Source organism: Cupressus sempervirens, chromosome 5 (genome assembly GCF_028749045.1).
Source record: "Cupressus sempervirens isolate cs-2001-9-10 chromosome 5, ASM2874904v1, whole genome shotgun sequence".
NCBI classification, from domain to species: domain Eukaryota; kingdom Viridiplantae; phylum Streptophyta; class Pinopsida; order Cupressales; family Cupressaceae; genus Cupressus; species Cupressus sempervirens.
The window spans coordinates 768,113,605-768,185,693 of NC_143122.1; the positions used below are offsets into that span (position 1 = coordinate 768,113,605).

General features: G+C 33.3%; 1 non-coding gene and 1 pseudogene across 1 annotated transcript; both read right to left on the reverse strand.

The window, feature by feature from the left end:
- Nucleotides 1–17,064: 17,064 nt before the first annotated feature.
- On the reverse strand, nt 17,065–35,305 carry LOC149558163 (DEAD-box ATP-dependent RNA helicase 15-like; annotated as a pseudogene).
- A 15,778-nt stretch (nt 35,306–51,083) lies between these two features.
- On the reverse strand, nt 51,084–51,157 carry TRNAT-AGU (transfer RNA threonine (anticodon AGU)). Its single transcript has one exon. It is a non-coding gene; the product is annotated as a tRNA-Thr (tRNA).
- Between the last annotated feature and the right edge of the window lie 20,932 nt (nt 51,158–72,089).

A 72,089-nucleotide genomic window follows, 5' to 3' on the forward strand; every position in this document is an offset into this window, starting at 1 on the left:
TCTCTCCCCTAACCAAAACTTTTTGGAAAAGTTAAGGTTAGAGAGTTGGAGTTGGAAAGTACGAGTTAATGATCAGTGTTTTCACTCTCTCCCCAAATCTATATTCACTCTCTCTCCTCAAACCTTAACTTTCCAACAAATTAAACTTGAGATTTGAATTTTAGCCTTAATATTTTGCCCTAATATTAACCTTAAGATTTCAAGAACTTTTAATTCAAAATAACTACCATATATGAAATGATAGTCACTCATAACTAAAAGAAGGATACATAGTGAATGGGCAGATGAAGAGGATATACAGACTGCAATTGGATATCTTTAAACGATTCATTAAAACATATGATGCAGTGACTGACACAGGCTCAAATTTATCTCAAGTGTCACTTTGGAAAGATCTTCCATACGAAGGTTCAATAAGGATTTCATCAGAATCATTGAGCGAAGCAAAAAGGATATCAACCAAGGATATACCGACTGCAATTGGATATATGTCTAAGAAATTGGAACCGTGCACGAGAGAAACTGCACGAAAATGTGGAATGTTAAATCGTACCAATCAATTGTTTGACCAAATGACTGAGAAACTTTAGTCATTCCAATACAGGAAGCATGGGATTTGTCTAACACAATGCTACCGCATGGGATATAATAATTGTGGATATATGCATAACATGTTTTGTGAAGAGACTTTAAACTTTCCAAGTTCCAATACGCTTGCCTCAAATGTGTTGTGAGCACGACGTGAGTGTGGATGAATGAAAAGGCTTTTCTTCCAATTGCTTGCTATGAAAATGTGCTAAAGGCTTTCAAGCGAAGGCAAAATTACCCAAATTGCTTCACATTGTTTAACAAGGGACAAGTTGCATCTACAAAAGAATTATTTGTTTCTTGTTTAAGGTGTAATATAAAAATTGATAGTTCAAGTCACGAGTGCTTACAAACTACGTCAATGGTTGGGCAAAACTATAAGAAGATATGATCTAAAGAGAAAGTTGTCATCAATGAGAAGACTATGGAGAGCTCCATTGCCTCATATTTATACAGATGACATGGAGATATATTTCCATTAGCATCTATGTTCCTTGTGGGAGCGCTGCTTATGAACATTTCATCTTAAAAAGAAAGAGGCTTGTTAACAATCAATTTTAGTTTGAAAAAGTTTGAAGATGGTGAGCTCAATCTATTTGGGATATGGGCGCATATTGGTACACATATCTTTCTCGATATGTCTTTTGAATTCTTGAATTCTAACTTTTTGGTGGTTACAAATCTGAAAGAGGTAGTTTCTAAGTAGTTATTTTCTAGGGTGTTGGCTAATCTCCAGATAAAATGCACCAAAGACAAAACAAAAAAGTCAAATACGGTTCGTTTTCAGATTCACAAAAACACAACGAAATTTTCTCAAAAAATTTGTTGTTTTCGATCACAAAATATGCATATCATGAAAATCAAATGCTAAAAAATTCAAAAAAAATCATTGTGTTTTCATTTTTTTTGAAATTGAGCGAATGGTGCAATTTGTAGGGAGGATAGTCTCGTCCATTTTCTAGAGCCTATAAAAAGAGGACTTTGTCAATGTAATAGGGCACTTTTTAGATTTGGAAATAGGGGACACTTATGTTTTGATAACAATGCAATTTTTGAAAAGTGCATATGATTCTTGTTCTTGTAATCAACAAATTTTCTTATGTTCTTGGTGCTAAGAAATAAAGGGAAGTACATTTTGCTTTCTTTTTTCTACAAAATCTGAATTGTTTGGGCCTTGACTTTTGCTATAATTCATGTTTTCACGATATTGTGCAAATGTTAGTGAACCATCAAATCACTACTAAGCTAATGCTAGCCTTCAAGCGTAGTTCTTGATCATTCTTGTTAGCAATTGAAGTTGATTTCAAGAGGCTTGAAAGTCGTTTGGTGCATTCATTTTCATATCTTTCAAAATTTGAATACATCTTTATTTTAAAATCCAAATTATATCTTATGATGGAGCTATCCCTCAAAACGCAGAGGAAGGTCATATATCAAAAGCCTATCCAATTGTTGTAGAAGCTAATTTTCCGCACACATTTCCATTGGGTGAAATCATATTTTTCAAGTGACAAATCTATTTACCAACAAGACCAAATCTATCACAATAATGCAATAAAAAAAATTCAAAAAAGTTGATCAGCAATTAAGACTATTTCACATTAATTTTTTCATTTCATGAACAAGATAATCACAATATGTTGACCAAATTGTTGAAGTGCATGGGAATCCATACATTACAAGTGAAATAATACTTCAAAGATGTCCAACAAAATGTTGTGAATCATACATCATTCATATACAAAATACATTAACTACATGACACATGGGTCAAAATGGAACAAGATATCATAATATGTCATTAAATTGTCCATTTATCCATCTACAAATATTTTTTTTAGAAAAATCAAAAGGATAGTATTCCAAAATGATCTGACCTAAACCTCAATCAATGATTTGATTTTTGGATTCTACAACAATGACATTTCCATGAGATTTTTTTTATAAGAATTGGGTTAAAACAATAACAAAGTTGTTGGAAATGATTGAAAAGATCATGAATGAAGAATAATGGAACTAGTAAAGAATGTTTTCAATCATTGTTTTGTCATTGATGTCAAACTTGCTACTTGCAAGAATGACAATTGCTTAAGTGATCCAAATACTATCAATTGGTTGAGTGACAAGGAGGAGGCAATCAATAAGATGTAACTAGTGCACCTAGAGAAAGGTTGAAGTTATTATGTTGTAATGAAGTATAAGGATCAGGTAAGCCATTGATGAAATAGTGTATTGATGACATACTCTAAAAGGATGGACACACTGAGATACATTAAAGATGTAAGGTTTAACTAAGTCATTTGTAAAGCCTAACTAAGTTCATTAGAGAGAGCCGAGAAAGCTAGTTAGAGCCAAGCAAATTCTTAATTGAAGCCGAGCAAGTTCAACTTCAGTGTATGCTGACCAATCCTTTAGGGGCCGAGTAATTGTTCAAGTGCCAAGTAACTCAGGAAAAGACTTCAGGTACCGAGCATCAATAAACCAATGGTGTCGAGTTCTTGCATTATTTTTTAAGAAAAAAGATTCACCAGATCAGTAACAATAAGTTTGTTACATTGAACTTTATGAATTATTTGGATGATAAGGATGATGGATAGATGTCACAGAATTTTATGTAAACCATGCAAACCAATTCAAGGTGAATGTTGATGGATTTATCATGAAATTTTTGGAAGAAACAATTTCGAGGGAAAACAATATTGTTTTCTCAAGATTAAATCAAATTGATGAGCGAGAAGTTTTGAGTGGGAAATGAAGAACATAATTTCTTTATAAGGAGTTACAGGTCAGAGATCAAGTCCGTGTGTGAGAGGGAGTTGGTCACAAGAGTGGTCGTGTGAAGAAGCCAAGAGAAGGCTAGTGTGAAGTGTCAAAAGGAGGACACAGTGCGGAGTAAGCACAGAGCATCAAGACTTTGAGTTGATCAAGTGACCATAGAGTGCATTGGCATAATGAGTGGAAAAACTCAAGGAGGTAGATCTTGAAGGGTGGACAAGCTGTCAGCACTATAAGGAAGAAAAGCCAAGCAAAGAAAAGAATTGAAAAGTGATCTAAAATTTGCAAGGTTAGAGTTGCAATCTTTATTAGGTCAAAACCTTTCTAATACTTTCTTACCATTGCATTAAACATTGAAATCCTACATTGCTAGGTTAGCTTAATAGCTAAGTGGATAAGCCTCAGGAAAAGGATAGAAGATCCCCAGGGGAAAGATAAGAGATCCTCAGGAGAAGGATAAGAGATCCTTAGGAGAAGGATAGGAGATCCTTAGAGAGGGATAAAAGATTCTTTTGAGAAGGTGACTATAAATCCCATGGACTTGGGTGGGCCTAACAGCTCTATGTAAATCCTTTAACAGGGTGATATTCTAAGTTGAATCTTCTTAAGTCCTCTAATAGGGCACACTCCTAACAGGGTGTAGAAATCCTTTAACAGGGTCACATTTTACAATGTGTAAAGCCTTTAACAGGGTAGGCCTTTAATAGGGCAAACCATCAGAAGTGGTTGAAATCAATTGCACAATTATTTTGTGGGTGTCATCCCCACCCCATTTTTACCTTCTTATTCCTAGAGGGTTTCTGGGTCATCAAAATCCTGTGTGTTATGTGGTGATGCATGTTTACTTTTCATGATTGTTTAATGGCATGCATGATAAGAAAGTAAAAAGGATAGTACTTCGGATTCACCCCTATTTTATTAGAAAATTTGGATTGGACATTATTGGACCTTGAATAACTGATTCACCCCCCCTCTTAGTTATTCTAAAAAATTCTAACAATTGGTATCAGAGCCCACTGCTGAATTATTTCAAGATACTAGCAGCAGGAAGATTAAGATGTCCAAGAGAGAAGTTCCCAAGCTAAACAAAGACAACTTTGTTGCATGGCAAAGTCTGATGAAGCTGCACCTTGGATCAATAGGTGACTATGCACAGACCTCAATCACAGTTGATCATGTAGACCCTACAGGACCCCTCACAATAGAAGACATGAGCAAGAATAAGGAGCACAATCAAGCAATGTTAGATATTGCTTCAGCAGTAAGCTATGTCGAGTATGATGACATCAAAGAATGTGGTACTGCACATCAGATGTGGGAAACATTATCAAGAATCTATGGAGGAGATGATAATGTCAAGGGAGCCAAAAGAGAAAGCCTAAGAGGAAAGTTTGATGACATGAAAATGGAAGAAGGAGAGAATGTTGCTCAATATGGTGCAAGGATGAAAGAAGTGGTAAGTGCCATAAGAAGCCTAGGAGGACAGTTATCAGAAGAAATAGTATGTAGCAAATACTTGAGAACTTTGCTTCCTATCTATGCTATAAGAGTATCAGCCATCCAAGGGCTAAGATGTGTACCAAGCAACGCATTTTCATTTGAAGGAATAATTGGAAGACTCACTACCTTTGAGCTATCCAATTTTGACAACTACAAGCCAGAAAACTTTGAATCCACATTCAAAGCCAAGACAACAATAAAAGACAACAAGGAGATGCAAACAAAGAAAAAGAGTGGAAAAGGAAAGTATGTATCCAGTGACAGTAGCACTGATGAAGATGATGTAGACCAATTGGAGGCATTACTAGCAAGAAGGTTTCATAGAGGAAGAGGCAAATTCAAAGGTAAGTTGCCAATCATTTGTTTCAATTGTAATGAAGTTGGTCACATTGCAGCCAGATGCACACAAAAGAAAAATTACAAGGATGGAGGCAACTTCAAGAACAAGAAAGAGGACAACAAGGACTATAGAGGTAAAGGCAAAAGATGCTACATTGTTGAAGAAGACTCTGACGAGAATGATGATGAAGTAGTCTATGTGGCTATTAAAGATGAATCAGATGAAGATGAAGCAACTACCCTGGTAACCTACATGAACAAGAATAACAAATGGATCATAGATAGTGGATGCTCTCATCACATGACTGGAGATAAAATTAAGTTCATTTCCTTTACTCAATATGAAGGAAATAGTGTTAGATTTGGTAACAATGCACCATGTCAGATCAAAGGGAAAGGTAGTATCAAGCTTATTGAAAAGATATCATGTGATAATGCATATTATTTTAAAAGCCTGAATTATAACTTGTTAAGTGTCTCACAGTTAGGCAACACAAGTTGTAAGGTTGAATTTGAAAATAGAGTTGCCAAGATCTATGATTCTCAAGGAATTCTAATAGGAAAAGGTGATCAGACTAGGAGTAATTTGTTCTACCTAGATATGGAATATGCTTCTTGTCTCATTGTTCAAACTGATGATGTATGATTATGGCACAAGAGGCTATGTCATGTAAATTTTGACAATCTGATAAGCATCAACAAAATGAAGAAAGTCAAAGGTCTACCAAAGTTGAAGAAGCCTGATAACACCATGTGTAAACAATGCCACTAGGGAAGATGACCAAGTCAACTTTCAAAAGCAAGGCTTCTACTTCTAATGAAGTATTAGAGCTAGTTCATACTGACTTGTGTGGCCCTATTGAAATGCAAAGCTACAAAGGGGACAAATACATAATGCTATTTGTAGATGACTATACAAGGATGATGACAGTCATGTTCCTGAAACAAAAATCAGATGCGTTCCAAATGTTTAAATGGTACTTGGCCAGAGTTGAGAAAGAGACTGGAAAGAGCCTAAAATTTCTCAGATCTGATAGAGGAGGTGAATTCACATCAAGAGAATTTGAAGAATTATGTAATGAAAGAGGAATCAAAAGGCAGACATCAGCACCCAGGACTCCACCTTAGAATGGTATAGCAGAAAGAAGGAATAGATCAATTATTGATTGCGCCAGGACCTTAATGATGGAGAAAAATGTTGCATTCAAGTACTGGAGAGAAGCTATAAGTAATGCAGTCTACACACTCAACAGAGTTCAAGTCAAGAAAGGTACAAATGCAACACCTTTTGAATTATGGTATGGGCATTCTCTTAATGTAAAACATTTCAAAATATTTGGATGAAAATGTTATATACATAAAGAGTCTAGAAATGGAAAGTTTGATGCAAACAGTGAGGAAGGCACATTTCTTGGTTATTCTACTAGAAGCAAAGCTTATAAGTGCTTGAATATTAACACTAACAAAGTAGTAGAAAGCACAAATGTGAAATTTGATGAGTTTGCAGAAGATCAAAGTGTTGAGAACACCAAGAAAGAAGAAGAATACAAGACCTTTGTATACTTCTATGAAGGTATACCTAATAATGGTGAAGTTGCAATTCAAAATGATAATCAGCAACAAAATTCAGTATCTGCCAAGTCACAGAGAGTAAATGCTGAGCAGCAGACACATTCAGAAGTCAAGCTGCAGAGTACAGAGAATGTTCATTCAGATTCTGAGAACTATCAACATGAAGGAAATGAAGAAATATCTGATGAAAAAACCCATGAAGATTTAGAAAGAGACAACATGCAAACAAGGAGAGAACCAGTATTGGTAAAGTATGTAAGAAGACATCATCCTACAGATCAAATTATTGGAAACAAAGAGGCGAGACCAATGACAAGGAATAGACTGAGAAGTGAGACATGTCTGCTCAGCAAAATGGAACCAAAAATAGTAAGTGAAGCCATAAAAGATGATGACTGGTACAATGCTATGAAAGAAGAAATAGAACAAATTGAAAAGAACAAGACATGGACTTTAGTCTCAAGACCAACTGACAAGAATGTAATTGGAACCAAGTGGGTGTTTAGAAGCAAGTTAGATGAGAATGGTGAAATCACAAGGAACAAGGCAAGACTAGTTGTAAAGGGTATGCACAAGAAGAAGGACTAAACTATGGAGAAACGTTTTCTCTAGTTGCCAAAATGGAAGGAGCAAGGACCTTACTAGCATATGCAGCCTTCAAAGGATTTAAAGTCTATCAAATGAATGTTAAGTCCACATTTATGAATGGTATACTTGAAGAGGAAGTCTACATAGAGAAACCAGAAGGATTTGTTGATGACAATAACAAAAACAAGGTATGTAAATTGCATAAGGCTCTATATGGATTAAAGAAAGCCCTTAGAGCTTGGTATGAGAGACTTCACAAGTATCTAGTGCAAATAGGATTTGAAAGAATTGATGATAACAACAAGAAGTACATCAAATCAGAAGAAGGTAAGGACATCCTTGTATCTGAAATCTTTGTGGATGACATAGTTTTTGGAGGAAAGGAAGCACTTTGGAAAAGTTTTGCTGACAAAATGAAACATGATTTTGAGATGTCTATGTTTGGAGAAATCAATTTCTTTGTTGGATTGCAAGTACATCAACTAAAACATGGTATATTCGTGACACAATCAAAATACATCAAAGAGATACTCAAAACGTTTGGATTGGAAGACTCCAAACCTATCAACACACCAATAGCAATAGGACTTAAGCTTTCCAAAAATGATGAATTACCTAAAGTCAATCAAACAATGTACAGATCCATGATTGGACAACTATAATATGTTGTACATAGCAGACTAGACATAGCATTAGCAGTTGGAAAAATGGCTAGATTCTTTGCTAATCCTAGAGAAAATTATCTCATGGCAATAAAAAGGATGATGAGGTATCTCAAAGGAATTGATGATTTTGGCCTATACTAAAAAAAGAATGAGAAGTTTGAGCTCAATGCATACACAAATGCAGATTGGGGAGGCAACATTGATGACAGGAAAAGCACAAGTGGAGGAGCATTATTCTTAGGTAAAAGGCTAGTTACTCGGACTAGCAAGAAACAAACATGCACATCTCAGTCCATTACAGAAGCAGAATATGTGGCAACAGCAGTAAATTGCACAAACATTGTGTGGCTCAAACATCCATTGAAAGGAATGAAAGAAGAGGTAACCAAACCTTTGATACTATATTGTGATAATACAAGTGCTATAAACATATCCAAGAATTTAGTATTGCATGTGAAAACCAAACATATTGCAATCAAGTATCACTATGTCAAAGAATTGGTGGAAGACAAACAAGTGAAGATGGAGTACATTCACACAAAGGAAAAAATTGTAGATATCTTCACCAAACCATTGCCCAAGGATACTTATGAATATCTTAGAGGCAAGTTGGGGGTAATGCCCCTAACTCAAGCATTCTAAAGAAACAAAGAAGTTGTCTTGCATCAACAGGAGTAGATCCTTGCAATATCAGAAGAATGATGCAGAGGATGACAATAGGAACAGAAATTCTAGATCAATCACAAGCATGGTGACAGAGGGAGAAAACATGAGATGCAAAGCTTATATTTAGCATGTTGAAGATGCTACATCTTTGGCATTTATGTCAAAGAGGGAGATTTATGAGAAACTTATCAATGAAAGGTAAAGATATGGAGATGTATGAGAATGTATGGAAGGAGAGATGAGGGAGATCCAGAAGAGATAAGGAACTGATCAGCAAGCAACTATGAAGGAAGGATTAGGAATATAGAGTAAATGACACAACAGTCAAGAGGGAGAAGCAAAACAAAGGATTTAGTTTGTATCAGCAAAAGAGGGAGACATGATACAAAGAGGAAGATATGTAATGACAACAATTTTTTTTGTTTGGTATATAATTTTGGTGGTAACTAAGTTGATCAGCTCAATCAATTGATCAGTTTGGTTTGACATCAATGCCAAAGAGGGAGATTGTTGGAAATGATTGAAAAGATCATGAATGAAGAATAATGGAACTGGTAAAGAATGTTTTCAATCATTTTTTTGTCATTGATGTCAAACTTGCTACTTGTATGAATGATAATTGCTTAAGTGATCCAAATACTACCAATTGGTTGATTGACAAGGAGGAGGCAATCAATAAGATGTAACTAGTGCACCTAGAGAAAGGTTGAAGTTATGAAATTGTGATGAAGTATAAGGATCAGCTAAGCCGTTGATGAAATAGTGTATTGATGACATACTCTAAAAGGATGGACACACTGAGACACATTAAAGATGTAAGGTTTAACTAAGTCATTTGTAAAGCCTAACTAAGTTTATTAGAGAGAGTCGAGCAAGCTAGTTAGAGCCAAGAAAATTCTTAATTGAAACCAAGAAAGTTCAACTTCAGTGTGTGCTAACCAATCCTTCAGGTGCCGAGTAATTTTTCAAGTGTCGAATAACTCAGGAAAAGACTTTAGGTGTCGAGCATCAGTAAACCAGTGATGTCGAGCTATTGCATTATTTGTTAAGACAAAAGATTCACCAGATCAATAACGATAAGTTTGTTACATTGAATTTTGTGAATTAGTTGGATGATAAGGATGATGAATAGATGTCACAGAATTTTATGTAAACCATGCAAACCAATTCAAGGCGAATGCTGATGGATTTATCATGAAGTTTCTAGAAGAAACAATTTCGAGGGAAAACAATATCATTTTCTCAAGATTAAATCAAATTGATGAGTGAGAATTTTTGAGCGGGAAATGAAGAACATAACTTCTTTATAAGGAGTTATAGGTCAAAGATCAAGTGTGCATGTGAGAGGGAGTTGGTCACAAGAGTGGTCATGTGAAGAAGCCAAGAGAAGGCTAGTGTGAAGTGTCAAAAGGAGGACACAGTGAGGAGTAAGTACAGAGCATCAAGACTTTGAGTTGATCAAGTGACCATAGAGTGTATTGGCATAACGAGTGGAAAAACTCAAGGAGGAAGATCTTGAAGGGTGGACAAGTTGTCAGCACTGTAAGGAAGAAAAACCAAGCAAAGAAAAGAACTGAAAAGTGATCTGAAATTTGCAAGGTTAGAGTTGAAATCTTTATCAGGTCAAAACCTTTCTAATAATTTCTTACCATTGTATTAGACATTGAAATCCTACATTGCTAGGTTAGCTTAACAGCTAGGTGGATAAGCCTTAGGAAAAGGATAGAAGATCCTTAGGAGAAGGATAAGAGATCCTCGGGAGAAGGATAAGAGATCCTTAGGAGAAGGATAGGAGATCCTTAGAGAGGGATTAAAGATTCTTTTGAGAAGGTGACTATAAATCCCATGGACTTGGTGGGCCTAATAGCTCTATGTAAATCCTTTAATAGGGTGACATTCTAAGTTGAATTTTCTTAAGTCCTCTAATAGGGCACACTCCTAACAAGGTGTAGAAATCCTTTAACAGGGTCACATTTTACAGTGTGTAAAGCCTTTAATAGGGCAAGCCTTTAACAGGGCAAACCATCAGAAGTGGTTGAAATCAATTGCAATTTTATTATGTGGGTGTCATCCCCAACCCAGTTTTACTTTCTTATTCCTAGAGGGTTTTTGGGTCATCAAAATCCTATGTGTTATGTGGTGATGCATGTTTACTTTTCATGATTGTTTAATGGCATGCATGATAAGAAATTAAAAAGGATAGTACTTCTAATTCACGTCTATTTTATCAAAAAATTTGGATTGGACATTATTGGACCTTGAATAACTGATTCACCCCCCCTCTTAGTTATTCTAAAGAATTCTAACAAAAGGAACTCGTAAACTAGTATTTGTATGGATACAACTAATTCATATACAAAATACATTAACTACATGACACACAGGTCAAAATTGAAGAAGATACCATAATATGTCATCAAATTGTCATTATCCATCTACAACTATTAAACCATGGATAGTATTCCAAAATGATTTCACCTAAAGATCAATCAATGATTTGATTCAAGAAAGAATCAATTGGATTCTACAACAATGACATTTTGATGATTTTTTAATAAGAATTTTGTTTAAAATATATCAGAGTAAATCGTAAACTAGTATTTATATGGATACAACTAATTTAAATGTTTGAATCCAGAAAAAATATGAATTCCAAAACATTTTTTTTAATTCTATCTAGATTGCTTACATAAATGAGGAGGAACTTAACACTATACATTTCACAAATCACATTCACAAGTAGTGGCGAACCAAAAGAATAGATAGCTCAAAGTCGATAAGTGTTGTGAATAAAACAAAAATCCCATATATTTGTACTTCCCAAGCATGATGAAGATGTCTAGTTCCTTCACATTATCTATCCTTTTAACTAATTTTTTCAGTTTGCTTATTTTATGCTCCCATGTAGTTGCTTAACTCCAATTTCTACTTAATTTTAAGTAGCTATAGTGTTCCCATGTATTTATATATTTTTTGATTGGTAATGTTCTATATATATATATATATATATATATATATATATATATATATATATATATATATATATCAAAAAAATAGAAAAGTTACATATAAATTACATATAATCTCTCCAAGAGCAATGAGCCATAGCTATCAAACACATGAACAAACAAAATTACCCCACCTATAGCTACCTACCACATTTGCATAACATTCTAGCAACAATGAATAAAATCCACTAACCATCATACCCTTAGCTCGAGACTACTATAGGCTACTAAATCAACATATTACATAAAATACTATTACTATAGACAAAAACCATATTCCATCGACCACCTAGCAGCACTCGTTGCACACTAATCCTCCACCAGTGTTTTCCCCTAACCTTCGGAGGTAGTTCTCCCACCTTGTGGATTGCGTCGTCAACAAGGGAAGTTAATCCATTCGCTCTCTGGCTCCTCTCCACCTTCCACTCGATTTAGCTCCACCTATAGCTTCTCCCAAGCTTGCTTTGCAGCATTGTATAGAGTCAGCTTATCTGCCTTTGCTTTCCACCTTAGGAAAGGGATATAGCCATATCACCTCCCCTCGTCCTCATCTTCAAAACATTCTATGAAATTTGAGCCAATGCCCAAGACAAACCATTCTAGGATGGAATTAAGGCCACCCAACATATCTTCTTCAAACAAAGAGTTTGCAACATAGCCCACCTGTTCCGTTGTGTTATTCAACTCCAACCCTCACACCACTACCATGGAAATAATATCTAAATTGGAGTGATGTTTCACTACTCACTCCTACAACTGGGCTCCAATCACACATAAAATTGCCTCAATCATGCCATCCATTTTGATCTTCAATAGGCCCTTGAAACTCTCCTTGGTTACTGGTCCCTTAAATACCTTCAGCTGCTTGTTGGAATCCATGGCAAAGAAGGCCTCCATTGCTATCATCTTCCCACACTTGCTAAACTAACTGCAAATAAGCATCGTCTTCCTCTCTTTTATAATTAAATCACATCTATCATTTCTATACATTAAACTCACATGCTTAAATCGTCATATCCAAACTAGCCTCCTTATATCGATGAATTCTATCCCAAACCATCTCCATACTTTCCAATCTATTTTGAAAAATCTGCCTATTGAGGTCCTTCCAAACTTCTCAAATCACTAAGGTAGGGCTAACAATCCAAATATTTGAAAAGATGGATTTTTTAAAGTCTAACAGTCAACTTTGAAACACACCCAAGAGAGATTCTAGTAGGGGATTTGACTAGCATAACTGTCTCATCAAACACATCCAATATTGTTGGGAAAAATCACAATGAACCAAAAGGTGATTTGCAGTTTCCATTGCATTATGACATAGAACACAATGGGATGGGCCTACAAACCCAAACCTGTACCTCCTATCATCCGTAAGAATCCTACCTTTCAAAGTTAACCAAGTAAAGGCACCAGCTTTGGGCAAGCATAGTTTATTCCAACACAACTTATGAGGTCAATCCTTTGACAAAGGAGCCTTTCTACTGAGCTGATATCCCAATTTAGCCAAGTAACCTCCACTATTAGAGGCGCACCAGATAATTATGTCCTCTTTATTATTTAGACTCACCTGCCTGTCCTAAAAAATAACTTTCAACTTCAATTTAAGATCCTCTAACAGCTAGATGTGGGAGAAGTCCTTCCACCCCCAATATAAACCAACCTCTGAATGCCTCTCTTCCACATAACAATCCATTGTTTCCCTCATTCTACCTCCATAATAGGAATAAGATCTTCCACTCCCTCAAGATCAGCCAACCTATTCAATCCATTCCAAGAGTCATACCAAAAGGAAGTTGTTTCACCATTTCCTAAATGCCAAGATATGTGGTTCATAATGATAGGCCTACACTGTAGCATAAAATTCCACACTGTTGATCCCTTTGGTGGATTTCTAATAGTAAGGATCCTTAGAAAATCTCTAAAATCTAAATATTTAGCCTCTAATATTTTCACCCATAGTTGATCTAGATTCTCATACATTTCCCAAATTAACTTAGCACCCAATGCCTTCTTAACTTCATGCCATCTACTTAAACCCACACCTCCTTGTTTCTTTGACTTACATAGAGCTTCCCATACTACCAAAGGAATTTTTTCTTCCTCAAGTGTTCCATTGCAAAGGAATTTCCTCATCCTTTGTTCAATATACCTTACCACTTCCACCAAAATTTTCAAACAGCTCATTGAAAAAGTAGGAATTGTTGAGATAATAGTCTGTAGCAATAAGATTCTTCCTAGAATGGATAGCCACCTCACTTTCCAACCATCCATACACTTGATATAGCTATCAATAAAATCCTTCCAAAGATTATAATTATTTCTTCCCTAAAACAATAGGATACCTAAGTACATATTAGGTAACATCCCATACTTTACCCCAGAAATACTGCAAATCCTTGCCTAAATCTTGCTTGCAATATTAAAGAAAAAGATCTCAGATTTTCACCAATTAATGAACTGCCCTAACACTTCACCATAAACCTCCAAAAAAAATTTAATACAACAAGCCTCCCTTATACTCACCTCCCCCATTAAAAAATTATCATCCACGAACTGTAAATGCTTGATTGGATCCACACCTCTTGTAACCTACAACCCATTCCACTTTTTCTCCTTTCTAGCTTTTAAAAATGATCTCCCCAGAACTTCTGCCAAAATAATAAAAAGAAAGGGAGATAGTGGATCCCCTCGGTAGATACCTCTCTTCATTTCAAAGAAACCTTGAGGGCTTCCATTGACTAACACAAAGATAGGAGGGGAATTTGTACAAGAGAGGATCCACTTACACCAACCACTACTGAAGCAAAAATTATCAAGAACTTTTAGTAGAAAAGGCCTATTCACATTGTCACAAGCTTTATGAATATCTAATTTAATCATCATCCTAACTTCCTTGTTCAATTTCAATGAATGAATTGCTTGATGGACTATGATAATACCTTCATAGATAGACTTCCCAGGGGCAAACCCACTTTGTTCAGATGAGATGATTGTAGGCAATACCAACTTAAGTCTATTCGCCATTATCTTAGAAATCACATTATAAATTGTGTTACAAAGAAAAATAGGCCTGGAGTCATTGAAAGTCGCCCTCTCCCCCTTTTTGGGTATGAGGGATAGAAAAGTATTATTCAGATCTTTGAACACAAAAGTCTTTCTCCTCGACTCCTTAACAACTTCCCAAAGTTCCTATCCCAAAAAGTCCCAAGCTTCCTAAAAGAAAAGAGTAGGAAACCCATCCAGACCAGGCACTTTTTCCTTCCCCATGCTAAAAAGGGCAGTCCTAACTTCCTCCCTTGACACCGGGCAAGTCAACATTTTGTTCTGGGCATCTGAAATCAACTTAGGGATTCCATCTAGCAAGCCAAGACAAACCTCCTCAGAAGCTTCCTTATGGTGAACACCTACTAGATCATTAAAGAACCTTACAGCCTCCCCATTGATCTGTGATTGATCTGAAATGGTATCACCATTTGATTTTTTGATGGAGAAGATCTTGTTAATTGACCTCCTTTCCTTCACAGAGTTATGGAAATACTTAGTATTGCGGTCACCTTCTTTAAGCCACAATTCATGAGACTTTTGCCTCCAAAATATTTCTTCCTTCTACAACACCACAGTATATTCTATTTTCATATTCAACTCTTATTAGTAAAGAGCATCATCCATTCCCCCAGCCATAACCTTCTTGTTGAGTTCCTCCAGCTTTTTCTCTAGCTTGAACTTTTCATCAAAGATATTTTTAAACACCTCCCTATTCCATACCTTTAGTTGCTTCTTTAAGAATTGTAATTTCTTAAAAAACTTGAAAGTGCAGGTGTCTTTTCATTTAGGAGCTAAACTCCACCAACTTTTAATCATATCAAAGAAGTCATTTTCTTGCAACCACATCTTTTTAAAACAAAAAGGAGCACGCTCTAGTGTTGAATCATCCCAAATATTTAAATAGATAGGAAAATGATCAGAACCTATAAGAGGTATGGCTACTTGGCATAACGACTCCATGCTCATCCAATCACCACCCAAGAGAAAACAATCAATCTTTTTAGCAATATTAGTGAAACCTTTCCTACTATTAGTCCAAGCAAAATCTCCATTAGAGAAGGGTAAATTTTGCAGATTATTCATAAGAACAAAATTAGCAAACTTTAGATGACTTCTATTTAAACTGGCTACCCCTCCTAATTTCTCACTCGATGATATTATAGCATTAAAATCACCACCCAACAACACCAACTTGCCCTCCCCCAAACTCAAATTGTCTATCAAGGTTGCCCATAGTTGAGACTTATGGATCTGCTAACACGGCCCATATATAATAAAGGCCAAAAAACTCATCTGCAGCTAAAAAGAAGAAATATTTACTAGTTGCCAGTGAGGACCAGAATCCACCAAGGAGATACAAATAGAATTCTCTTTCCAAAGGATCCCTAAGCCCCTAGATGCACCATCAGCATCTACCAACAAACACTTTCAAGCCAACAATTTCTTAGCGAAGACCCCTATACCATCACCACTAAGCTTCATTTCTTATATTAAAAAAATCTAAATTAGCATGATCAAGCACATGTTTGACCAAGCGCAATTTGTTAGAGGCATTGCAGCCCCTGACATTCCACAAAAGTAGCCTCATGGCTTCCGAGAAGAGGTATATCTTCTTCCCAATCTCAACAGTTTAGCCTAGTCCGCTGCACAACTAGCCAAGGCAAGTTTAACACTCACCAGTTTTGGGCCCCTCTTTTTTTTTTATGTAACCTTGGGTTTTTTAATACCTGAAGGTGTCATTTGAATGGAATGCTCTTGCTCCAACACCAGGGTATCCAAGACCCCATACTCATCTACTCCAAGATCCTCATCATATGAGAACTCTGATTTCGAAGCCAATGCATCCCTCCTACATTCCTTCTCACTATCTAAAAGGACTCTAACGTTCTAATAGGAGAAATCTATATATCTTTGTATATTTCTTCTTCCACCCAATCCTTGCCCTCTAGTAAAGGAGAATCCCCCATCTTGTTCTCCCCATTCTCCTCCCTCTTAATCAATAGCTCTCTCTCCACTAGAATGTGTTTACCATCCACACCATCAATCCTATCTAAGGTATTCAAAACAATAGAACTAAGACCCTGATGGAGAGGAGCCTTCCTAATGGCTCCCTAGATAATTTTCTAGGAGTAAGTGGTCTCTATAACCACCTATGTAGACTAGGTAGTAGTTTCACCATTCCCACCAACACCTTTCCTGCTGCCATTTTCACTAGGATTTATCTCCCAATCCTCATAGCAGACCACATATATGTTAGGTCTAGATATCATTTCATCCTCAAAGGAAATTGACCATAGGGGAATGATTTCTCGTTGCTACTCAATTTTCTTCAAATAGTCCAAGTAGGAATTCTCCATTTTCCCCTTCCCTTTCCCCAGCTGCCCCAAAGGATTGGCATGATCAGCATAATCCACATCAATAACCACCACAAATTCCCCTTCCGATGTGCAGATAACAAATTGGTTAGGCACAAAGTAACAATTTTGCATCTTAATCAAAATCCTAGAAAATTGAAACAAGCGATTCTTTTCCAGCACCTCTTCAGATTGAAGAAAAATCCCTAAACTATTCCCAATCATCCTCAGGGTTTCCTCATCCTTATACTCCCATGGAAAATTTTGAGGTTTACCCAAATCAGAACTTCCTTCACTTTTTCAATCTCGAGGTTAAAATTTGGCCACTAATTACAAACATAAAAGGCTATTCCATCCATCATGTATGGGCCTCCACTCAATATAGCTTTCTTATCATCAAGAGTTAGACAAATAACCATATAAAATTCATTTGACAAAGGCTTGAGCACCATATTTTTCCCCCTGTTAAAGTTCAACCAGTCTTGGATTTTCCTTAAAGATGGCCAAGACCCTAACCATTTCAAGAACAAAGCCCTACACTAGAGGTGTTTAACTGACTCACTCCAAGAAGGATTTTGAACTGGAAGAGTTGACACCCTAAAAATATTCTTATTTAGGGTTTTAGAAGACATACCCATGAGTGTCGTTTGCCCCTGTTGGACTTGTTTCGATTTCCAAAACTTCCTTTCAATCTTCTTAAAATCAAATCGATGGGTTAAAGCTAGCTTACCATTAAAATGCTGGGGAGCTCCATTTCCTTTCTACCCAGGCCTTTGATCATACTACAAATCCCTGCACCAACCATTGCTATTCCTTTGTTGAGATTCCCTGACATTGACCTGCTTATCCCAATAGAAGTTTTAAAATGGCCATGATCTGCCAAAGGTGCCACTCTCTAAACCAGTTTTCCCATGTGCTCTCTGCATGAAATGCCTATTACCTCTATTACTGCTATCCCACCCATCTTTTCGCAACCAAGGTGTCATTACAGCCTCACCTTTGAACCCTGGTTTTCATCGAGGAGGTCGCCAAGCTTGTCTAGTCGCCATTTTCCCACTCCAATGTATATTTTTAATTACAAGAATAAGATTATTTTTTAAAATTGTATTTTAGTGGAGTAATGTGCTTAAAAAATAAAAATAAGCACTAATGGGAGGGGTAGAAAATAAGCAACCACTACTAATTAGAAAAAATAACACATGGTTTCACAATTTGTTTTCCCTCCTTTTAAAATATTTTATAAGATAATTGTTCAAAAAATAAGTAGCCAAAATTCATAAGCACAGGGCCACCAACTCTTCAAATAGATGCTAAAAAAATTGAGCAAGAGTTGCTAACCAAAATAAGCTTAGCAACTTCATAGAGGCCTACTCTTAGCTCCCAAAAACTTTTGTCCTCTTATGATTGTGTTTTCTCTTCCTCTACCATTGGCATTCATACAATTAATAGAAAATGCAACTCATGTTTTCTTTGATTTACATTGTCTCCTATACCAAGTTAACTTCTCTGAAATAATTATCCACTTACATCATACTATTAATGTTGCCTCAATTTAATTTCTAAATTGATTGATTATTTTGCTTAAGTGATGTTTGAAAAATATCTTGTAAATGTATAACTATTGTTTGCACTAAAAATTATATTTGAGATAACATTTAATCTAAAAGTTTCATTATTAAGAGAAATTAATTTAATATATATCAATTTTATATCAAAAATCTAATTAATTTTATCTAACACATTCTTACTCATATACGAATTTTAATTTAATTCATGTTCATATTTGCTTGGAGAATAAAATAGTTAAAATAAAAATTATTTTGATATATGCATAATTTTACTATAATATCATTTTATACTTCAAAACTTTTAAAGAAGAAACCAAAATTAGTTTAGTCGTTTGAGGTTTATTCACTTTTGTGCATCCATTTAGGTAATGTAAGATATTAAATGTGTGTGCTTGTAACCAAACTATTATGGCCAACTCTTATCAAGGAGCTATTAGAAATGCTTTAGAATAACTGGGGGGGTAGTGAATCAGTTATTCAACATCCAACATGTCCAATTCAAACTTTTTACTAAGTGTAGTGTGCTCATCAAACTATTCATTCATCCAAGCCTTAAACTATCCTATTTAGCAAGTTACTATAAATCAACATGCAAGCATAACACATAACATAGTGATTTACGTGGAAACCCAATTTGGGAAAAACTACCAATAAAATGCTACTCAATTCTCACTCTTTTGAAGTGATGCCCTATTAAAGGCTTACAACACACTATTAAATGTGACCTGGTTAAAGAATTTAACCACCCTGTTAGAAGTGGGCCTAGTTAGAGGACTTTAGAACATTCACTTGGAATGCCACCCTGTTAAAGGATTTACAAATGGATATTAAACCAACCTAAGTCCATAGGATTTTCCTTCTATCCTAACTGATACAATTGCTAGAGAGTAACAATTAGGGGTTTTAACCTAATTATAGGATACAACTCAACTTGCAAATTTCAGATCACTTCTCAACTCATATCATTGCCTAGCCTTCAGTCTCTGCAACCCTAACAGCTTGCCCTCCTTTCAAGCTTTGTCTCCTTGAGTCTTCATGCTCACTATACCAATGCAATTATCTCTCTCTGACCACTTATCAAAGTAGAGTCTATATACTTTGTTCCTCCTTCTCTTAGATTTCTTCTCCTTGACACCCTTCTAACCACTTCGCAATTTGGCACTCCAACAACTCTTGCTTCTTGGTTTGTGACTCCTTAAATAGAGTCTTGGAGTTCTTTTACCACTTGATTCTTCCATCCTTTAATTTCAATTCATATGGATTAGGTAGGATTCATTGAATCTAACCCATATTTTGTTTCTTCTAGAAACATCATGAAGAATCCACTTGAATTCACTCAAAAATGGTTCACATAGAATTCTGTACCACTAGCTCATTATCTTTATGCTCCAACTGGTTCACAAAATTCAAGATAACAACTTTTTCGGCTCAAATTTGATGAATCTTCATCATTTAAAATAATGTAGCATCTCGGCACTATTGAAATTTTGGTGCTCGACACATATTGTGTTACTCGACACCAACTACATTTTTACTAATGCTCAACACCTGAAGTTCACTCAGCACCAACTAGGATTTTCTAATGCTTGACACTTGTTACTTTTCTTAGCACTTGAACTTCACTCGGCACCTGAACTTCACTTAGCACACACTAAATTTTCCATTTTCTCGGCTTCAACTAGCTTGCTCGGCACCCACTAATGAACTTAGTTTAAGCTTTGCAGTCAACCTTATTACAACTTATTCCTCCAATGTTTCTAAGTGTGGCCAACCTTTATATCTTGAGGTATGTTATCAATACATCATTTAACCATTATCTTAACTGATCCTTGCACTTCATTCCAACATCATAACTCAACCTTTCCATTAGGTGCTCTTGTTGCATCTTGTTGATCAAATCCTCTTCATCAATCAACTAAGTGATAGTACTTGGATCTTATAAGCAATTGTCATTCCTACAAATAGAAGGTTTGACATCAATGACAAAACAATGATTGAAAATATTCTTTTAACAACAATCTCCCTCTTTGATCTTCAACAATGATCTTTTCAATCAGATTTCCAATAGGAGCTAGCCTCCTCTACCTCAACCACACCCCCACCTTCAAATTTTCTTTGCATTTATGAACCAACCTTATATTGTTAGATGAATTTATGAATATTTGCTCTCATCTATGGTTAGTTTTAGTTAATGCAGGATTTTATTAATGTAATGGGACATTTAGTGTTTCTTAGCCATTAGTTTTTCCTACATGTTTATTAAGATTGATTAAGTTGATAAAGTTAGATTAGTCAATTGATAAACATGATAAGTGTTGAGGTGTCCATATCCTTAGAACTTTACTATATTTAGACTACTTGATGGACACCTTATTCATTGGATTTTTCTCCTTTGTCCTCTCCCTATTTATATATAAAGTCACAACCTATATTTTATATACCATTAGATAGATTCTCATTTTATACATTAACATTCATGTTTTATAACCCATAGAAAGATATTGGTTATTCAGACAATTCTAATTTTTAATATAATATCATATATTTATTTTTGATGGTTTTGAGTACTTGGATTCTTGATAAAGAGATTGGAATTTCTATAAGATATTATCAATTATTGTATTTTCTTTTCTTATGTTTCAATCAATTTCAAAAATAAAAAAATATAAAGATTTATTGATCCTATATTTTAATATGTTTGTTTTGATGAGATCTAGTGATCACTGCTATTCTTACTACAATGATAACACTTTTTATCACCCATTTGCATACGTAAGAGGTTTGAGAAAGTCATATTCTCTTTTGTTTCTCTCAATTTCAATTTGGCTACCATATGCCATAACAACAAACAAATGTTTCTAAACCAAAATTTCCAAATTAATATTTACTATAGCATTTTTGGCATAGGGGCTTCACTTAGTGAACCTTAATCATAGCATGTGTGCTCATGATATACTAAATAATTCCCTTATTTTCAAAAGCTATTATCTTAAACTCCTTTTTTGTCACCCCCTCCAATATCGACCCAGTACCCCTGACACATATTTTCCTATAAAAACCCCCATCCTCCACCCCATAAAAACCCTTCTCGCCTGTTTAGGCAATACATTGTTTGTATCTTTGTAAATTTTAAACCACCAATATGAAGTCACATTGTATTGTATTGCATCTTCATATAATTTGTTTCCTAAATAAACCATATTATTGCACTTAAAAGGATGACTAACAGTTTGATTGTCAAAGAACTCATAAACAAAAATAACTAGCACTTGCACCTTTTAAAGTGCAAGGGTTAAGCTGGTAGTCTTATACAATTCTAATGATGTGGTTGTACTAAATATCATAACAAAAAAAAACATAAATCATTACAATGATATTCCACACACTAGTAAATTTGAACTCAAATTTTGTCAAAATTTTGACCCAGGTTGGTCAAAATTTCAACCAACCTGCACGTTGGTTGAAATTTCAACCAACCTGCACGTTGGTTGAAATTTCAACTAATACATTCATTGAAAAATTTTAATTTTTGCTAGCTCTAATTTGTCATTGTTGGTCAAAATTTTCACCAATCTTTGGTCAAATTTTTTTAGAATTGGTGGAAATTTTGACCAATTCTTGGTAGAAAACTATCAAGAATTTGCCGAAATTGCCACCAATGTTTGGTTGAATTTTTTTTTATAATTGGTGGGAATTTCAACCAAGTCTTGGTAGAAAACTATCAAGAATTGGTCAAAATTTCCACCAATGTTTGGTCGAAAATGTTTTATAATTGGTGGAAATTTTGACCAATTCTTGGTAGAAAGCTATCAAGAATTGGTCAAAATTTCCACCAATGTTTGGTCAATTTTTTTTATATGCTATATCAAGCAATTTGGTCTTATCCAAGCCATTTAATTTGTAACCTTTTAAATCTCTGCAAAGATAAAGTTGGAGTAGGAAAAATTTTCTTCTCAAAGGTGTCCTCTAATTGTAATGTGTCCATTCCATTATCTGTTCAACAAACAAGACATATCTAGTTCAACAGATAATGGAATGGACTCTTTACAATCAGAGAACACCTTTGAGAAGAAAAATTCTCCTGCTCCAACTTTATCTTTGTAGAGATTTAAAAGGTTGCAAATTAAATGGCTTGGATAAGAAACAATTGCTTGATACATGGAACAAATGGACATTTATGCATAGGGCACCATCAATTATGTGAGTGATATAGATGCGGCTGAATTTTTTGGGGTTAAAGCTACCAATTAATATAAGGTTCCTAATCTCCTCAAGGTGGACATTGTGGTTGTAAGGGTTGTGGAGAGGACACTTCTTCATTGTTCACTTCATCACTAATTAACTTGCACCACAGATTGATTCACAAACATATCCAAATATATGTCTTACAAAATCAAATATTGCATTTGCAACTCATTCAATCTATAAAGAGACAAATCAAAAACATATCAAACTTCTTTCTATCCTAAATTTGATTTTTTTATTCTAAGAGCATTATTGATATTACTGAAATTGACATAATAGATATAATTGTTTATATAAATTTATCTCTATTTTTAGAAGTAGTCCAGATATAAGGTTTATATAGTTGATATTTGTTTGATCTAGATAACATCCACCAATGGTAAATAGTTAGCCTCTTATATGGGAGTCTTAGGTTCAAGTCTCCTTGAACTTAACACATAATAATAATTAATTTTAACAAATAATAAAATAATGAATAAACTAGACTTCAACCCATTACCTATTAAAAAAATTGGTCATATTATGACAAGTGAGGATATAGGACAAGTGCTAAACTTCTTCAATTGTTTTACCTACCTGCCTATTCGCCTAAAGTATAAAATAATTACAAGGATGCATAGTTATGGCTACAGCAAGTTAGAAAGAAAGAAAGTGTATTAAGATTTGATGATGTTGAAATTCTTCTTACTAAGGACATGAAGAGGAAGAATCATGAAACTTCATTGGGAGACACTTTCATAAACAACAAAGGGGGTGAATCACAAGGAGGTAATCATTACTAGGGAGGAATGTTCAGATGACTGTTGGACTTCACATTCAACAATAACCACATTATCTATCATCCCAAATCCATTTATAGAGTGTCACAATGTCTATATAGAGTGTCACAATGTCTATGATCTTACTTGTATATATAGAGTGTCATAATGTCTATGACTTTACTTGTTTCCAAGAGTTTCTTTTTAGCACTATAGACTGTGGAAGCTTCCCATGCTATTCACACTATAAAACTTAAAAAATATAATGTTCAATCATAACTAAAAGTATTAAGTACTCACTTTTTCAATTCAAAGGCCTTAGCCACTGGAAAGATCTGGTCAGGTTCTCCCCACACAATCAAAATGTCCTACAAAACACCCAATCTTCAGTCCTTGAATACAACTTTGGATAAAAGGCATTCAGGTAGGAGAAAAAAAAAGTCCATGAAAATTAAAATATCATGCATAAGAAACAAGCAAGTAAGCAATGCCTTCTCAAGAATAGGAAGAGGTGGGGAAAGTTCAGTGCCAATAACAAGGCCTTTCAGCAACTCTTCTTTCTCTGCTCTATTTTTCACATACAAATTTTGTAGCATAGTCCAAAACATGGAAAGTTTAGTTTTATGGCTCTAAATTGATAATTTTTAGTCTTTTTTAATATAAAATAGTAGTATACTAAGAATACAAGCTTGCTTGAATTTGTATAGAATTCTGAAGTTATGTTTCTTCTAACACTTTTTTCCCACCAAAGGTGTTGAATGAGTTATATTAGATAAGTTAGAAGACTTTAAGGGCTTTGTTGAATTAATAGGTGGCTTGGGAAGCTCATATAGTGTGATTTTGTGGGGTGGAGATAGATTAGGAGGTGAGACATTGGGAGAGAATTTTAATGGACCGCCACGATGAGATATTGAGGAACAAAGGATAGGGCCAGATTTGAATGAAGACTATATACACTTAGATGTTAATGGGCCACTGTGAGGTATACTTGACCGATTAGACCACAACTTGGCTATCAATGGACCTAAAATAATGTGTCATTTGATTCTTTTAAAATCAAAAGCATCTAGAATGTAAAACCTTACCATAGGTATCCTTTCAACTGAAGCTAGCACATGTAATGTGTTTTCTCGAATGCCTATATTTGGTTCTTCCTTGTATTTCAATTGTTAATAGCATAGGACACACACACACAAATAGATCATGCAAACAATAGTCCACAAAAGAACCACCCAAAATAAACAATCATGAAAGGGAGGATAAAAATTTTCAGTTTTAAAAAAAATTAAACTTGTTTTTTTAATTCATATAAACCAGTCACCACCATATCATACAACATTTAAATTTTGCTACACAATCAAATCTGACAATTGTTGTCTCTACCCTTGCTCATTATATTCATTGATAAGAAGATAACAGAAACTTGATATAAGCACTAAATTCAAATTAGGTACTACTCCAATATATATATATATATATACATATATATATACATATATATATATACATATATATATACATATATATATACATATATATATACATATATATATACATATATATATACATATATATATACATATATATATACATATATATATACATATATATATATATATACATATATATATACATATATATATACATATATATATACATATATATATATACATATATATATACATATATATATATATACATATATATATACATATATATATATACATATATATACATATATATATACAGATGTATATATATGTATATATACATATATATATACATATGTATATATACATATATATATGTATATATACATATATATATATATGTATATATATATATACATATATATATATATGTATATATATATGTATATATACATATGTATATATATATGTATATATATATATATATGTATATGTATATATGTATATATATATACATATATATTATATATATATATATACATATATATATATAATATATATGTATATATATATATAGCTGCCAACTCCTTAACAAGAGCAGGAAAAAGAAAGCTTCAAATAGGCAACAACATTTGTAATTCAGAGCTTAAGAGTACATCTTATATTTTGAATAAAATAAGCAATCTCAACAAGTTAACATTGCTACTCAAGGGCCAAAAAATAAAGAAAAATAGCATGAACTTATCACAAGTACATTTGGAATTAGTGATTTAAGTGGGCCTACTAGGCTTAGAATTTGATGGACACAAAAGCAATGTTGATATAAGGATCCATTGAGATAAGACACATATTCTTCCAGGTCATCCTGGCTTGAACAGCAACATAAAGCTCCCATACTCCTTTGATATTTTATGAGCTTCAAATTGAAAAGCTACAAAATACTAGTTCATCATGTCCTCTTCACACCATACAAATTCTTTACACTAAAACTTTATTATTTTTTCCTACACACGATGCAAAATTTGAACAAAATTGAAACTCCAAAAGATTATATATAAGCATTCAGTTCAGGCAATTCTTTTTCAAAGTAATGGGCTTATCAATTTTCACATAGTTCCAATACTATCCATAGCCTAAGTGAAGGTAAAATGTTAACTAACACAACTATTAAATACCCAATAAGTTATACCACCAAATGATAGTAACCCTTCCAAGTTCTAATGACAATCAAAACCAAACACTCCTAGCTATTTTGTTCACAATACCTCAAAAAATGCTAAGCCACCAACACAAGAAGTTAAAGTTTTAGGAAAGAAAATTCTGAATGTAACAACAACAAACAAACTTTAATCCAAAGCATTATCATTGCATGTTTTTCAAGAGAAAACATGTATAGCTTAATCTCTCACAAATTCTTCTAGCTCGATTCAAGTTATACCATCAAATTCCACTTGATTAGGTTAAAATTACTCTAAATAAATATCAGGTGTACAAGTAGAGTTGCAAGTCTAATGTAGTGAATCAAAAGGCAAATAATATATGCTTCCATTATGTTACGCACAAGATGGTCTAGATCATTAAAACCTTAGACAAAATCTTTTACTTCCTTGGCTTGAAAGTTTTGGTTCTTCAATATGCATCTAATGGAAGCTTAGAAAAGCATTTGTACCCTGAAACAGATCATCAAAATGCTTGTCAATTGGGATTGAGTGAATGTTTGAGCATTCCACAGATGTAGCACATGACATGGAATGTCTTCATTATGATTATCTTTTGCAGCTTGTTCATTGTGATTTGAAATTGAGTAATGTGCTCCTAGATGTCAACATGATAGCCCTTGTGAATGATTTTGGTATATCTCATTTAATTGCTACAAACACCATAGATTCACTAAGTATAGCAACATTTGCACTCAGAGGATCTATAGGCTATATTGCTTGAGGTAAATTTTTTTTTGAGTATCTTTTATATTGGCATTGTCATTTTCCTTAATAGATTCTCATGAATAAATTTGTTTGTAGAGTATGGGCTGGGCAGGAATGCTTCTGCGAACAGAGATGTGTATAGTTTTGGAATCCTGAATTCTGAGATGGTTGCAAACTAATATAAAGGATTAATCGATGCAACATTCTACAAAGTTCATAAAACAGAGTCAAATACTCTTAGAAAATCTAAAGAAAGACTTAAAACAATGGCACTGATTAACTTGCAACAAAAATAGATCTTCATTCATCAAATGGAACCTATTGGAGGACTGCATCACAACAAAACAAATGTAGTAGTCAGATTTTCAATATAATTCTTACTTTGAAAACATAAAAAGATTGCATGAAAATTTAAGAATAAAAGTCATACTCTAGGCAAATGAATTTCAAAATGTATCGTTGTATATTCAGAAACCAATATAGCAAATGATGTGGAACCTTTAAAATACCAAATTGTCTTTCCATTCTAAATAAACATGTTGATATTTAGTTGAAAATTAAAAACGTTGATATTTAGTTGAAAATTTAAAATGCTAATATTTGATGTGCATTACAACCTATGTTTTTTTTTTAGAGCAGGCAAATACTTATAGTGCATAGAAAAGAAACAAAGAAACAACTTTACCAATAGGGATACTGGTTCAAGGCCAATTTTTAGGGGACAACTATTAAAAAGATAGGAGAGTTTAGAGATGGTTACAAAGAATGCTGATTTTATTTTTAGCAATGAATCACCAAGAGAACGAGCTTCAATGAGAGATGTGGCCAAGACATTGGAGAATCTCAAGGAATCATTGATAGGAGGTGCAGCTGCTTCTAATTTAACACCAACTATACCAGAGCTCCTATGCAATACCAATGTCACAGAACCATTCGCCTCTAGCAATAAAAGTTCTTCATTTTACCTTATGACCTTCCTTGAAATCTTTGTACCGAGTTAATCTGCATGAAAAATCACATATTAAAACTTTATTTCTAAAGCTATCACAAGGAACACATTAGTATTTGTTAAACATAATTAAATCAAATGCTTAAGAGAAATTTTCATGAACCATTGGGAATTTAAAAAAGCACAATTCTTTTTATCCCAAATATTGCCATAAATAAAGCGTATACAACAACTACAAAAATCTTTATTTATGAATGAAGTAGCTAGCAATGTGAGACGACAAAATTATACAAATTAAATTCAATTGCATATCCTAGATTAAAGAGCAAAGGGAATTGTTACATTATGTAGCATAGTAGATTAAAAAAAAAACAACATCAAACATACCTTTCTTCTTGTGGCATTCCAGAATGAATGCAGATTGATGGAAAGTTGCACTCCATAAGAAGCTTGTTCAACTCTGCAATGTTGTTAACACTCTTGACAAATATCACAACTTGATTGAAGTCTAGTGCATCAAGTAGGTCATTCAGCTTCTGGTTCTTCTCAAGCTCACTCAGTTTGATGTAGTGCTGGAAGAATCTCAAGACATAAATACTAGACACAACAAAAGAGAGAATGATTTAGTATTTTATCAAACCTTATTAAACTCAAATAATCTCAATACCTAAACTAAACCATGAAGTGTCAATTTTTAATCATTGTCAACATATATCTCCATAGGCTATAAATGGAAACAAATGTGTGTAACATTAGGTGATGTGATTGCCATCAGGAGCCAACAGTGCCACAACAATCCCCTCATTGATCCAAGGAGCACATGTTGAATGAAAAGTACTAAAAAGGTTGAACTAGAAACTTCATGGTCCAATATACCATCCCTAAATTTTGAATTGAATACTTTGCTATATCATTGAATTAATTATTTTTATTGTTATTACAAAACTAGTGATAGAGGCCACATGTAACCCATTTCTCTAGGTCATGTACAATGAACAAAAGTTGGCCACCATAGAAAGTGCAGCTCTACACTACCTCTAAGGCAGCTCCATTATTATGAATGCAAAGAAAAGGATTTAGGTAACATCCAATCCCAACTTTGGAATTACAATAAAGCTATGGTAGTCTAGTATTGATGACTAGTGATGAGAAAGAAGAGGAAAACAAGGGCTTAGCTAAGAAATACAAAACTTCAAGGAAACATGAATCACCTTTGAAAATGTGTGCTAACAACTTATTGCCAAAACATAAACCATCTTTGCAAGGGTTAACTAAACATCTTAAGATCAATACTACAAAAATAAGCATAACTAGTATTCCACTTGAATAAAGCCTATTTAAACCAACTAACTAGTTTTCCCAATCATTAAAGTAATATTTAATGTAGGATTAAATAGGTCAACTTATACAAAAGATATTACATCTTGCGTGAATCTCTTGCAGATGGGCCAAATCTCCTTGCTCAAAGTGGCAGAGAACATCATAACTTGCTTGTCATGAGGGATCATCTTTAAAATCTCCTGGACATCTCTTCACATGTCTACAACATTAAAAAAAATCAAAAAAATACTAAACAAACTATGTAATCAGAATCTATTTAAAAAGATATCTACTGACATACCAAGTGATTCTAGCATTCTATCACACTCGTCAAGGATAAAATGTTTAACATTTTTTAGACTCAAATCTTTTTCCCTTGTTAGAGCAAGTATCCTTCTAGGAGTACCCACCACTATGTGTGGACACTCATTTTTTAGCAATGCTTTATGGACTTTAATGTTTACCCCTCCATAGAATACAACAACCTTCAAATCTATTAAATAAGTGATAAATCTCTCAAATTCATGGCATATCTGCAATATAAAATAGAACTGGTAAGAAACCATTATTAATGGCAATAACTAAGTAACCAAAAAAGCCTAGTTATCAAAAAAAAAATTCTACTATATCAATACATAAATTAAAATACCTGATATACCAATTCTTGAGTATGACACAAGACAAGAGCTACAACTTGCCCGTGAACATGTTCAATCTATTATAGTGTGGAAAGAACAAAAATTGCAGTCTTTCCCATTCCAGACTTGGCTTGGCAATCACATCGATCCCTAGGATGGCCTAGGGAATGCATTCATGTTGTACTGATAGAATCAAACAAAATAAAGTGATATCTTAGTTAGGACATTCACAATTATGTTGATTTTGGAATAGTTTAAGATAACCATGATTATGCTCCAACTTTAGAGGTATAGTGTAAGCAAATTACTTGTTGAACATTTACATGAAGTTATTAAAAAGACTATTTCAACAAAAATTATAAGTACTCAGTAATCATCAATGAGCAGCATGATAATTACATCATCTTCAGTCAAACAAATAGTATTTTGATATATCTGACTGTCATTTTTGTCATTTTGGGATTGAATTCTGTAAGAATTTGCCTAAGCGCAAAATTCACCCAAGAACTAAGAACTCAAACACAAACACAAATAAAGACCAAAAATGGAGAGAGTATGATCAGAATAACAATGTATTCAATAACTTAATGCTAAGAGTACACTAGGAGTGCCTGAATATAAAGGCCTCAGTAGAGCTTCTAGAAAGCATAGAAGTTAGCACTATGAAGTGTCATACAACCAAGCACATGTCCACTAGATATGGATTATCCTCCATTAAGCACGGAATTAGGTGCAGTGATGAGAGGATAAGTCTACAAGGGTGGGACATGCAAAACCATGTTGTAGACACCATGTGCTCAAATAGAGTTGCGTACTACTGTGTTGTCAACATGACAACTCATAAGGTGTGCAAACTCCTGAGTGTCTCACAAATAAAAATAATAAAATAATGCAAAATAATTAAATAATGCATTAACCTAAGTAAACTTAAGTAGGTGTAAATAGTAAAGTACGTATTTACACCAACACCCCCCTTTAAGTGCAACTTAGGGGAATGCGCTTAAGCTTACGAACTAGGATGAAGATGCAGAATGGATCCTGGCTACTAGGCCATGTAAGGTACCCATGTACATAATGAAATGTAAATATCCCATAAAGCGGAGAAAGAGGGAAAACCTCATGGGAAAAACCCTCCCCCAAAAAGAGAGATAAAAGAGGATGCATTGATGGATGGAGTAATCAAGACCCCCCCATTACGACATACATCCAGTATATACATAAGAGAATGAAAGAAGGAAGAGAGACAGAATAGGCTCCCCCCCAAAAAGAAGAATGCTAGCAATTGAAAGCCGCTCCAATGAAGAAGCTGGTCCAAGAATGTTGAATGGTGTTCCTCTCCTTAGGAAGAAACAATGGAAAAGGTACACTCCTGAAGATGTATGGTGGCCCTGAAACCTGCTCAAGTATCCTTGTACGGATGCTGAAGTTCACCCCTTCCAACTGTGTTGAAAAGAATGAATGCAGATCTGTCAAAGATGTCTGTTGAACCTGTTCCACTGAACCATCTGTCTCCTCAACTGACAAAGAGACCTTCACTAATTTTTGTTCATAAGGATCCACAATCACACCAACCTTGAAAGATTGATCATGTAGAGAATGGACATGAGGGTCAGAGTGAGCCCTCGCAACAATTGTAGAAGAATCATCATCAATGAGAAGATGCATGTCCTCAAGTCTGTCTCCCAAGTCAAATGAAGCTAGAGCTGGAAGACGAGATGTACCAAGATGTGATGGACCTTTCACTATGGCAATATAAGCATGTGGACTAGACTGATGTGACCTCTCACTACAACTATCGATAGTACCCCACGTTTCTGAAGCTATTGAAGCACTATCACTGGTGTCACTATTAGTTTCCATTGTGTATGAAGTGTGGAGAGGTGTAGAGGACAAGCTGGGAGAACTTTCCTCAAAGTGAACATCCTTCTCCACAAAAATTGCATGAGTCTTTGGATCTAGAAGTCTATATTCCTTCACACTGTCTTCATAACCAATGAAGGTGCAAGGTCGAGATGTCTGTGCCTTGCATCCCCTGGAAGATCTGTTTGCCCATGTGGGACAACCAAAGACTCTAAAGTGTGTCACAATAGGTTTTCTGCCGTACCATGCCTCAAAAGGAGTTTTTCCATCTAAGGCTGGATGAGGAGAATGATTAAGAATGTGAGTGGCACTAGAGATTGCTTCAACTTCTAATGATGGATCTAGAGACTTGGCATGAATCATGCAACTTGCCATGGACTTAAGAGTTCTAATCCTCAATGCTGCAACATCTGTCTTATGTGGACTGAATGTTGAAGGAGTTTGAAGATCAATTCCCTCATGTCTACAAATGTCCTTAAGTCTTCTATTCACATCCATGTTTCCATTGTCCATTCGGAGTACTTTGATGGCCTTTCTAGATTTTCGTTCTACATGAGCCTTGAAGTCTAGAAATGCATCCAAAACTTCATTCTTACTATGTAGAAAATAGACCCAAGTGAACTTTGAAAAGTCATCAACAAAACTATGTAGCGACCCTGGCTGAATGCAAAAGGACCTGCTAATACCATGTGAACCATTTGAAGAACACTTGTTGCTCTAGAAGACTTCCCTCTTTGTAACTTCCCCTCTAGATGCATATCCGTTGAATCTGATGAACATTTACCTTTAGAAAAGTTGATTTGAGGTAGACCTTTGACCATTTGGTATGTGCAAAGTTGTTGAAGATAGGGGTAGTCAAGGTGACCAAACCGCTCATGCCATAAGTTGATGTTTGAATCAGAGTGAGTTAACAAGGCTTGAGAAGAACTCTTAGGAACAAAATGGGAGAAGGAATAAAGCCTCCTGTCATCATTGACTTTCTCAACTTCTACCAATGAATCATCTTTAAGACTACGCACCATCACTAAATCGGGAAGGAACTCAACTTTATGACCATCTCCAAGGTGAGTGATTTGGTAAACCGATAGGAGATTGGAACTCAGATTTGGAACATAGAGAACATCTTTGAATTCCCCATCTTCCATTTCTACATGTCCTTTCCCTTCAACTTCATCTTAGCATCATCTCCCACGAAGATGTGTGGTACCTGTGATTGCTTCAATGAAGAAAATTCTTGTTTTGAAGAACCCATGTGGTAAGAGGCACCTGAGTCAAGTATCCATTCCAAAGAAGAACTTGTGTTGGCCATAAGTGCTTGATCTTTACCCTTTGAAGAGTTAGGCATAGAATCCTTGGAAGTACTTGGCACTTGAATCTTATTCTTCTTGAGTAGATTTTCTAACTCATCAATTCTTTTTGTTTTGCAATGATGCTCATCATGATTTGGCTTTTTATAGTATGCACAAAAGAGTTTGTCCTTCTTTTCGTTACTTCCTTTCTTGTTTGAAGAAGAACCGCCTTGTTGAGAGGAGTCATGTTATGTCTCAGATTGTGTTTTTTGCTTCCACTGCTTTTTCTTGTTGTTGCTTTTTCCCCCTTGACTAGATTTTTGATCATCACGAGCTACTAAGGCTTTGGTCTTAGATGACTTGAGAAGGCCAAAATCCACCAAGTGAGATTGTTCAACAATCAACATATCTGCAAATCCATCAAAGGAAGGTTTCTAGTAAGCAGATCCCATGGTCAAATTGTGAGTATTAAAACTCAAAACAAAGTTAGCATACTCAGAAGGTAGCTTCTTCAGGATGTGATGTATCAACCTATCATCCTTTATGGGATTTCCACAATCTTTTAGAAGTGCCCTATACTCATTGACTTTAATGATGTAATCTTGAATTGTGTCATAATTCTTAGGATCTAGGAGAAGTAGATCATCTTCAATCTAAAATCCCTTTTCTTCATCCACTTTACCATACAACTGTTCAAGTTTATCCCAAGCTTCCTTAGATTTTGAACAATTTTTAATGTGAAAGAGAAGATCCCCATGTACACAACTCCTAATTACACCTAAAGCCTGTCGGTCTAGATTTGTCCAATCAATGAGTTCTTTAGCATCAGTAGGTTTGGTAATTGTACCATCAACATAAAGACTATATCCTTTTTCCATTAATCTACTCCATGCAATATCTTTCCATGTAAAATAGTTGCGTGAAGTTAGAGGAGGACATTTAAAACCCATGATGCAGAAATGAAAGAGCACAAAATAGAGACACAAAAACATTGTACACACCCCCCCCCCCCTTTTCACTCAATCAAAAGACCCCCCCAAAAGAGATGTTGTTGGCACTTTATAAGTAGTGCATTTACAATGGGCCACTTGTCAAAATAAACAAAGTGGACTTTCTGATTTTGCTTTTACAACTACCTTATGAGGCTGAAATCTGTCACTTAAGCACTATAGCTTAGTTTTACAACAATTCTGAAAATAATCAAAGCATTACAATGCCAAAGAAGGCCTAATTCTGAAAGTGAGAAATTTGTCCACACAACCCTAGAATCTGACTTCAAATTTGGAAAGTAGACCAAAAATAATGCACTTTCAAAAAAAAAGAACCTGAAAAAGTGACCAGATGTGCTCCTACGGAGCTTTTGAAGTTGCAAAATGTGGGATTATGCAGTACAATATCCAAAAAATGCAAATTCTGCAAAATCTATGCCCAAAACTAGAAAACAACACCACCACTGGAAAATTCAAGAAATTTTACCTAATTTCAAAAAAAATTGCACCTAAATCGAAGTCCGGATGTCCAAGTTACGAGCTCGCAAAGTCAGGCTGCCAAATTGAAAAGCAATCTGGAGAGGGGTCTGGAGGAGAAACTAAGAGTCTAAATTTTATGGTCAAACGACCGTCAAAGCAGTTCTAAAACACCTTGGATTGACGTTTAGACGGACGTCAAATTTAACACTTTGAAAAGATGACGTCAGCAAAAAAATTTGCTTTGGGCTGACGTGGCAAATGAGTCATCAGTCTGTATTGTACGGACATGACACATGGAAAATCTATACCAATGACGTGTCACTATTGTAGAGGACTGGTTTCCATGTGGAAATGTGGTAGTACCAGCAAGGTCAGGGTCGTGTGGCAGTCTATGACTGGTCCATGTGAGAGTCAGTGAGCTGACTATTCCTCGCTGAAAGTGCAGAGGGATGTCGCAGTGTTTGAAGAGTGTCTGTAGGGTGGGAAAGAAAAGACGTGAAATATCCTGCACTTCGCCGAAAATTTGCGAACGTCGAGATCCATGCTACTGTCATCACCGGAAGGGCTTTGAACGTGCGTCGAAAACTTTCCAACTGTGGGCGGATAACGTTACTGCAGAAAAACCTTAGCAGCGGGCTGGAGTTGTTGATGCTAACGTCAATTTCTTGTTCTCTAATTCTGGAGTTTCATATGTTAGTCCCACATGCAACAGGGTTCAGCAAAGTCTGATGTTTAAAAAGAGAACCGCCATAGAGTATGAAACGAGTATGGAAGGCCGCTCGAGGTTGTCGTCGATTGGAAGACTATGCCACTAATGGATGATGGCACTATTGGATAGTTCTAACGCCAATGAAATAATATGGGCTGCTAGAATGTGTATTATGGCCTCAAAAAAAATATTCCCTGTGACAAATTAAAAATCCTTCCACAAATAGCAGATTGGGGTGTCACTGCCCGGGTCTACTAAAAAAAATTTTGCAACAGAAAATAAAATAGTAGAGGAAAATAAAATAGCAAAGAAAAATAATGTGCAGATCTAAATTAAATCAAATGAATCTGTGAAAAATGATCATTACCCATTCCACAAATTGGGGCCTGCAGGTTTCGATTTGCAAAAAAAAATTGCCTCACGATCGACTTTGAGCCAAGGTAGGCGTGCTTATAGTCAATTTTCACTGGTTCAACATTTCGAATGCAATGGCAAGGTTAGATCTAGTGCTAGACGCTCCCAATTTTTGTAGCACTCTGGATTCAGGCTGAGGTGATGAAGCAAACAAGAGGTCTCGAACAACTTGTGATGAGAAAGTCTCCAAGCTCTAATACCATGTAAGAATTTGCCTAAGGGAAAAATTCACCCAAGAACTAAGAACTCAAACACAAGCACAAATGAAGACCAAAAATGGAGAGAGTATGATCAGAATAACAATGTATTCAATAACTTAATGCTAAGAGTACACTAGGAGTGCCTGAATATAAAGGCCTCAGTAGAGCTTCTAGAAAGCATAGAAGTTAGCACCATGAAGTGTCATACAACCAAGCACATGTCCACCAGATATGGATTATCCTCCATTAAGCACGGCCGTAAGTGCGGTGATGAGAGGATAAGTCTACAAGGGTGGGACACACAAAATAGTGTTGTAGACACCATGTGCTCAAATAGAGTTGTGTACTATTGTGTTGTCAACATGACAACTCACAAGGTGTGCAAGCTCCTAAGTGTCTCACAAATAAAAATAATAAAATAATGCAAAATAATTAAATAATGCATTAACCTAAGTAAACTTAAGTAAGTGTAAATAGTAAAGTATGTATTTACACCAACAAATTCAGATATCAATTCCTTCCATGGGCAAGATATGAATTTGCACATAACTTACACGAAACACAAATTTCAAGTATTGAAGAAAATTGGTTCATATGTTACCATTAATTAGCATATATAGTAAAACATGTATGAAGCAATTTAAGAGTCTCTATAATCAAGTTTACAAATCTATGATCACATCACAAATATATGATTGAGACTTCTTTAGAGTTATATTTATATTCTATAATAGACTTTAGTAGTTTGAAATTGTAAGCTGATCAAACTCAAAGCCATGTATATTCATTGTGTTAGCTTGACAAAGTACATTGTAATGTATATATACTTAATGAAATGCTATAGAATGTGTAACAGTAGGAACACCTCTCATGTTGTGCGGCTAAAAATGAACTATTTTCCTTGCTTTCCTTGATAATAATTCTTTTTTGAGCTTACAAACATGAGAGAAAGGGAAAAGCATGAATAAGAATTTAAAGGTCATACTTTTATAAATGAAACATTATGGTTTTCATTCTCCGTCTCCTTCCTTTAGTCATAGTGAAGGTATACGACAACTTATTCAGCCATCTTCTACACAATGATGTGCCTTAGCTAAACTGTGTATCCTAAAGGTGGCTTGCAATTCCACTCATCACAAAACAAGGTCAAGTTGTCATTAACAATATTTGAAGAGAGTAAATAGCCAAAACAAAACTACATAGAGGAAACAATATTCCAAATAGTTATGCTTCTTAGAAGAAGAGTTTGAGATAGAGAAATAACATTTCTAGAAGCAATATACCTTTTGTATACTATATCTTATTCAACCATATTTTACACAATGATGTGCCTCAGCTAAACTAGTTGTATATCCTAAAGATGGCTTGCAATTGTACTCATCCTAAAACAAAGTCAAGTTGTCATTAAGGATATTTGAAGAGAGTGAATATCCAAAACAAGGCTATATAGAGGCAATGATACTCCAAATAGGTTTACTTCTATGAAGAAGAGTTGGAGATAGAGAAATAGAATCTCTAGAAGCAATGTACCTCTTGTGATGAAAGCCAACCAAAGTTGGTTTTGATCCAAAAGCATCCTCCAACCTAGTTGAGTACCCAAAGCCCTATTGTGCAATGATAGATTCTTTAAACCAATGCCACCTTAGTGAAACAAGTTGCAAATTCTATCTCACTTGATAAGAAGTAATGCTCTTTCCTCCAAATGTCATTGCCATAGAAAATATCAACAAAGTACATCTATTTAACCAAGAATAGATATTGGGATCCACAAGACAAAAAAAAAACCATAATTGCTTGAATGATTAACTTCATCAAGGTGATACCTTTGCCTAATACCTTGCAGAATGGCAAGATAGTGCTTTGATGTCATTGTAAGATCCCTTACTAAGACCTCCACTAATTTACACTACTATTCCCAACTAGGGTTTAGATCCCACACAAAAATGGCAATATAAAACATTCCTTACTAGGAGAATTCCAATTCCTAATGATCAACGTTCATCATTATGCATTTCAATTGCATTAACAAATAATTGTTGATTCATAGTACATATTAAAGCATTCAATTCCCCATTGCACTCTTCATCACTAACCTTAAAAAAGATGGGAAATTACTTTTCAGAGGGCCTTGGAAACCCTCTACAAGTAGGCTCCCTCAAAGATTTTTGGTACATATAAGCATTACCTATTTTAGGGCTATGTCCTAAAAGATTCGTGATTTACATCCATACCACTAGCTTAAAAGCTTCCTCCAACATGGTATTACTCCAACCCTAACAAGCCAACCTATCCTCTTAACTATATTAGTGAGTGAACAAGGATTATACTAAGTATAAATTAAAAACTCATAAAATAAATGCACTTGGGGATAGAAACTTGTAATGTTCCTTATTAGGAGAATGCCAATTAAAAATGATTAATTATGCAACACTATGTCTTACACTAGATTAAGAAACAATCACTTATTTATAATACGTACCTATGCCTTTAATCCCATACGACCCTTCATAATCCTTAATTTAATCTTGTATGACCCTTCGTAATCCCCAATCTTATGAAATCTGGAACATTACTTGTTCATGAGAATATTGGAACCATTTGTGAGTAGGAGTGATTTAAATTTTAAATAAATGTTGATGAGCTGTGATTCTATTCTATTAAATGTTGAGGATCAATTTAAATAAATAATGAAGAAGCACGATCTAAATTTAAGGAATCGGTTTTGATTTGGTGAATGAAGTGAGATGATTTAATTAATATGAATTATTTCAATTTATCTATTTTCTGAGTCATACACTTTGGACTCTATAGCCATATAAAAAGGAACCTACTGACTTCATTTCAAATCATAAACTCAATCAGCTCAAGAAAATCAAATAAGGAGCAAAGTAAATCTATTTACTTCAGCAAACTAACCATTTTTAACAAGAAAAATTTGTGCACAATGTTGATCAATGTTCATGATCAAGTCTATAAATATTGAAACTAAGACTGCTCAATTATACAAGTCCAAATTTTGGTGTGGAGAAATCAGCTCTAGAGGTTGCAAGCTACAAGTGTGTGTTGAATTTGTAAAATTTGAAAGTAATCATGCCTTGTGAAATCTCAAAACATCTCCAAACTTGAATTTCAAGATAAGAGATCTCATTGAAATTAGGCAATGTATCAGATTTGTAAATTAGTCACAAAGTATGTGTGGTTGGATTGCTTAAAGAGTCATTAAGCAGAGAAGCAAATGGACAAATCAAAATTGTTTGTGATCTTGAATTTTGATTTCTTAACTAATAACTCCTATCGATTTAAAGAAATATAAAAAGAAAAAACCTAATGCAAGGTTTTGTAAGGTAGGTTAAAGAATGGCAGGAGCTAATTGAGGAGAAGACTCAAAGAAAAAGGAAAAGGCACCTAAAGATGGGATAAACTCAAGACAATGAAGTACTATGCAGCTCAAACATGATTTATGAGACATGCTCCCCAAGACAAACTTTACATCCAAATGGAAGAAAGTAAATGACACCAAACTTGCTCCCTATAACATGAATTTGATAAGAGATAGAACATTTCAATACAATCCATCACCAAGGGCAAAGAAAATCTTGAAGAGTGGTATAGTTCAGGCAGTTGCATTTCCACCAGCTAGACAATGGCCCAAGCTAATGGCTCAATGTACTTGAAGATATGATATTGAAACAAGTACTTACCCCTAAAGGAATTATTTTGGTTGCAATCATACTTGATAACATAAGGGATCCATTCAATATCTCATAGCACAAAGATGGCTTAATCAGAACATGAGAGTTTGTCATGAAAGAGTTTGCAAAAAAAAAAAAAATGACTACATCACTCTTGTCAACAATGAATGGTTATAATCTAGGAAGCACAATACCAAGTTGTTGAAGTTGACCAAGGTAGATTTTAAAGAAGATATCAGGACCTCATAATCAAATTGAATAAAGAAATTGGAAGCTCACAAGGGGCACTATTTAGACCATGAATGTGCTATTTAATCAAGAGTATCATTAATGCAAGTGAAAGATTTGATTGGGCAACAATGATCAATGACAACTTAAATATAAAATTAATAACTATGATGAAATCAATGACATTTTAGATGAGCTCCTGTATAATCTACATGATTGTGTAAGTGCACAAGTACAAAGGATTGGAATGTTTGAGTGTAACTAGAATTGGACCAAGACAATACATGATATATGATTATTATCCACAAATGTAACCTCAAGACAGGGATGGGTTTAAGATTGCAAAAAAAGCCTTTGCTATGCACACAAGGCACTCCTGACAAGACTATCAAGTTGAGTGGAGAAATTTGTGAAGTGTATGCTAAGTTTCCAAAATTCACCTACATCTATGTATTAAAAAGTATGGTATGCCCAATCAAAATCCCAAGGTTCCTACCAAATAGTTGTTGCTCAAGGAAGTTGCAAGGTAGTTAGTTATAAATGATAGGAGTTAGAAGCATACAAACAAGCTAGGAATTGCATTTCCACATAGTTTTGACACCAAAGCTTGTCCATTGCTTCTAGTAGTAAGTAACAAACAGAAAATTCAGGAATTGTTCTTTGGGATTATAGGAAAGAAGATCTCATTTCAATCAAATTGAAAGAGCCTATGGAGTAAGATACAAGAACTTGGCGCATATTGAGGATCACTAATTGAATGCATCTTATGATCATGAAATTAAGAGATCATTTTCCAAAATGTCAATATAATTGATTTGCACAACATCATATACTCTTCATTGTTGAAAGGAGAACATATTGCACAAATCTAGAAGGACATATAAATGATATATTTAGATTCTTTCTACATTGATTATGACACATGGAATTAAAATCTCACCAGGGCATTCTAACCTTCAAATGGAAAATCGTGTGTCGATTCAGCTTGTCTGAGTATCAAATTCAGCTTCCTCTGATGACTTCTTTGCAAGAACTATGTTTTTGTCAACATGATGATTTGTGCCTATAAAGAGATGGATCTTACCAAACAAGGAAGACAAATTAAACATAATCAAATGCTACATGTCCATGCAATATTTCCATAGAAGTGAAAGAAAAGGAAACATCTTTTGCTAATGAATTCTATTCAAGAAATATTCTCTAATTGTTTACATAGTTTTCCTCTCCTAATTGATTCATGGTATTCGAAAAGGCATCAATCACTTTATGTTATACTCCAAATTCTAAAATTGTGATCAGCAATACTTTTCATGCTTTTCATGGAATGGCATATATTTTTAATGTTTGTAAATGCAATGTTCATGTTAACATAGGCATTTTTTATTCAATAATTTACTCACATATGTAATCAAGGAACTAACATAGTATATATACACGTCTTAAAATAATGATTTACAATGTAAATTTTCCATTAAGGATAAAAAGTTAGAACATCATTTCTCTTATTGAATGAAAAGGTGTAACTTTCAAACAGATTTTGGATAAATATGTCCTTAGTTATTTACAATGTAAAGTTTCCATTTAGAAGACTAGAAAGTCAGAACATCATTCCACTTAGTTGAATGCACATCGTTACAACAATTTTAACTTTGGAGGATGAACAACTCCTTGAAGATATAGTTATTATTTGATGTAAAAAATTCATTGCACTTTCATATAAGATAATTCTTTTAGTTTCAAGATCTCTTAGTTGAATGAATAAGTATAAGAAATTTTAAAAATCCTAAGGATATATTTATGCACCCTAATTTCTGAAATATTTAGGTATGTTTAATTATTTTTCTTTAGAGTTACAATATTCTTTTCTTTTCTTAAACTTTTATAACATGCTTATAAAGGGCTTTGATATTAGTAGATGTTTGTGACTTACTCCAATGAAAAACCAATGTGCATGAAGTTTGAAAATTTGTATGGATTTAGTAGATTTTTTCACCTTGATTTTTTCTCATGTGGGATTTCTAAGTTGGCAGATTGCATTTATTGAGTTATTCATCTCAAGTGGAATAATATCTTATCTCCACCACCAATTATAAAATTTATTCCTGTTAGCAACACAAAGATAATTTTATCCTCACCACATTTCAAGAAACTATGAATGGACTGAAGTAATTATTGTGTTGTAGGTTTTGTCTTGTATTTTAAAAGACTTTCGGTAAACCTTCCTATTAGTGTATCCATTGCACCTTGTTGAGGTGCAGCTACTAGTTATTATTGTCCTCAATAATTTATCGAAAGGAGAATTCTTCAAGAGTGAATTGATTCCATTAATGGTTCATCTACTAGTTATGTCCATATAAGGATTTTTACATATATAAGGAATATAAATGTATGACAATTAGAGTAGATGATTTTAAAGGATAACAAGTCGATGTCTTGTGTCTCACACATAATATTTGAGAAGAAGATCTATGAGACCCCACACATTCCATGAGAGAAAATTCATTACAAAAACTCTTGCATGTCATCCTCATTCCCAAGAGAGGAGAAAATCTTATGCAAGATAGAATTGGTGGTGAAGGTGGGAGAAGTATCTCCACCACAGATGATTCTTTGCTTCTCAAAACTACCATTTGGGTCCTCTATGACCATCTGAGCTATGAGACCTTCATAAAGGTTGATAAACTGTCATGGAGGCCATCTTTGGAGTGTAGTCTTAAGTAGGTTGAGAGAGACCCATAGATGCCTTGAATCCTTGAGAAGAAAGGTTTGAAATGGGTAGTGACACCACCGACGTAATTGGCATAGTAGCAATAGTGATTGGAACAATCTCTAGTAAAGGTTGAGTAGAGGAAGACACTTGTTGTTTTAGTGGCAAGGAATTTTTACCCTTGTAGAAAATAGTTGTCCACTCATCTTTCTTTCCATTCTTGGTAGGTTTGTCTTGTGAATCCTTGCTAGGAGTCGACTTGTGAGGTACAACTATTATGCAATATTTGATCTTATGGTCAGTTGATTAACACTGGAAAAGTGCTCGACGGGTTCAAAAGAGAACCTTTTGGGTCAAGGTGTGAGCCCCAACCTAGATATCACCAATTTATTTAAGGTCATCGTAAAGGTTGACTTCAACAAAAACCCTTCTTTGGGGATGAGTGTTGAAAAAAAAAAGTTCTATGCAAACAACCTTACCTAGGGTTTGAGCAATGGCTTGGATAAAAGACCAACAAGGCATAGGGAGACCTAGAAACTTGACCATGACATGAGGACCTTCAAGTTCTTGTCATCTAAGACAAATAAGTCACAAGACCATCACTAGAAAACTAGCAACAAGGACCTAACCATCCAAGGCCCATGGTTAAAAACATGTCGATCTTAGAAGGGTTAGAAAATCGAAACAAGAAAAATCCCTTGGTGAGGCTTTGAACACCCTCAAGTTGGACCCCATGGAGAGTCCACGACTTGGCAACCCATTCTTTACGCATGCTTTCATGAGGAGTTCTACCCACAAAATATACAATCAAAGTAGGCTTCTCTAACCAATTATGAGCATTATAAAAATTTCAAATGTTGAGAACAATATTAGGGGAGGCCTTGCCTTGTGAACTACTTTCAAAACAAACTTGCAAAGGGGTTTGTTCTGTGGAGGCGCCATGAGCGTCTGTCACAACAAGTTCATCACCAATGCTAGCTACTAGGCTAAAGTTGGCCAAAGCCATAATAAAAACCCCTAATGCTCCCACAATAAATCCAATATGATAGGCTCAAAACCATAGATGAATTCAGAGAAAAAGTTGTAATGCATGAGAAACCCTAGCAAAGTACATTCTTCATTTCCCAAACTAAACACGAAGATAAAAAATAATAAATGCAATTTTTTTATTTTTTTTCCAAAATTTTACAATTTAGTACATTAGAGAAAATGATAATTATATCAAATTTTTAATGACATGGACTTGACATATGTAATAATAGAATTGTAATAAGTAAACTTTGTATATATTTTACTATTATAAATTTTTATATCTTTTTTTATTTAAATTTGAACATAAATTTATTTTTTATTAGTGAGAGGCTAAAGCCAAGATTAATTATTATGTATTTTGATTAATTAATATTATTTATTTAACTCGAGTAGATTCAAACCCAAGACCTCCTAGATAAGAGGCTCGCAATTTAGCATTGTGTTGTATGTATGTATGTGTACATACATACATGCATAAGACATACACACACACACACACACACACACACACACACACACACACATGTATTCATACATATGTATGTGTTAGAGTAATTAGATATTTTCTAATTAACTATATACTACTTAAGCTAAACTTTAGACATAATAATTAATTCTTTTATTAATTATTATCATGCAACAAAGGAGAAGAGAAGGCATAAGGAGATAGAAAATACCAAGGAGGGGGAGGAGAAAGATGCTCACAAACTTATTTAAAAAAAAAATTCTTACATTATGTAACTTTGTATAACTTGTTTTTTTCTCATTAAGAACATGTATTCGTGTCTCATGAATACTTTATTACCATAAGATTTGAGTACGTTGCCATGCTTATTACTTAGTTATTTTTAATATTATTTGATTTTCTTTATATATTTTTAAGACTATTTCATGCTTACTTGTGTAATAAATGTATAATTTTTAAACTTGTGGTATTGTTATTAGAATTTAATTTATACTTTCTAAATTAAATTCATTGTCCAACTTTTCATGAGCAAAAATAAATATAAAATTATTCAATTTTATATATTATGTTAAGTCTCCAAATTCACATTTAAGAAAAAATTGTTAATGTTTGAAACTATTCTAAAATCTATAATTTTTAATATTGTTCATTTAAAAACAATTATAAATGATATTTCTTAGTTATGGATATTTAATTAAAGTGGTCACAATTTATTAAAAAGTTAAGATTATCAATAAGATAATTGATACTAAAAATTTAGAGGTCATAGATCATCATGTTTGTAGATCTTATTAGTACTTGCGGTGGGCTATTAATACTCATCGGTAGGCTAAGTACTATTGTGATACTTTTTGGATTTTATGCTTTAATTGCATATTATAGATGCAAGATTTTTTACTTTACAATTTTTAAAAAATATTTTACTACAATTTGATTGGGTGAACTCATTTACCGCTTATATCGGCCTGATGTATTTTAAAACTAGTACTTTTTAAGACTAGTTTTTTATCAAGCTAATGTGATTCATATTTGTTTAATATTTTTTTGAATTTAAGTATGTTGATTTAGATTTTTATATTTTAATATTGTATGTTCTTATAATATAATTTTTGTGGTTCAAAAATACTAAAAAAATATTATTATTATTTATAATTGTTTAAGAAATATCATTTTATATTATTATTATGAAAATAGTAATATTTTCATTTTATAATTTATTATAATATATCAATCATTATATTTATTAATAATTTTTTAACATATTATAATAAAATTATTAAATTAAAATTAGATTTATATAAAAACTAAAGACAAGAAATAAGCCACTATGTAGCACTTGTTATGATTGTAAGCTCAATTTGAATTTTTTTAATTACTACTCCCATTTGTACCTCCTATATATTATAGTAAATAACTTGAAGAAAAATGAAAACATAGATTTCCTTGATTTTCACATAAGAAACACATATGAAATTGGTGTTGCTAACTACAAGTATATACTTCACTAATTTTTGCTTGATTAATGGAAGTTGACAATGATTGTGTCCAAGTTATTATTCATTAAATCAAATCAAATTGTTGATTTACTAATATTTATTCTATTGGTTGTAAATTATGCAAACTTTTTTTTTGTTGTAGGAGGATGGGGATGTATTGAACAATAAGGGTTCATTTGGTTCGTGGAATTAAGAAAGTCAGGATTTCTACAAACCTTGGTTTTGCCAAATCAAGGTTTTGCAAATCTTCATTCCATTATTTGGGATTTTACTTGAACCATTTGTTTCACTCAGAAGATGCATGTAAAGGCACTTTTTATGCATAAGCTTGGAGTTGAATGTAAATTTCAAAAAGTAGTCCAATCTATTGTTTTTACACTCCTTAAAAAACATAAGCATGTTTTGATTTTCAATTCCTACTTGCTAGTAGGAAGTTGGAAAACCTAGTTTTGAAGCAAAATTGGAAGTCTGCTATGTTAATTCAATTTTGCCAATTTTGAAACAAATGCAAAAAAATTCAAATTCAAATTTTGAAAATGCCAATTCCTGTCATCTTCCAGGAACCAAATGGACCCTAAAGGAATTGCCAAGAAACATTGTCACATTTTTATGAAAATATATGAAAATATTTAAAAATTCCAATTAGCCAATAGGCTAAGAAATTTTAATGGGAACTATAATGTCTTATATGAAAGAGTAACCCAAAAAGGTACAAAATTAAATTCTTTATATCATCTCCTTTTTTATATTAACATAATTACTTTTCTTTAAAATAAAAGATAACAAAAAAAATTAAATAAAAATAGCTACAATTAATTACACTTTTTTTTATTTTAGACCATTTATATTTCAAAACCTAAATATCTAATTATGTTATATATATTATTAAAAAAAAAATAGTAAACCTTCCAAATTTGAAAATCTAAATTCTTGTCATTAATTAGGAAATACATAAAAAGATTTTACTACTTGTTATAGTTAGGACAGTTGTTGGTTATGGTAATATTAATTTTAGAAATTGTTTTAAAAAGGGCTTCCATTCTAAGAAAGTTAAGATTAGACTAACCACAATTAGTTATCCACACACACATGTATTGAAAATTCAATAAAAATAAATAAATTATGGTTTTCATCATTTTTGGACAAATATCATTTACAACTTTGTCAAACACTAAGAATATTTAAACTTTAAAATATTTGATAATAAATAATGTTAAAGAGGATGGGGCAAGAAGAAAAGAAGAAGAAGAAGAAGAAGAAGAAGGGAAAGGTGAAGGAGGAGGTGAAACAAAGAAGAAAGAGAAAAAAAGCAAGGTGAAGACATCGAAGGAGGAGGTGGAAACAAATGAGAAGAACAAAAATAAGGAGAAGGGGAAAGATGAAGTGGAAGAAGAACAAGAAGAAAAGTCAAAAGGAGAAGAAAAAAGAGGAGGAGGGGTTGGGGGAGGAGACACAAAACAAGAAGAAAAAGAAGGAGTAAGGAAAAGGAGGAAAAGGAGAAAAACAAAAAGAATAAGAAGAAAGATAAGAAGGAGAAGTAGAAGAAGAAAAGCGAAGGAGAAGGTGAAACAAAGAAGAAAGAGAAAAAAAAGTAAGGTGAAGACATCGAAGGAGGAGGTGGAAACAAATGAGAAGAACAAAAATAAGGAGGAGAAGGGGAAAGATGAAGTGGAAGAAGAACAAGAACAAAAGTCAAAAGGAGAAGAAAAAAGGGGAGGAGAGGTTGGGGGAGGAGACACAAAACAAGAAGGAAAAGGAGCAAGGAAAAGGAGGAAAAGAAAAAGAAGAAGAAGAAAGATAAGTAGGAGAAGTAGAAGAAGAATGAAAAGAATTACAAAGGAGGAGGAGGAGGAGTGAGGGGGAAGGGGTGGACAAGGGGGGAAGACAAATGTGAGTTAATATTTGTTTTGGTTAAGAGTGTTATTTGTTGAGAATCTATGTTTCTTAGAGCTTGATGATTTATCGATTACGTCTGCAGAAAATTAGGCTTAGCTCCTAATTTTTATGTCTTCTACCATAACTATTTGAGCATATACTCATTCAAATAGGTAGAATTGGTAAATCACCCTTTTGTTAAAATTGACATGATATTTCCAAATTTTAAAATAGTACTTGAAATTGATCCTAGATGTAATTGTGTAGAGGTTTTTCACATCAAAAGTCATCTTCTTTGAAATGATAGATTGTGGAGCGTGATCCAAAATATAGATGCAACAAAACTCTACACAATACACCTATAAGAAATTTTAAACATCCTAAGGTATATTTATGCACCCTAATGTCTGAAATATTTAGGTATGTTTAATTGTTTTTCTTTAGAGTTACAATATTTTTATCTTTTCTTAAACTTTTATAGCATGCTTATAAAGGGCTTTGATATTAGTAGATGTTTGTGACTTACTCCAAGGAAAAACCAATGCACAAAGTTTGAAAACTTGTATGGATTTAGTAGATTTTTTCACCTTGATTTTTTATCATGTGGGATTTCTAAGTTGTCAGACTATTTATTGAGTTATTCATCTTGAGTAGAATAACATCTTATCTCCACCACCAATTATAAAATATATTCCCGTAATATTCTTTTCTTTTCTTAAACTTTTATAGCATGCTTATAAAGGGCTTTGATATTAGTAGATGTTTGTGACTTACTCCAAGGAAAAACCAATGCACGGAGTTTGAAAACTTGTATGGATTTAGTAGATTTTTTCACCTTGATTTTTTATCATGTGGGATTTCTAAGTTGTCAGACTATTTATTGAGTTATTCGTCTCGAGTAGAATAACATCTTATCTCCACCACCAATTATAAAACATATTCCCGTAATATTTTTTTCTTTTCTTAAACTTTTATAGCATGCTTATAAATGGCTTTGATATTAGTAGATGTTTGTGACTTACTCCAAGGAAAAACCAATGCACAAAGTTTGAAAACTTGTATCAATTTAGTAGATTTTTTCACCTTGATTTTTTATCATGTGAGATTTCTAAGTTGTCAGATTATTTATTGAGTTATTCATCTCGAGTAGAATAACATCTTATCTCCACCACCAATTATAAAATATATTCCCGTTAGCAACACAAAGATAATTTTATCCTCACCACCTTTCAAGAAACTATGAATGGACTGAAGTAATTATTGTGTCGTAGGTTTTGTGCTGTATTTTAAAAGACTTCCAGTAAACCTTCCTATGTGTATACATTGCACCTTGTTGAGGTGCAGTTGCTAGTTATTATTGTCCTTGATACTTTATCAAAAGGAGAATTCTTCAAGAGTGAACTAGTTCCATTAATGGTTCATCTACTAGTTATGTCCATATAAGGATTCTTGCATATACAAGGAATATAAATGCATGACAGTTAGAATAGATGATTTTAAAGGAATTGGTAATGTGTAGGGTTGTGTGAGATAAGAGTGTAGACATTTTTTTTGTTTCCTGAACTTGTTGGGGTTTTCCAAATTGGAAGATAATATTCTCTAGATTTGAAATATCCATAGCATGAAGCACAACCATGTTTCTTATATTGGCATTTTAGTCCCCTTTTAATTTCAGGACCTTAATTCTTGTTTTAATCAGCAATGGAAGTTTAATTGGACAATGGTTTGTATGTGCATATGTAGCTATTATTTTTATTCAAGTGTTGTATCAATGAATTTACATTTTATGTGATCAAACAAAAATACTTTTACATTTTATGTATTCAAACAAAAATACTTTAAAACATATTAGGAAAGAATTATTGTATACCTTACAATGGTTTTACGTCTTATATGCAAATTATTGTATTATTTAGATATTTTATTTAAATATTCACACACCTTTCTTATGAATCTAGATAATGTGTAGCTCTATGAAATCATTCATGGGCTATTTATATGTTTTTTTTTTTTTTTTGTTTTTTCCTATCTATTAGATTTTAAAATATTAACTTTTTAATATGTTAACAACATATTAAAGCCACCCAACATGTCAAAAACTCGCCTTCCTCCATCACCCCTAGCAGAAAAAGTCCTAGGGATCATGGGCAGAAGCATCCTGTGAAGGATGTGAAGGACGACAGTGATGAGGAGGAGGATGTGGAGACAAAAGAGGAGGAAATGGAGATGCAGGAGGAAAATAAGGATGATCGTGGAGAGAAGAAACGCAAGAGGGAGGGTCTGGAGGATGAGATAAAGTAGCAAGAATGGAATATGTCTTCGCTGCCTCTTTCACCTATCCATATTCATGCACAACCTGAGGAACAAAATTTGGATTCTGAGATAGAGAGTGGGGAGGTGCAGGTAAATAACAGGAGGAAAGCTTGGAAAAACTTCAGAGTCGAGACCTCAAAAATGGGCATTTTTAAAGAGGCCATGATCCCGCAGGTCCTCATGGATAACCAAGAAGAGACGAAGCTTGAAGAACTCATAGACCCGACATTTGTGGCAATTTCGGACAAAGCAAGGGAAACTGGGTTGAATCTCCTGAATAATGCCCGCAATAGCATGATTAATAACTTCAGATCAATCAAGTGGCTTTTCCATGAGTTGGAGGAGGTCAAAGAGCAGGTGGGTCATATGGAGTATAACAGGAATGGAGCGGACTATGATAAAAAAGAAGGCAATGGCAAGAGGCTTAGTCTGGCGGAGAGAAGGATTAACAACCTCAAAATCTACAATTATAAGCTCTTGAATCAGATGATTTCAATGCTTACCTCCATTAACAGCAACATCATATCCTTAATGGACTGGATCAAAGACAATGCTATGAAGGATGATAAGGATGGAAAAGACAGAGATGAAGCTAGAATGGGGGTCGACACTGCTATGGACAACATCAACAATGATCAGGACCATGAGGATCAAAGGGACCACCTGCATGAGGCTGAGGAGAACAAGATGGCCTATGAGGCAGCTCAAGTCATGCAAGACCTAGAGAGAAAGAATGAGGACTAATCCTCTGCCTATTCTTTTGTTTCTTCCTGTGCTTTTTTTTTCTTTGGCTTTTTGTAAGGGCTTTTGCCCTGATTGTTTCTTGTGGTTTCTGTTCTTGGTCTTTTCTATGGTTTTAGTCTATCCGCTGAGCCTTGTGCTTATTATCAGCCTTTGAACTGGTACTTTTTTGGCTGGGCTTTTCATGCTTATTATCAGCCATGTTTATGTTTTAACTCTTGGGTTTCAAGGTCCCTGTAAAACCTGTTTATCTAATCAAAAACATATAATTTAGTATTGAACAATAATCAACTAACATTACAGCACGGTAAAACAATATTATCTCCATTATTTTTTAATCAATTTAGAATAAGTTGTCAAGAAAGACACACCAAGATATCAGAAGAATATGAAAAATATTAAAATGATATAATTTCTTAGTTCATCCATTAGAAGATTTCTGGTTCAAACTCAACATTTCAAACCATATAATTTGATCTATCATCAAAATGAAACATAAAAAACTGTATTGAACATTTAGAGTCATATTATATGATCGACAATAGAAGTATATATATATATATATATATATATATAACCAAATAAATATCAGTTCATTACAAAGCAGTCGATCATTCCATATCTTATATTAAGTAAAATTTAAAATGATGAAAAACTGCTCTGATTGAGAGTTGAACTCAAGACCTCCCGCTTACTAAACGGGTGCTCTAACCAACTGAGCTATCAGAGCTGTTCCTTTTCGGAATTCACAAATAGTTGAAACTGAAAATATTCCGCTTGATTATTAAAACTACTTCCAAAAAGAACATTCTCTGTGGTTTTTTATTTAAAACTGTTTCGTATAAAACATGAATGGTGGATGCTATAAGTCTAAAACGCTCGCTATAGGACGAGAGTAATCTTTATTTATTCTTTCATTTTTATATAATCCGTCATGTTGGGCCCATTATTTTAATTATTTCTGAAAATAAAATATGATATATATTAATTATAAAAATGGAATTTTAAGATCCAGCGATGATGAAACGAAATTACTGTTAAGAATTTAAAATATAACAAGTGACATTAGTGTAGAAGAGTTTCAATATCAATATTTTCTTCTAGACGATATGAGATGACATATGCTAATTTAAAGTATACATATAAAATAGTCGAATATTAATAATTCCAAAAGCTTATTGATTTATAAAGTTAGCTTTTTTTTTAATAATTGAAATTTTTGTTTTTATTATGTAGAGAAGTGTAAACATTGGAATAAAAATGAATTGATTTACATTCTTCTAATTATAAATACATGTTGAATTGTGTAAAATTTATCTACAGTTGTAAGCTCTATCAGAAACAAATCTATAACATTAAAAACTCGATCTGAAAGTAAAAACACAATTTGCAAGATAAAAAATAGAGAAAATAAAGCTTTAGAATAAAAATCTATTAATCATTGATTGAATATAAATTACAAAGTATGAGGTTTTATACAAAACCAATCAATCACCGCATGAAGTAAGGAACACCAATGAAATTTGCAATTTTGTAGATAGAACTGATAAATGTATGTGTTCTCAATTAATATAATGTTGCATGTAAATAGTTTAGTTCCTTTGTCCAAACTAGAAGTTACGATTTAGAGGAGGAATCAATGAGGTGTTTGAATTAATTAACGCCAACACTAGCTCCCCTCAATTCTAACTAAGGAAAAGAAAAAATCTAATGAAACGAGAGAGGGAAGAGGGAAAACCCATTGGGAATAAAACCCCCCTTCAAAATAGATACTAATAAAGCACTAAAACTACCATGCTACAATGTTTTTTCACCCCAAGAAGCTCTCTGAGAAACTGAAATGGAAGAGAAAATAGATCCCTCCTCAATGTGTAGTCAATGGTAGATATTCAAGACTACATGCAGAAGGTGGTCCATGATCTTCAAACAACATTCTTCCCTTTAGGAAGAAACAAAATTGAAGATGTATGAATGAAGTCTCCCCAATCATGAAAGGAATTTGTAGGAAGAAATCTCAAAATGTATGATGCCTTTGAAAATTGCTCCATGGTCTTCATCTAGATCTTGAAATAGCTTGAATATTTTAGAAATTTATGGATAACATAATCAAAAAACACATTTATCTCCTCAAAAGGAAAATAGATCTCCTCAAAATGTTGTGCAAAAGTATCCAAACTCGTATCATTCTATGAAGAATGGCCATGTAGAGAAGGAAGAAGAGGGACAAAAGATTCCTTCACAACAACTGAAGAAGAATCACCTTCATCAAAGAGAAGATGTATGAAATCAATAATGTCATCTAGATCTCAAATAAGGGATTCTACAAACAAAAGATATGCCCGATAGAAATTGATCCCAATGAATTGAATCTGGAAGACACAAATGATCTTGCTACAAAGAATCATTTGAAGCTTTCAATTAAGCAACTCTAATCTCTGAAGGAACAACAAGAGCACTAGGGTTGTCAATAAACTAATCATCCAAGAAGGATGTGTCCACACAAGATGAGGCAACTAAAATCTTAGTATCACCCATAGAAGCTTGGTTATCCAAGGAATCATCAATTTCAGATGAAGAATCGATGTCTCCATACAATTGTCGAATGATGGTCCAAGCAATGAAGGGCACTCTATGTGCTCTATATGATATATAAAATCTTCAAAATGGTAAGACATATTAGTCTGTAGACAATACATTACTGCTAAGCCATGTAATTTTTTGTTCATAATCACTTGGCTTAGAAATGTGTCCAAAGAGAGAGGGCAATAGATCTTGCTCAAGGTAGTTGATTCTCTATCCCCTTTTTCGAGAACAAATAATTCTCCAAGGTTAGCTTGACAACAAAAAGATGATAATAAATACTAGACATCATTGATCTCCCCCAAAATGGAACTTTATCTTAGTTCATGATTACATAATGAAACACACTAACAACCCCCAATCTAATGAAAAAAATCATTCTAGAAAAACCCTGGTTTGTAATATCTACAAATAAAATTGATACTTCTTCTTCGATCTCCTAGTTTCTTTGATACCATATAAAATTTCTTTGGAGTTGTAAGCTAGAGAAGAAATAGATCTACAACATCAAAACAATCTAGCTCAAAGTAAAAGCACAAATTACAAGATAAAAACCAAAGAAAAATAGAGCTTTAGAGGAAAAATCTATTAATCATTAATTCAATATAAATTACAAAGTGGGAGGATTTAAAAAATTCCAAATCAATCACCGCATGAAATAAGGAACACTAATGAAATGCATGGAATATTTGCAGTTTTGTAGATAGAACTAATACATGTGTGTGTTCTCCCCAATTAACATAATGTTGCATGTAAATAGTCTAGTTCCACCATCCAAACTAGAAGTTATGATTTAGAGGAGTCAAAAAAGTGTTAGAATTAATTAAAACCAACAAATTGGAGAATATAAAATGTATAGAAATACTAGAATTTTTAGTTACATACACATACAAGCATTAGTCCTCAGTCCCTAACTGATGTAATCTTCACTTTTGCAATAGTGGAAAATTTAAACATCACACACTAAGACTTGATTCCTGTGCTAAAATTATTAAATAGACAAAGATTACTTATTTTTTCAAGCTTAATTTTTTCATTAGTGTGTGATGTTAAAGGGTGGCGCTCCAATAATACTTTGAAAATTTTCACCACTTTGAACTTTAACTAAGATTTGCTAGTTTAACTTTATTGCAATCTTAGCTTCTTTTCCCTCTGAAGTACAAAACATAATCCAGAGTGCCCTTCAATCACTATAAGATCTAGTTAGCATCTTGCCAGTAATTTTTGCTTGAATTGATTATTTTATATGAGTAATGTCGAGTCTATTGCATAAAATGACACACTTAGGGTTCACAATAGTGGATGAACATAAGATTTTGTTCATGTATGCTTGGTTTTCGTGTGACATGTGACATATCTAAGAGGAAAAATGAAAATAATAAGCGGGTAAAAGTACAAAGTTGTGTCATCGTTTAGGTTGACTTATCAAAACGAATAAATTTGAGTATTTCTATCTAAAAATTATTTTTTTTCAAACATATCGTCTAGATAAATTTATTCTAGCTAAGTTATATATGGTCTTACACTTTTTCAAATGGAAATGTCTATTAAATGCATGTTTTATACTAGTTTGTATCCAATTACTAAAGAAATAAAATTATTTTAGAAAAATGGTGTTTCAATAACTCTTACTATTTTTTATGATATTTTTATAATAACATATAAACACTATTTTATAAAGATCAAATTCAAAAATATTCTCATATAGGGTTTATAGTGTTTTAATTAGATATAGTATATTGTAATTAAAAAATTCAACAGGCACATATTTAAACACTCAAAAACATGTCGATTTTGAGAAGAAAAAAAATTAAATAATATCAAAAAATTTAAAATTATATTACATTCTAGAGGAGAGAGTCCTCTTCTAGAATCTATAATTTTTCTTCTGGTTAGAATAGATTTGTTTTGAAAAATGTTGCAGGAGATGAAAACTATTGATTTTAGGTGATTTGAAATTTGAATCATTTTAAAAGAGAAAATATAGCTCTAAAGCCAATTTTTTTTTACTATTGTAGTTATATATGTTATCTATAACATAGTATGAGATCAAAGGAAAATAAGTTGATGTCCATATAGTTTTGTGGTGGGAACTAGACCCCTAATTTTTAGCTTTTCTCAGCTACTAAAAAATCATCTATAAAAATTAGGAAAATACATCAATTCCCATTCGAAATGATTATTAAAAATTATAATCCTAAACTTCTTCTATTTCTACACATTTCATTAGTTTACTTCATTTTCGAATTCTAAATAATAATACTAGTTTTATATCATTGCTTTGTTAGCCTTTTCCTTTACAAAAGGGTGACACATGTTTGTGCTTTTACCCAAGCAAGAGATTTGTTCACTCTCTTAGCACCCTATAGCACCCTATATGTTAATTTTGTTCAAGATCTTATCAATTTAGTTTTCATGTGACAATTTGATCACTCTTAATTTCAACCTATTTTGATTATGCTCATACCAATAACCCTCTTTTCTTGAACACATCTCCACTACATTATTCCCTTCAAAGTACTTTCACACACATTGTCCAGTAAATCATATAAATCCTTCATTTTTCATTACTTGCATTCTTATCACCACACATTTTTTTGACCTTTATCTTAACCAGATATGTATTCGATGGAATCAATTCATGACAATGTTGTTTAAACATGTTCAAGGTGTATGTAGTGAACCATGGACTATTTAGAGCCAAACTACAAGGTTTTCATTCATCTGGTGCATGGCAAAAGGGGTATCTTAGGCAAGCTCACAATCAATGTGCTTGATGATATTTATCATATGGATCAATAGGTCTATCATAGAAATATTAGGATTGTTATTGTGGAACATGTTCTTTGACCCCTAACATGACAACTTATCTACCCATATCAAGTTGTTTTGATATTCCTCTCCAATGCACTAGATTTGTTGTAGTTTGAGGAGTAATTGATTGTGTTGGCTTGTAACATGATTTGACATGGTGTCATCTCTAAGTGTGCTCTTCAAACATGACATTCTAGATTATGTCTAGATTATGGGTCTCTACTCTAGTCTATTTTTCCTATTTCAAGAGGATACAATTTTTTAAGTGTTAGCATGAATATTGATGATACTTCATTGGGGGAGTATCCTAAGCATTGTAGAGTATTGATAAGTTACATTCATGACTGTATTTGTCATTGATGTCAACATAGCAATAATTATATTAAGACTGGAAGAATAACAATCAATAATCTTAGTATGCACAAAAGAAGAGGAAGTTTTAGATGATGCATATTGGAGGACATGTTCCTAAGGTTGTCCTGATAACATGGTTAAAAGGACTAAGTCTGATTTGATGGTGTACGAAAGTTACACTTGATTTACTGGAAGTAGTGCAGAATCAAAGCATCTATTTGGTAGTTTCTGATGTTTGCATTATATCTTTTAGCCAAGATGTAATAAGGTGATGTGCAGTCAACTAGAGATAGAAGACAATTAGGTGATGACGCTAATGTGTGCGAAAGATGTTGTTTTACATGTGTAAAGTTTTGTATAGACTCTGAATTGACAGCGCTATTGTAATTGTGAATTAATTAATTATCTTATTTTAATCAATTGGGAAAGCCTCAAGGTTGACTCAAGGAATTATTATGAAGATATGATATAAAGGAAAGTTGTTTTCCTTGTTTGTAATGTGGACTTGGATTAGAGGACCAAGTGGAATGCAAAGTATAAGTATGTATTGCAAAAAGGAGGAGACTGCTTACTAAATGCATGTAAGTGATCCAAGGGATCATTGGATGCACAGTATGAGATCTGGTTACAAGATTTGAAGGAGCAGAAGTCTAGTTGACATGATAGAGATAGAGGAAGGAAGTACATTTCAGCTATATTATTCTTCAAGGAATAATACATAGATCATTTGGACAGTGGATTCTTTGATCTTAACCTTGAAGCTATTTACGCAATGGATCCAGCTATCTTCCACAACTTTTAACAAGGTTAGCACAACTCCTAATAGGGTTGGAATCTCCTAATAGGGATTCAAGGTCTCCTAATAGAGACTCATATGTACTAAATGTTGTAACAAACTCCTAACAGTGCCTATTTTCTAACAAGAAATATTTATATTAGTACTTCATCTTGTGGGTACCATCCCCACCAGGGTTTTTCCCTTTGATCAAGGGTTTCCCTAGTTAACATATCTAGTGTTAATTGTGTATCAGTATCTTGTTGTGGTTTTAGTTAACACTACTCATATGGTTAAGATTGTTTAAAGATAATGATTGTGATAATAGTTGGATAAGTGATTCACCCCCCCACACCCCTCCCTTCAGTTATATCAGTGGACTATATATTCTAACATTAAAACAATGTATTGTTGGAGTTAATATTCCAATAGTAGTAAATAAATGATTGGTGTTCATGTGGAAAACCTTGTTTGAGTTTCTAGTAACACAAGTTTAGTTTAGGTGTCAGTCAAAGAGTTTTAGTTTAAATTAATTTCTAGTTGTAGATGTGTTTGGGTAAGGTGTCCATAAGTTTTAGTTAGTCATCAAGTTTATGTGTGTGTTGTCAATCATGAAGTAGTTTGTTGTCAATTTAATTAGTAGTCATTTACGAATGTTTATGGGTCAAGCTATTGTATAAATTTGTATCTATTATTCAATAAAATAATCTGGAAGTTCTTTCTTTCTCTATTTTGTTTCTATTGTTCTATTTTTCAATATGATATTAGAGTCATCTCTATCTCAAAAGAAGTTGTTGCTGTGAGAATGTAAGTCTCATGCTACTATAGATTTTTTTGTTGTGCAACATTGGAAGGTATCTTCATATTTTCATTTTAGAAATTTTGAAAATGGATACACCTCTATAAAAATATAATGGTCAAAATTTTCATACATGGAAAGTGAAAATGCAAATGCAACTGATAAATAAAATTCTATAGGGCATAGTTAATAACACTAAAATATTACCTACATATGCTAAAAAGAATATTGATTGGGAAAGAAGAGATGAGAAAACTAAGTCTAGTATTGGTCTTGTTCTTTCAGATTTAGAACTACATCATGTTGATTTAGAGAAATCATCTAAACAAATTTGGGATGGACTAACTAAGTTTTTGGAGGAAAAAAAAAAAAAAAATGCAAAATTTTCTTTAAATTTGCAACTATTTAGTTTTAAAATGTCAAATGAAATTACTATGTCTAACTACATTAGTAATCTGAGATTTCTAATCAAACAACTTGTTGAAGTTGGTGTTGTAATTGATAAAGATGATGCTAAAGCTATCTTGCTAAATAGTTTCCCTTCAAATTATAGCAATGCTTTTTTCAGTCTTAGTCAAATGTCTTCACAGACTTTAGAAGATGTGATTTCAGCACTCTTAGTTGAAGAAAAGAGAACAATTATAGGGGATTCAAGAGAAAATACCCAACTCATCCATGCATTATACTCAAAGATCAATATGGGAAAGAGAATGTATGGTAAGAATGAAAATGAATGTTTCTATTGTTATAAGGTAAGACATATTGCAATTAATTGTAATATTCATGTAAATGACCTTCTCAAAGGTGAAATTAAAGAATCAGCAAATATAGTTGTTCTTGTTCAATCACCTGATGTTGTTAGTGATGATGACATCATTGAAGATAAAGAACTTGTTTTATTTTAAAGAAGTCTATAATCTAAATATAGGAAAATAACTGGTACATGCTAGATGGATGCTTGAATAGTGTGGAGTGCTATAGGATCAAAGAAACTATATCTTTACCAGGGTTATGAGATACACATGTGTGGATTGGTGTCCAATAGTTCAAGCAAATCTAAAAAATCTAGAAGCTTGGAATCATGCATTTACGAAGGCTATGAGGCATTTCATGTGGAGATGGTTTGTCCAATGTTGTTTTGAGGCTAGATGATAACTGCATGACTATACTAGCAGTTGGGAGAAAATTTAGGAAGTCTTACTCCTTTATGACCTATTTTTAAAGTATAATTTCTAGGTAATGTTTTCTTTAGTTTTCACATTAAGTGGAGGTGTTGGAGTTAAATGTTCCAACATTAGTAAATAAATGATTTTTTCTCATGTGGCAAACCTTGTTTGATTTACTGGAAACACGAGTTCAATTTATGTATGAGTCAAAGGGTTTTGGTTTGAATCAATTTCTAGTTGTAGATGTGTTTGAGTTAGGTGTCCATAAGTTTCAGTTAGATATCAAGTTTATGTGTGTATTTTCAATCATGAAGTAATTTGTTTTCAATCTAATGAATAGTCATTTAGGAATGTTGATGGGTCAAGCTATTGTGTAAATTTGCATCTACTATTCAATAAATAAGTTGGAAGTTCTTTTTTTCTCCATTTTGTTTCTATTGTTCTATTTTTCATTATGTATAGTGTTTTGAAATGGGTATATGCATTTTGTCTTGACTACCTTACCATTTTGTCCATGTCTACTTAGTTTAGTTGTAGACTGTTAGTAGGTTTCCTTAGTTTCTTAGTTTCAAAGTTTTAGTATGAACTGTATGGCCTCTATGCCATTCTAATTATGTACTTTCTTATTTGTATGGATAATATATTATACAAGCTTCTATCCTTTTGTTTTTCTTTTTAAATCCCCTTTTCTACCCTCAAATCCTTCGTTGCAAACTTGTGAATTAATTATTATTTTTAATTAATTACTAACAACATGCATACTAGTTTAGTCACTATTATATTGTCAACATATAACTGTTAGAATCTGAAAAGATTAATAACCCAGAAAACTAGTGCAAAGAGTAAATATCTAAACTATGAATGCAAATGATACAAAATCAAAATAGCATCATAGAGTTAGTCTCCAAGAGAGTAATGCAAATGCTGGAAGCAAAATAGCATTAAGAGGATGCAAAAATAAGAGATACAAATACAAGCCAGGTAGCATGCTTATATAGGCTAGGAAGAGGGAGGAGGTGGCAACACCAACCAATGAGGAGCAACCATCTATTGGACTAAAGATAGAAAAGTATCTTCCCAAGATAGCTAATGGATGCTCACATGTAGGAAGGTGACACCTCACAACCATTCACCTAATAAGACATGCTTTATTAACCTAAGCAAGATTATTAAAAGTGTAGGAAAAACCTATCAAAATAGGAAAAATAAAAAAACTACACTAACACCCCCCCATAAGCGAAGCTTAGGTGGATGTAGAAATGGGTCCCGGCAAGTCAAGCCTGATGAGGTACCCATGTACATAAAATTCCCCCAAAAGAGAGAGAAAAGAGACCCCCCAAAGAAAATTAGGACTCCAAGTGAGAGGAAGAGGCCCCCCCAAAAGATGTAGCATCCCGCACCTCCAGCAAAGCTTGCAAATTTTGTCCGATAGATCCACTTGCATCGAACAAGTTTTCTTCCCTTAGGAAAAAGGAAAAGATCCCAAGTGTGGTTCCTCATCAAGGAACTATACTCTTCCTGCATAGCTATATCCCACTCAGAAATACCAGAAGCCTCATGAAAGGACTGTGGATTTGAGGCAGTAGCAATGAAGATATGTAGAGCATCCTGGAATTGTGAACAAGTCTGCTTGGTGTCTGATGGATCTCCAACCCAATCACCTGTAAACTGCAAGGTCTGTCTAGCCCAAAGTGGACCAGAAGATGGAGAATCTAGAGGAGAATCATCAACCTGTGAATGATGACTAGGAGAGGAAGGAGGTGAGTCCTCTGAATCACTCTCTGCATCAAAAGTGGAGGTAGAAGACTGCTCAAGTGAATCTGACCCATTAGAAGATCTATCATGTATTCCAAGTGACTCCAATGTCAAAGTAGAAGGCAACCCTGTGACCATGCTCTGCTGGTTAAGTTGATGCAAGTAGTGGAAGTTAAGATGGCCAAACTTCTCATGCCATAATCTGCTCACATCATTAGAGTGAGTGAGAAAAATAGTCAAAGGAGGATCAGGAACAAGGTGAGAAAACATATAGAGTCTTGACTGATGATCTGCTCTCCCAACTGCAATTGTAGAATCATTGTGCAACTCACGTATCTCCACTGAATCAGGAGTGAACTCAACCCGCTTGCCTAAACCTGTGTGAGTGATCTGGTGTACCGATAAGAGATTAGTTGACAATGAGGGTTCATAAGGAACATCATGGAATGTGCCATCCCCCACATCAACAGACCCTCTCCCACACACCTCAATAGGAGTGTTGTCACCCATCAACATAGAAGGCATAGTACATTGCTCCAAGGATGCAATTTCTTCCTTAGATGAAGCCATGTGGTGTGAAGCACCCGAATCAAGAACCCAAGTGGATGGTGAGGAAGCAACTGCAAAAAGGGCCTTGCCCTTTCCTTTTCCCTTGCTGTTTTCTTTTTCTTCGTTAGACCCTTCATTAGAACTTTGTTTGATAGACTCAGGAACACTGATATTATTCTTCTCAAGAATGTATGTCAAGTGATCAAGTTGTTTCTGCAAACATTTATGTTCATCATGACCAGGTCTTTTACAATAGGCACATTTGACCTTTTCTTTCTTAGGCTTATCACCCTTGGAAGATGGTGTATCAATAGTTGCTTTTGAAGATACTTTTCTATATTTAGTTCAATAGATGGTTGCTCCTCATTGGTTGGTGTTGCCACCTCCTCCCTCTTCCTAGCCTATATAAGCATGCTACCTGGCTTGTATTTGTATCTCTTATTTTTGCATCCTCTTAATGCTATTTTGCTTCCAGCATTTGCATTACTCTCTTGGAGACTAACTCTATGATGCTATTTTGATTTTGTATCATTTGCATTCATAGTTTAGATATTTACTCTTTGCACTAGTTTTCTGGGTTTTCCCCGGCAACGGCGCCATGTTAGAATCTGAAAAGATTAATAACCCAGAAAACTAGTGCAAAGAGTAAATATCTAAACTATGAATGCAAATGATACAAAATCAAAATAGCATCATAGAGTTAGTCTCCAAGAGAGTAATGCAAATGCTAGAAGCAAAATAGCATTAAGAGGAGAAGAAGCATCCGATCCTTCTTCTCCTCGCTATTCTTTTGTTTCTTCTCCTTACTATTGTTGTTACTACTTTGTCCTTGTTGTTCTTTTGTGCCTTGGTTAGCAGCCAAGGCATGTGACTTAAAGGACTTAAGAATGCCCATCTGGATTAGCTTGTCCTGTTCTCGAGTGAGATTGACAGCAAAATCATCTAAAGATTGCATGGTGAATTGAGTACCAAGTGCACCCTTAGTAGCATAGAAGGTAGAAACAAACACAGAATATTCTGAACTTAGCTTAGAGAGAATACTAAGAATCAGTTGTTCATCTTTCTTTTCAATTCCACATTGTTTTAACTGCAGCCTTAGTGATTTCAATTTGGTGAAGAAATCTTGGATTGTGTTGAAATTGCCTGGACTCAAACTAATTAATTCATTTTCCAACATATGACCCCTCATTGAATCTTGTGTGCCAAATAGTGTTTCTAGCTTTGTCCATACTTCATTTGGTGTATCCAAAGACTCAATGTGAAATAGCAAGTCAGGAGAAACAGACAAACACAATGTTCCATATGCCTCATCACATTTGTTAAACCACTTAGGCTTGTCTTCATCTTTAGTAGGTTCAGTTTCAAGTCCCATAGTTATTCTATTTAATCCAGATTTCTTTAAGTGAATTGTCATGTGTGATTTCTACTCAAAGTAATTGTATGGAGTTAGGATGGGCATATTTTTTTGATCCATGATGAAGAAATGCAGAGAAGAAATGCTAAAAAGAAGAGAACCCAGCCACGACAATGCCCCCCCCCCTCTTTACTCAATCAAAGAACCCCCCCTCAAAGAAATATGATTTGGCACTTTATTTTAGTGCATTTACAACTACCACTAGAAAGAATTACTTAGTGGTCTTGATTTCAATGCATTACAAACCCTCATGAAGAGCATATGCTAGAAGTGAAACTTGGGCACAATAATCAAGAAAACAAATAGCACCAATGTGATCTACTCGAAAAATCACGCACTTTCAAAAAAAGAATCACCTCGATACGAGGTCGTATGAGAAAGTTATGATCCTCCGAAGTTTCCAAAACGAGAACTGTGCACAGTCACGGATGAGAATCTGCAATTTCTGAAGAATTCATGCATGAAAATCAAAAAACAACTCCACTAGTAGATAGAGCACAAAAAAATAGCCAAGTCCATAACAAGAATAATCAAAATCGGAGTCCGTATGAGCAAGAACGAGACATTTGAAAACTGTATTCAAATCTGCGACTGCCAACGGAGAGGGGTATGGTTGTAGCTTTGCATGCTCAATTTTGAAAAATATACAGCTTGCATGCAAAATCTAAAAAATACCCAGATAGTTTTTCGAGGCTGCGAACAAAACCCAAAAAGCATTTTTCTTGCTGATGTACAGAAGATGTTGCCGTAGTGTAAATCAGACGCCTTTAACAGTAAAAAACGGCTCCAAAAATTAAAAAAAGACTCCAACAACCAAAATATGACATGCAAATGCTGGATCAGCTTCTTAATTCCATCAATGGCATGCTAGAACCTGCAAAACTGATTGAAAACTCCAAATATGCAAGTTGGTTGTCAGATTTGAGATTGAAACCCCAGAGAAAAATCGTTTTTGTCAAAACTTTTCTGATTCTCAGGATCATCCAAAGATGCAAGAGAAGAGCATACTTCGTTTTTCAAAAAACTACAATAAAATTTATTTGCCCCTCCCAAATCTCTCAAATAAGGAAACTAAAATCTACTCTTGCACATAGAAAAGCTCTGATACCATGTTAGAATCTGAAAAGATTAATAACCCAGAAAACTAGTGCAAAGAGTAAATATCTAAACTATGAATGCAAATGATACAAAATCAAAATAGCATCATAGAGTTAGTCTCCAAGAGAGTAATGCAAATGCTGGAAGCAAAATAGCATTAAGAGGATGCAAAAATAAGAAATACAAATACAAGCCAGGTAGCATGCTTATATAGGCTAGGAAGAGGGAGGAGGTGGCAACACCAACCAATGAGGAGCAACCATCTATTGGACTAAAGATAGAAAAGTATCTTCCCAAGATAGCTAATGGATGCTCACATGTAGGAAGGTGACACCTCACAACCATTCACCTAATAAGACATGCTTTATTAACCTAAGCAAGATTATTAAAAGTGTAGGAAAAACCTATCAAAATAGGAAAAATAAAAAAACTACACTAACAATAACAACAATAAAACAAACTCACCATTGTCCAACACTTTGTAATAGACATATAAATTGTACTCACAAATTTTGAAGTCTTTCTCAACCATAAAATAATCAAAATTGAGATAACATTATTTTAGATATTGTTTGAGTTCATATAAGCTTACCTTTAATTTACAAAATAAATTATTTTTTTCTTCATTTTTAAATAATTTTTTTTTCTTCATTTTTATTAAACTTTTAGGTTGTTTCATATAAAATTCTTCTAGTAAGTTCTAATGCCTACCTCTAGTTGACTTTTATATTTTATTGCCGAACTCTTTTAGGCCATCTTTATGTTTAGGTTTGATGATCAACGACATTTGTTTTGAAAATTGTTGGATATTATTTCATATTCAATTGATTATATGATGAGTTACTTTGGTACTAGTTATTTCATGTATGCATGATTGTTCTTTGATGATGATGATAGTATATAGTGAGTCCAGTTATTTCATGATGATAGTTAGATGAATTATTTATATGTGTTTTCTATAGTTACTTAACCCATACTTGCATGTGTATGGTATATCTATATGTTTTATTTTATGTATGATGTTTCTAATATGGTTGAGAGAGGGAGTCATAGCCACCTACTAGTCGGATCTACATGATACATCACTTCCTACCATTGTCTTTTTAGTTTAGAATATATTTGTATGTACATGCGTGGATTTTATGCAACTTGCAGGTTTTGGGTATCGACTTCCCTAAATTGCTAGGATGAGTGTACCCTATAGCAATATCTCAATGGTAAGAGAGGGGAGATAACTCTTAAGTCCAGATCCTATCTTCAAGCCAATTGTCCTAGAAAGTAGGACAAGTACCTAAGTTGTTTACTTTTCGAATTTGTCAAGTGACATAAATTTGTTATTATAACCCTCTAGTTTGATCTAGTTTTATGTACTTTATTATGGGTTTTCATTTCAATCTTGTGGGTCTATGATGATATTTTGTTATAATTAAATTGATTTAAAAGAATAATTAATTTAATGGAAATATTATGAAGATAATTTGATATTTAATTATCTTTAATTAATTGAGAAATTAATTAAATAAATGAATTAAATTTAAAGATTTAATTAAAGTCTAATTTTTGCATAGTAATATTTGTTTAATTTAATAATAATATATTTAGGAGTTCATTTTTAAATAAATGTTAAATATTATTATTACTTCAGTTAATAAATATTTGTATTGAAAACATCTTGAGAATTAATTAAAGAGAGAAAGAAAATTATTTAATAAAGATATTTTAATTAAATGGCAAAAAGGTTGTGCATGAATATTTAAAATATAATAAAATAATAAAAGATAAAGATCAACGAGTCTTCTTGCATGATTGCACAATCGAAACCTTAAATTTAGGGGAGAACACTTTATCAGAGATCTAGAGTTCATTTTGCAAGAACCGGGGGTTTTGGAGGAGCAATTTTGGAGAAGGCGATTTTCAAAAAGAAAGGGAAATACTTGTGTGCTTTGTGCATTGTCAAATTAGCATCAGATTTAGGTAGAATCTTGTGGTTAATTTGCGTAGTACATTTCCATTCTAAAATTTCCTATCTTTTTCATGTCTAGATAAATTCATTCTCAGAATTTTAGATTTGGTTGATATCATTATGATGTAGTCTACTAGTTTATGTTCTTGATTTCGTCTTTGAACAAATTAATTAAATTGAAACCATTGTCATATGTTTTCATTGTTTTTCATTTTAAAATTGTCTTTATTTGAGAAATTGAAAATCAGAACCCTCATTCTGCAAATTTAATAAATGGGTATTTTAATCGGGTGGGTTTTGGGATGAAATCAAATTATAGAATGCAAGATTCGATTACTTATTCGAGTTTTCCCTATCAGATCTAAATTCACAATTTTTATTAAAAAAATTGATTGAAGGAGGGTTGAATTTATTTATTTTTAATAAACAAAAAAAAATTAAATATGTTTTGGAGGGAGGCAGGCCACCACATCCCACCTCCCCTCTTGTTTCCGAACACCCCCCTCATGGCGTACATTAACATTGTTACGCAGCAAGTACTACTGCAGTAGCAACAGTATGATGTATTGTTGCTACGGTAGCAAATGTGATGCAGGACAACAAGCCTTTAAACACACCATTTTATATTTGTTTTTATATTAAATTTTATTATTAATAATGTTTTATTAATAGTTTTATTTATTTATTAAAAAAATTATAATTATTAAATATTTTAATTAAATTTTTTTAATTGTTTGAAATTAATTTAATTAATATTATTATTAATTAATTAATTAGTTATTGTATGTTAATTGGGAATTTTAAAATAAATTTGTTTTATTATTATTAAATGAATAGGTTTATTAGTAAACTTGTATTATTTTATTAATAATTTGTTAGTTTTTATTTAGTAATTATTATTTGATTATTTAATAATTTTTATTTAATTTTGTCTTATAATCATAAATAGAGATGTTGATTTTGTGAGTTAGTGGTAGTTGTGCGATCAATTTTAAAAGGAAAATGGATTCAATTATAAAGGAAAATTATAAATCTTTCTAATATTGAAAACTTAGAAATGGCAACATGAACCTTACTATTAAATCGAACTATGTGTTTTCAAAACCAAACAAATTATGAAACTACACTATCAGTTGTATGTTTTCTTGTGTTTGGTTCAGGGTTGACCTAGCTTTGACCAAATCAAGTTGTTTACCAGAGGCTTGGGGGTTCGTTCTGTGATGTCATGATGATGTTTTGTATATGATATTTTATACCCAACCTTAGTGATGAGTTGCATGTTTCTATGATGAGTTTGATCTATTGGTGGTTATTGCTTTCCAGTATTCTTGTGTGGAACTAAGGTGAATGGTGTAACTTTTCCAATATAACCTTTGAGTCTTTGATCAGTTATCTTTGATTTGCTTCCCAGTTGCTTGTATAGCATTGAGGTGATATTGAGTTATTGTTTTGGTGATGCCATGTGATGTCATGGATTTGGTTTATGTGTACTTTATGTTGGATCATTCCTATAGGATGATCATATTGGTGAAACCTATGATTTTTTATTAGTGATATTTTAGTGCTTTTCAGTTGCTTGTTTAAGAATTGATGTGTATTTTATGGTCATATGAGACCTTTTTATTTTACTATGCTTAGGGTAGGTTATCTGTATGTGATGTCAAGAAGTGGTTCGCAATGGAGATCGAAGCCCTCAAGAGGTTGTATGGGTAACCTGTTGTAGGTTGTTTAAATAAGTGATAACACTACATTGAATGAGAGTAAACCAAATTAATAAGAGTCTTTATTTTTCCTCACCCATGCCTCTAGTGCCACTATAGGCTAGAATGGGAGTATAGAGGATATTTGGTTGCGACCTTGCTTCATTAATATGTCTTGTTAGTATGAAAGGATACTAGTGCTACATAGAGCTGCTAGGGGTTTGAAGTCCAATCGGGCTACCTGGGTAACCTTAGAGTTGGATCATGTGATGACACTTTCCCACTTACATAGTAGATTTCTCACATGTCACTATTTCCTCTGGGTTTAGATGTCGTCTATCTCTTGGTACCTTTGAGGCGAGTAACTTCCAAGATTTCCTTGACCTAGATGTTGGTTTTGACTTGTGAGTTTGTTATCCTATTTGGGATTTGAGACTATCTCCTCAACGTGGTGGGAGTGGACCTTTCTAGGTTTCACAAGGTCGAGTGGTAGTGCTTTTTACTTTTACCATTGAGATCCGACAGTTCGATGTCATTGTTGGAGTTCCCTTTTTTGTATTCTCTTTCATTTTGTTTCTTATGTACTATGATGGATGGTTGTATTGTATTGCATTTTATTTTATTTCATGGATCTTAAGAGATGATGTAATCTATTTTTATGATGTATATTCTTTTAGTCTTTCATACCCTATGACTTGTATAGTGGATGATTGTGCATTCTGATTATTGCCAAGTAGCATTTGAGATAATTGTATGTTATTTAAATGGATTTGTACTTGTATTTATTCTTTAATGTGGATGTGATATATATTGGTTTTAGTATTAATTAAACTTAAATGTGATTCAACATCATGGGACCCTTAAGAATCATAATATGTTTGATGGTATGTGTTTATGTGTATGTCATTGCTTTCGCTATATTATATCTGTTGTTGTTAAGTTATTATCTTTCAAAAAAAAGTGTTTGGAAAACTTAGTGAAACTTAAGGTTAATTTCTTTTGGAATCCATGGTGGGGTGTTACATAAGTCACCATAAAGAAACGTGGTTTTAACATTAAGTAGCTCTAATTCAAAGTCCATGACTACTTTGATCTGATGAAAATACTTCATTGGAATATAACCTTTTTTATTAACCATATGCTCTTACCACCAATTTGACTTGATATTATCCCCCCTCTTTTCTTTTCTTTTGTACACCTTCATTTTTTTTCATTCTCTCTAATTTAGTGGAAGATTCACCAAATCCAACATGTGATTGGTCATTACCAACTCTATTTATTTTTTCATCACGTTCATTCATTTCTCATGATGTAAGCATTGACAAGCATCTTTGAAAGCGATTGATTCTACTTGATTGAAGAATGAAAAATGGTAGATAAAATCACTTAACTCAGTCGATGATCTTTGGTAGACCTCCTAATTAAGAAACTATTATGAATTACCCTCTAAATTAATTATTTTCTCATTATTATTATTATTTTGGATGTCACCCCTATATGCCAAAATTACTTGACAATATCATCTCCAAAATTATGAAAATGAATCCTCTACATTCTCATATTACTAGTAAATCCCTATTGCTCATTAATCATATGAATATTTGTTTTCATAACAACATACTAGCCAATGTTTTTTGGTGTTGAATTTGTGGAATGTTCAAACTATGGTAAATAGAGAATATGTGGGGATATATGGGGATATTTTCAATAATACACATCCTATGTTGGGTAGAGATTTGATAGGAAATATTCTCGACAAAATGAGAATGGAGGAAAGTTGTATGAGAATACACAAAGATCATGTGAACTCAATGAGATTGATGTGGATTGTAGATTTAAGAATATTTAAATATTGGGAAGTACAGAATGGAAATGGATACAAGTCATATAAGAATACACAAAGATTAGGTGAACTCAATACAATGGACTTGGGTTGTAGATTTAAGAATTTTTGTATTGGGAACTACAGAATTGGAATGGAAGCAAATCATATGAGAATACACAAAGATCAGGTGAATTTGGTGAAACAAATGTGGGTTGTAGATTTAAGGATTTTTGTATTGGGAACTATGTGAAATGGTCAACAAAGTGCCCAATTCTTTGTGCCCCTCTTGACATTGTGTAGGAATAGGTTGCATATACATAGACTTTGGGTGTGCAAGAGTTGAGGTATTTAAATATTTCATTGTATGTTTTTCCTACGCATGGGACGAAGTTGTATTCAGGGTGGGTGGCGGGGGGATATAAATGAAGCTATAGATTGTAACATGAGATTATGTAATTGGAAAGTCTGATGTGAAATGTAAGTTTGAGTTCATTCAATAATAGTATTTTCATTTATGTTGTTAGATAATTGTACAAAACAAAAAATTGTTAGTGCCCTCTATTCTTGTAAATTTGGGAATGTCTTTTCATTTAATATTGCATCTTGAATTTTAAATTAGCTATTTTGAAATTTGATCCCCCATTGTGAAATCATATTGTCCTTCTCCACACCTAACAAAAATAAATTAATTGGATGTGATATCTGACTCTTTTATCTTCTCCTTGGGAATATGAGTGATTGTTATATATTTATAGGTGGAGACTATAGTTTTTTATTGTCTAATTTGTATTAGTATCATCTTCGAGTGTAATGAAAATTTCAAAAAAAATTCTTTATGCTAAGGTTGCTAGAATATTTCTTATTAAAATGAATTTTTGAAATTTAATTTATTGTTTCTCACTGGTACTCTTCATTTTTTGTTGTAGTATTTTACACTTTATTTCTCAAAAAATTAGCATGAAAAAGTGTTGTAGGGAGTGGCATTCCTCTGTAACATATCTATTGTGTACTCCCAGTGGAACTATGCACGTTGGACAAGTGTTCTTCTTTTGTTGTATTTTGTGCAATTCCACATACTCAAGGTTTGGAGAGTGATTGAATGCTAGAGCTTCCCCTCTCCTAATTTCATCTATCCATCATCCACACATCTTAGTTAGGTAAAGAATTGTTCTTTTCATTTATGTTGAATATACAATTCTCTTATGTTCTTTCCCATGCTCAATAATTATCATTATTATATCCAAAATGTTTGATTTGATTCGTATTGGTGACTTATGTTTTGATCAAATGTTGCATGTTCTAGTTAAGGTCTTATAATTTTAATGCTTCATATGTTGCTTTTTGGTTTTCTAGAATGCATCCTCAAAATATATTACATTTCTTTGACAATACCAAACTATAAACTAGAGATGTGAAAAGGAGTTGGACTATTGTATGATATTGGAAAGAAGACACAAGGTGAGCAACCTCTATATATGTGCTTCATTTGAATGTTTTCCGTACTGGAAATGTATCAAAATTATAAGAAATTATGAATATAGCCTTCAGCTCATGTTGATTCAATGAATGGAGCATCTATGGAATTTATTGTATTAAAGTTCAGATGGACTATGTGATGCAAATGAGAAAATATTCTTTGAGTCTATTGTGATCGCCACCATGGATGGAACTAGCACCAAAAAATAGTGGGTGGAACAAGCTAGAAGATTACCATAGAAAATTTCTCTAGAATGGTATTTGTATCCTATTTGATCCTTTGTATTCTAGCAAATACATGTAAGGAGAAATATGGTAATTGAGTTTCTTTCTCAAGAAAAAAACTACCTTCTTTTGTTTTGATTTGGAAAAAGTATTGTCTTATGTGTTTTGATTGTTTGCAACTTTAGTGGATATGATTTGGCCTAATTGGTTTGTCTAGATTTTAACCCACATGGAATTGTCTTTTTTACTTGATAGACTTTGGCTAATGGTAAAGATGTTTATCATATGATTCACATAAGGATTTTTATTCCTTTTATTGGCACCTACATATAATGTCCTTTTTTCACCTCCTTAACATTTAGGTTTTGTTGCTTTTATAACAGTTAGAGTTGTTTTAAAGCCTCTCCAAATGAAAGTAATGACATGATTTCTTAAGCTAGAAATCAAATAATTTGCAAATGCTCATAATTTGGCAATTTTTTACCCATGCACCGATACATAAACTAAACACCCAATCTAGGGAATGTTCTGATATCTTGTTGAGTTTCCTAACTAATACTAAATTGGGAATCATTTATATAATGATAAGATTCCCATATATGCCATTGGATGCCAGCTCCCATGGTAGGGGATGTCTATAAGCTTCTCATGTGTTGAAATTGACATTTATAACCATTAATTAAGTCTTACTCAGGTATACTATAAAGCATCCAATTTAGTGGTAATGATTTCAACTATTATCAAATGTGTGATGATTTTTTCCATCTATTGTAGTACTATGATGGTTTTATTAAATGTGTCTTGTGGCATAGGCATTTTTAAAATATATTTAAAAATGGTTACATTAATGCAAAAGCATTGGTAGGCCACAATAATTTGACATCTTTGTCAGAAAAATTGTCAAGTAGCATCGATCAATCATTTAAAACTTTTCTCAATATTTAATTAAATGTGTGGTATCAACAACTAGGCAAAATGGGGTTCTAACATATTTAAAATCCATCTTAATATCTAACTTTTTCATAGGAAGTTTGAGCTTGGGAAATGTTAATGCTGATTTTTTTTGTTTCTAATTTAAATTGTGAGAGTTTTTACTTACAATAAGTTGGATCATTGTATGATTCATTTTCAAAATGAAAGCAATGGATAGATAGCATAAGTAATCATAT